The sequence below is a fragment of the Anas platyrhynchos genome, chromosome 1, assembly GCF_047663525.1.
Source record: "Anas platyrhynchos isolate ZD024472 breed Pekin duck chromosome 1, IASCAAS_PekinDuck_T2T, whole genome shotgun sequence".
NCBI classification, from domain to species: domain Eukaryota; kingdom Metazoa; phylum Chordata; class Aves; order Anseriformes; family Anatidae; genus Anas; species Anas platyrhynchos.
In genome coordinates, this window is record NC_092587.1 from 127,405,507 (window position 1) to 127,463,234 (window position 57,728).

General features: G+C 49.6%; 1 protein-coding gene and 1 long non-coding RNA gene across 6 annotated transcripts; one reads left to right on the forward strand and one right to left on the reverse strand.

The window, feature by feature from the left end:
- Positions 1 to 3,257: 3,257 nt before the first annotated feature.
- RAI2 (retinoic acid induced 2) lies at positions 3,258 to 35,882 on the reverse strand. 5 transcript variants are annotated; one of them, XM_027448105.3, is made up of 3 exons: positions 35,698 to 35,882; positions 22,762 to 22,854; positions 3,258 to 5,397 (listed from the first exon to the last, which is right to left on the reverse strand). In XM_027448105.3, exon 3 carries the CDS (start codon positions 5,308 to 5,310, stop codon positions 3,661 to 3,663), a length of 1,650 nt encoding a protein of 549 aa, XP_027303906.2. In that variant the 5' UTR covers positions 5,311 to 5,397; positions 22,762 to 22,854; positions 35,698 to 35,882; the 3' UTR covers positions 3,258 to 3,660. The 5 variants fall into 5 exon arrangements, with proteins under 5 accessions (XP_027303906.2, XP_071885112.1, XP_071885133.1 ...); XM_072029011.1 differs by lacking the exon at positions 22,762 to 22,854; XM_072029032.1 differs by lacking the exons at positions 22,762 to 22,854; positions 35,698 to 35,882 and adding an exon at positions 35,450 to 35,471.
- A 164-nt stretch (positions 35,883 to 36,046) lies between these two features.
- LOC106015313 (uncharacterized) lies at positions 36,047 to 41,096 on the forward strand. The gene is made up of 3 exons (XR_001187258.5): positions 36,047 to 36,181; positions 36,642 to 36,744; positions 36,976 to 41,096. It is a non-coding gene; the product is annotated as an uncharacterized lncRNA (long non-coding RNA).
- Positions 41,097 to 57,728: the final 16,632 nt, after the last annotated feature.

Consider the following 57,728-nt stretch of genomic DNA (forward strand, 5'->3'; position numbering starts at 1 on the left):
GCACGATTCCTGGCAGCTATCACGGGAGCCGCAGTGCCCATCCTGCTTACCTCCAGCATGCGAACTGGTTTCCCACCAGAAGTGCTGTTGGTTTTAGGCAAAATGGAACAATCCTGTACTCGAACCCTTTGGAAAGACCTACCTGGTGTTTGGAAGGGGCACATTTTACCAAAATCCACTCGATACCTTTACAGCCTGGGGTGCAGGTGGGGTTTCAGTCCCTTCCCTTTGATGAGGTCTCAGCAGACAGCAAATGACTTCTGCAGCAGCAGCTCCCACCTTTAGTAGCTTTCCCGTGCCTACTGATGGGACTTTTTGGGCTTTTTTTGCACTTTTAGGCGTCTTCTCCCAGCGGGAGGGAGCTCCTCGTTCCGTGTCCTGCCCTTTGGTAGCTCTGGTCCGTGAGGTGCCAGGCCTGGACAAAACGCTGCCCATCATCTCCGGCTCTTAAGCAGAGAAGGATGGGAGCGCTGTCGGGGAGGATGTGGTGAGAAGGATGATATTAAAACAATGCAGAAAATGCGGCCGTCCTCAGACAGCTGCGGGCTGAGGAGCATTAGTAATCCCGGGAGCCGGGGGGGCCGGGCACGGGCTGGCGGGGATGCGGTTTGCATTACCAGCACTCCCTACAAACACCGACTTCTTTACAGCGAAAGCTGGTGCTTTACCTGGGAAGCAGGCTCCCTTTTATTAGCTCGTATCCTGCCATTTGCTCGTTGAATTTTCCCCGCTTTGTTTGGAAGCACCCCCGTAATTTCCGTGCTGAGACCTTAACGCTGCTGTTCCAGGAGAGCCTGGGGGACGTGGCCGCGAAGCGGCGCTGAATATTTTAGCGGTTAGTAATTTTTCTCCCCAAATGTGTAGAAATGCTTCAGATGGTTCAACAGCGGAATGGATTTTCCTAGCAGGGGTGGGATACCGGGATTTTAACAACTGTGGAAAATGTGTTTTCTGCGCTGGAATTAGGGGATTTGTTTGTGTGCGCAGGGCGGCCGTGGGGCGCTGCACATCCAGCGCTGGCAAGCTTGTGGCATCGTCTAGGAGAAATGAAACTTTTAGTAAGCATGGGGGGAAGCACTGAAAGAAGGGAAAGGTGGGTAAAAAAGCAAATTTCACGAAGTCACATCACTGCTGTGGTGGTGGTGGGCTGGCCGAAGGCAGGGAGGCAGGACCCCGTCCCAGCCAGCTCAGAAGGCCTTTGCCCGAGCGCTTCAGCGTGTTTTTATAAACTTGAGCACAGAGAGAAACCCAAACATCTGGCACCGGGATATTATGTAATGCTGATTTATGCTGCTTTCATTGTCTGAGATCCTTGGTCAGGGCCGCTAGCCCTGGCGTGCTGTCGGATCGCTGTGCTGAGGAGCGGAGGGGCACGGCCTGCCCGAGGCGCTCCCCTGGGCGCTCAGCGGCCACCTCGGCGCCCATCCGAGCTTCAGCATGCAAGAATGGAATGAATTTGGTGATGTCCTGTGGGTCAAACCTCTGCAGGGGTGTGCAGGACGGGGTGGTTTATCTGGCGTGTGGTTTATCTGTGCTGTGTTGAGTGCCTGACGCGACGTTCAGCCTCTCCCCCTGCTCTCGTGTCTCAGCTACCTCGCCTCCCCTCCTGCTGCTGGTGCTGCACGTCCCGGGGGCTGCGCTGCTCCTCTCTCTACCTGGCTCACCCCCGTCACTGTAAAACATCCTCCTCCTGCTGCCATTACCACTTAATGACTTTCCCCCCAACATCAGGCGGGGCATTAACGTCTCCATTATGAGCCACCAGCAGCGGAGGCCCCGTATATCACACGCGCGGCTCCCCAGCCTTCTCCTCACGCACAACTTTCAGAAGCAGTTAAAGGAAACTAATGGCCCGAGACACAAAACCCGTAACCTGCTGGCAGCGAGGAGGAGCTGGAGGTGCTGGATCTCGGTGTCATTAAGTGCCTCTCCCCCATGCTGAGGGGATGTGGGGCTCGTGCTCCACACGCGAGAGATGGTGGGAGCAAATGGTACCTGCGGGCACCTGCAGCCAGCATCGCTGAGGGGCACTGCCCCTGCACAGCCCTGGAAAAACCCCAAACCTCCTTTTTCAGAAGATCTCGGTGCTCTGAGCCCGGCCCCGCAGAGGCAGCGGGGCAGGGAGAGCGGGGACAGCTGTCCCAAGGGATTTAGAAACCCTCTGCCTCTGCGCTGCAGCAGCCGTGAAGTGAGACATGCCGTCGGGGACGTTTCTTGGAAGGAGCAAAGCAAAGTAGCCGAGCATTTTCAATTAGGAACGGGGTTATTTAAAAAGCTGCTGTCAGATGACAAAGCATTAATGAATCCGTCAGCGCTTTAAGCTCTTCTGAACGTCTCCGGTTCTGCCAGCTTTGGGGGAAAAACAAAGGCTTTAAAAATATTTAAAAAAGCAGGAGTTTGACAGAATCTGACGCCGTGTAGCATCCCTGCCATGTGAAAATTCCTGATTTTTCATGTTAAGCAAGAGGGCTGCGATACCTCAGCCCAGAAGAAGAGCAGCGTGGTGCCCTTCCCGACTTCGGAAGGCGGAGGCATTTTCTGGATAGTGAGCTGGCACCTTCCTCACGCGTTTCAACAGATTTTGGGGTGATGCCAGCGCCTGAGGACGGGATTTCTAAGCCAGAGGCTGCTGCTTTGGCCAACTCATTGCAAGAGCTACTGCAGCGGCCTTCCCGAAGCTGCTCAGGAGGGGGCTTTTGGAAATAGTTTGGCTGCAGAGGGGTGAGGGAAGGCACGCTCAGTGTGCCGCATTGCCCAGATGATGGGCTTGCAACTGCTGCTTCTGCACAGACAGCACTGTTCTGGGAACGCAGCATTAGAAATAATAAAAAGGAGTTTTTCTACCCAACAGGTAGAGCTGCACATGGGCAGTGTCCCGCCCAAATTGTTCTCCTGCTCTTGTGGCTGCTCTTCCCTGGGGATGGGTTTTTAGACATGAGCCACCTGAATTTAACAGCCAGCATACAGGAGGGCGTCTCCAGCTGATTTCCACAAACCAAGTGCCAAACCATCACCTCCCAGGCCATTTATTTGCATTCTACATTCACATTTCTCCACTGACGTGGGCGGCTTGTACACTGTCAGCCCATGAGGTTGCACAGTCTGCTCCAGGACGTGCATCGACTTCAGCCATCAAAGCAAACAGCAAAGCTAACAATAAGCGACTTTTCTGTATATAGTCAGGCTGGGACAAATTATGTGATTTCTCCTTCCGCGTGGCGAAAGCCCTTCAGAAACGAAACGACAGAGATAGCGCAGCCGGTCAGCACGTACAAACATTTATTTCGAAATTTCCATTCTAGCCGTTATGAAGAGTTACATCATCAAAGCACTTCATGGCAGTGAAAATAGCTCTTACCCCTCTGACTCATCCGTTACTCCATTAAAGCTGCAAAATGTGCAATCTGCTTGAAAAATAGGTTGCTTTTTATTCAGTTTCCCGTGAAAAGTCAAAATTCAATAACAAAAACAAAAACAAAAAAAAAAAAAGGAAAGAAACCCAGCTTATAGGGACTCTACATCTGCTCCTCTCCCCCTTCCCCCAAAAATAACTTACAAAGATAGTTTAAAGTTTTAAATGAGTTTAAAACCAAGTGCATCTTTTTTATTTTATTTTATTTTTTTTTCCATAATAATCTTAAAATTCTAAAAACCCATAATTTACTTTCTCGGAAAAAAGGCAGCGAGCCGTTGCTTCTTGATTGGAAGAATGTGTATTTCGGGCGAGTTCATTTTCTTTAGCTTTACGCTCCTGTTCTTTACAGGTTTCCTAAGCGCCTCGGCGTTGTCCCGGGGCTCGGGCTGGCTCTTCACGTCGTAGCACTGCAGCACCGAGTCCTGGGGCATGTCCCTTTTGAAGGAAAAGTTTTTGGTGGACACTCCCGACAGGCCCTTGATCTTGCCGCAGAAGATGGTGGGCACGGCGTCCTTGACGGAGACGATGACTTTGGCTGTCTGCGAGGTGCTGACGATCTCAATGTTGTTGCCGCCGGCCTTGGGCTCGCAGCCCGCTCTCGCCGCCGGCTCCACCAGCCACTTCTGGGGTGGCCTCAGGAGCTCACCTGGCCCGGGCCCCGCCGCCCTCGCCTCCGCCTTGCCCGCGGCCTCCGGCGCTTTGGAGGGGGCGAAGGGGGCAGCCGGTGGGGCCGGGGGGCTGCCCTCGGCTGCGGGGCTGGTGCTGGCCGCCTCCCCTTGTGGCCCCCCTGGCTTGCGGCAGGAGGCGAGGGACAGGTCCAGCGCCCCATCCTCGGGGGACGGTGGTGGTGGCGGCGCGGCCTCGCTGGCACGTGGCGCGGGCGGCCCCTTCATGGAGAGGTCCAGCGCCTCGTTGTCACTGCCCATCTTGATGACAGTGTGGCGGCTCAGCTGGGGGAAGTCCCGCTGGGGGACGAGGTCGAAGGGCTTCGTCTCCTCCTTCTCCAGGGGGGTCTGGGTGCCCTTGCAGGGCTGCGGGGTGAAGAGCGGGGGCTTGGGCGGGTCGGGGGCCACCTTGGACTCGGCGCCGTGGGGCACGGGGATGGGGACGGGGATGGGGATGGGCACGGGCACGGGCAGGGGCACGATGACGGGGTAGGGCACCAGCAGCGTGGCGGGGGGCACCAGCGGGGACAGGGGCGAGCTGAAGGCCTGGGGCGGGAGGGCAGCATAGTCAGGGGGTGGCTGGCAGGGGGCTGAGCCCAGGGCGCCCTGCCCCGAGGGGAAGAGGTCCTGCAGGACAGCGGCAAAGCCCGGGGTCTGAAAGACGGGTGGCAGCACGGGCTCCTGGCCTGGGCCCGCGGGCTTGGGGTCCAGGAGCTGGGGCTGGCCCACAGGGGCCGAGGAGCCCGGGAAGAGGCTGCCGTGCAGGGGGCTGGCGGGGCAGGCGGCGCCGGGGGGCAGCACCAGGGGCGAGTTGAGGTGCTGGAAGACGTGCTGCTCCAGGAGGACGGGCAGCGGGACGGGGCCCTGCGTGGTCATGACATAAGGGGTGGCGTTGCCGGCCGGCATCTGCGGGGCAGCGCTGCCGGCCACCTGCAGGTGGATGGGCAGGACGACGGGGCTGTCCCCCAGGCAGATGGGCTGCAGCACGGTGGCCGCCACCTTCAGCGCCACCCCGCTCTGCGACTCGGCCGGCGGAGTCAGGATGGAGGGCGCGGGGACGGTCACCAGCGGGGACAGGGCCTTCTTCATCAGGTCGGCCGAGTTGATGTTCCAGGCCTCGGCCGTGATCAGCTGGGCCACCCCGTTCTCCAGCTTGTTGTTGGCCATGGCCGCTGGCGGGCTGGTGACGTCCATGGGCAGGTTCGGGGTCTCCTTGTACAGCTCCTCCATCTCGCAGGGCTGCGGGGCTCCGTGGGCGCCGCGCTCACATCGCCGTCAGCGGGGCTGCCGGGGGCACCGGCACTGACATGGCTTGGCCTGTGAGGCAGAAACACGGGTTAGGCACTGCATCAATCTCCCCCTTAACATAATATTTGTGACTGCCTTGAAGGACCCCCTCGCTGAAGGAAGGCCACTCAATGTCTCCACGCTTCGGGGTAAGGGCTCCACAGCGCACCACAGTAATATATACACGGGTGCTGTGTATACAGACGTCCCTGAGTGCCGTGCGAAGAGTTTTGAGGAACTTATATTGAGCCGTAAACACAGATAATTTAAAAGGACTCCAGGGCTGGCTGCAGCCAAGACACCACCCCTCCTGCAGGCAGGCTCCCCCAGGGGCTCAGGCACTGCTGCGTTTCACAGATCTAAACAAAGCCTCACGTAATGACAGCACGCGGCTTTAGCTCAGTGAAAGCACAAAACCCAACATTTCTAAACATACACAGCTCGGAAATGTCCTGCCGTGGGCAGAGGGTCCTCGGTTCCCACGCAGGAGCCGCCCCTTGTTGGTCCTGCAGGGATTTACCAGCACAGGTCGGGCCGTCGGTGCGGCAGCTCCGGCGGGTCACGAAGCAGCCCGGCTGCGCTCCCCCCGACGGGAAGAAGCCCAGAGCAAAACCCAGCCAAACCCCGGCACCTGCCCCGCTCAACGTGGGCAGCCCCTCGAACCAGACACCTGGTTCATAAAAGACAGCGGGGATAAAAACCAAAACGACTTCAAATCTACTTTGCCAGCCCATGCCTTCATCTAAACCCAGCAAATGTCAATGGAAATAAAAGGGCAGAGATCATTCCCATTCGTGATGGCAGTGAAATTCGCAGCCTATTTCCTACAAAGATGAACACCCTGCCTCCCCCCCCCCCTCCAAAATAAATAAATAAATAAATTAATGTTGCTGTGCATTCATTTATTTAGAAGGGTAAATAATTTACGCCTGCAGACTTTGCCTGGAGGACTGCCACGCTGCCTGTGCCGCTCCTGAAGTGAGCAGCGCATCCTGCGGTAATAATCACCATGGAAACTTGTCCATTTTTAACTCTGTTACCATGGGGAAGCACCAAAAGCACCCCAAATTTACATTTTTCACCTGCACGCAACTGCATCCTGCTACCCAAGGGCGAACTGCGCGCTGTCACCACCACACTGGCTTGGCCCTGGGTGCTTCCCTGCATCCTTGGGTCATGTTTGCTGCTCGGGCGAGATGAGACAGAGGGCAGCAGGACACTGAAATGGGTGTGAGGAGCCTGGGCCGTGGGATATATCCCTGTCCGAACACACCCGGATAGCTCCACTGGCTCTGCTACTCACATAAATTACTCGCTCGTGTAGCTGGCTGCAGGAACCTGCAAGCAAAACGGGGACAGACAAAAAAACCCAAGCCCACGAACAAAGGCTAAAGCATGGCCAAGGCAGGGGAGCGGGAAATCTCAGTGTCTCTCCCGAGACTTGTAAATCCCCGGGCCTGGCAGCGCGATGCCACGGCGAGCGCGAGGCTCCAGCAACGTTAGGAGTTAATAGCCGGGGCTGGCCAAGCAAAATTCTGATAATTTATCATCAGGCCCATCTGATTTTTTTAAAAAGGATTTTTAAAAGTAAACAGATGAGTCATTCATTTTCCCCTGCTGCTGCTGGCTTAGGGAGAATAATTCATGATTTTTCTCATCTCGTGAAATGTTCTGAAGAAAATATTCACAAGTACAGGGCTGAGGTTTTTTGTTTGTTTCCTTTTTCAGCTTTGGCTGAAACAGACTGCAGGCAGGCAGAGATTCCCAAGCACAGAAAGGCAGGAGAAAAATAAAATCACTTATTCAGAAAGTGACAAGTAGTGGTACCAGAAAAAAAAAATTAAAAAAAAATCAGGCCAGTCTTGTTTGGAAAAATAAAGAGCTAACGTTTCTAAAAATAAAGACAATGAGGAGACTGCTCAGCAGATTCAAGTCGAAGAAATAAACACTGTTGGTTTTGTTAATGAATTAAAAAGCCATTTCATACTTCTGCTACAGCCTCTTTCTTCAAAAGAGCCATTTACAAGCCCTTCAGCCTCTGCAGCTTGCAGCAGCACCTCGGCTCCTCTCGGTTCTGCGGCACGGACGAGTGTTTTGCAAACCAGGCTGGCTATTGCTGATTTCTCTGTGTGTTTGCAAAGCGTGAGATCTCTGTGTTTTCACAGAAAACGAATGATCTGGTGGGGACAGGAAATGACCTTCTATTCCCCTGGCAAAGCCGTTTAACATTGAGAAATAGAAAAATTAAGATGAAAATTATGCTGTGTAAGAGCCTTGAGGGATTAGCATGCCGTACGGACCCACGGCGAGAGAGACAGATAACCGCAGAGGATGAAAGTATAAAACATAATAAAATCCCCCACTGCTGCTTTAAAAAGCGACAGGGCAGAGGAAATATCTAGGCGAGGGAAAGAAGAGCTCATCTATCACCATCAGACACCTTGAAGAGATGCCTGCTTTCCCTTGTTGCCTTTTTTTTTTCTTTTTACTTTAAGGCATGGCCAAATGTGGTTCCCCAACAACACTGGCACTGCCCAGTGAGCTGTCCTGTGGCTCCCGGACTCCCTCTTTACACGATGAGTGTCAAGCACAGGGTACAAAAACACACGGCGGTGTGGAGAGGACTCTGACTGAACGGCGCTTTCCAGCCATGATATTAACAGAGAGAGCTGTGCCACACTTCCCCTTTAATATACACTGACCTGAAGCATGTGCTGCTTTTTTCTTTGGCGACTGCTGCTTCGCCGCGCATGAAACATTAAGAGTTGCCCAGTTTTTAAAACTTAGTTTCATGTACCTAATAAATGCAAAGGGAGGCAATACAACTCAGTGAAATTGCCTTAAGTTTCCTCTGCCTACCTCACCTCAGTGTCGGAAAATCAATTAATTTCACTTTCCCTACTTATCTATTTAATATTTAATTTGCTGTTTGTTTTAATTGAAAATAAGCTCCCAACATTGAAAAGAAAGCTATTGTAAATATCTGGGGTTTTCCCACCGGGGTGCTGATAAGAGTTAAGTTCATGGCAGTAGGCAATGATGTGTGTAACTCTACAGGAAATGATATGTTAGCTGTACAGAAATGCCATTAAAAGGGTGGCGATAACTCTGGCATGTTTTTTTTATCCCCTGCTGATGGCCGTGCCGCAAACTTTTCTCAGGGCTGTTGTGTGGGACCGCAGCTCTCCACACTGTGGGTGCAATGCATGCAGTGGTCCTGGTGCTCCAGCATAGCCCAGTTCGATCTCTTGACCTAAGGGAATGAACTGGGTTGTGTAAGGACCCCGAGCTGGACCCACCTGTCCTCAGCAGCCAAAGCCTATCCCATCCTTACACATCCATCCGCGGTAAATAAGCAAGGGGGCAGCCAGGGCACGTACTGACAGCAAGGCCCTATAAATCATCTTGCATCCCATGACTTTTGTTCTGTGTCGCTGCCGCCCGACAGGAGCAAAGGCTTCGCATCACACCTCCCCACCAACACTGCTGGTGTCGCCATCTTGGCTGGGTGCAGAGGCACCAGGAAGGCTGGTGGTGACCCCCTCGGAGAGGAGGAGACCCCTGCAGGGTGTCTGTTGAGACAACCAGCCCTTCGTCCTCCTGCCAGCTGACAGACACACCCCAAATGTGGCCCTGTCACCCCCAGAAAGGGGCTCGATGTGTGAGACACCCCGAGCGGGCCTGCACGAGCGGGCCGAGGGCAACAGATCCGCCAGCTGCACTGCTGTTGCCAACAGCCCGTAGTCTGCAATCCCTTCTGGGGAGGAGAGGGGTCACTTTCTGCTCATTTTAAAACAAATCAGGCCAATTTAAAAAAAAAATCCTGTCACAGATCTGAAACCGGTGCCTTCCCTCCCAAGGGCGACGTGCAGGGGACAGACAGACAGTGCAGGGGGATGAGCAGAGTGCTGGCCTGACACATTTCAACCTGCAGTGAATTTTTACACCCAACTGAGAGGCCTTGCTAAAAATTCCCAACTGCTCGAGTCTCTCACATCCACCGCATGTCCCAGTCCCTTCTGCCTCCAGACTGTGAGGTGGGAAGGACCTCGCAGCAACTTTCTGAGGAGAAAACCTTTCCAGATGTGGTTTATTTCCCCCCCCCTTGGCGTACTACGAGAGCCTGCAGCAAGCCCAACCCATTCAGACAGCGCACAGCGATCCGATGCATTAAACCTGACACGCGAAGGACAAATATAAATTTGCCAGCTGTAATTACTGCTAGCTCACGTGCCGCCCAGGCCGCTGACACCCCTTCGACCTCGCAGGCCCTTGCGGCTTCCACGCTCCCTGTTTCTGTCCAGAGAAGGGCCGCAGCTCTTCCTCAGAGAAGGGCGAGATGGCAGCAGCCTCAGAAATTGTAAATTAAAGGTGAAAAACTGTGTGGGACAGCGCTGACACCGTAGCTCCTGAGGTGCACCATACCTGGGCCTGCATGGTGCTTACACGCGCTGTGCCCACGTGTTGGCTTTTGGAGCGAGGCTGCAGGGAGAAAGGAGGCTCGTGCTGGCACTAAGAGGCTTGTTAGGCTCGAAAAGCGAACTGCGTGATTTTCCTATGGGAAAAAATATTTTAAACAATTTTTCCTGACATTAAATATCCCATTTAACTGATTATTTGGTATCGCTTTCAATCAAAACATTATATTTGCCAGCGAAGCAAAGAAAAATGAGCTGTTTTGAGAGCACAGAGCTAAACAAAACAAACAAGAGAGCCGTCACTTTACAGTAAATTTTAGAAAACATGCGTTCTGCTTTCCCAGCAATCGATACCCCAATGATAACAGGAGGGGAAGGACACCAATTAAATGTAATTGCCTGTCCCGCTTCCCCCCAAACCCGCAACAAAAAGCACTCAGCCTGATAAAATATTTGCTCCTTTCCCAGTCAAGAGCTTTATTAAGCAGTGCTCCAAGCACTGCAGCTCTTGCAAAGGATTGCAGAGTTTGATGTCAGTTAAACAACTTCAAAGCCTCATTAGCTCCTCGGCAGAGATTTGTTCCCTGCTCAGAAACCCTTGGCTCCCTGTTTTGTCCTGACGCAGTTCCCCAATCCCAGGCTCAGATGTTTTTCTTGCGTTCACTTGATCTTTCCCACTACCCTGACGAGAACTGGTGTGGCGAAGGCTGCCCCCGTTGCCTGTCCCTTCGGGACGAGGTGACTGTGTCACTCCCAGCTACACGTGATGGGGACCTCTATGCACACCAGTCACCCCATTTCACCTGACCAGGTCAAGTCAAAATCCATTTTTAAGCTGCTATGGGTCTTCTGCAGGTGAAACACCTGACCCTGGGCCCATTACGCCACAATGTTTCATCATCTTCAGGTGCCTCCTGACCAGCGATGCCCACCAGAGCAACCCTCCACGGGTCCAGCAGCTCAGAAGCAAGGGAGATGCCACCAGCACCACGGGCACCCCGCCCACCCCAGCACCTCCACGTGCCTGGCCCTCCTCGCTGGACCTTCTCGAGGCCACAGGGATGAATGAGCAGAAGCCAGTTTGTGACTGCAGGGAAGAAATTCCCTGAATCCAGGTCCAAATGAGAAGACCGAGCACAGGGAACCCAACATGGAGCCATCAGCTTCTCTCCTCCTGTGGCAGGGTCTCACCCAGGGGCATGGTCAGCTACCAAGGTGCAGCAGTACGGGGGTGCTGTTTGGGGAGCAAAAGGGTAGACTCTTCCCTTCTGCAGTGCAAAATGTGGTTATTTAATGCTTCATCCTCCCCCACTGACTCGAGTAACCCAAAGCTCGTTCAGTTTGCCAGTCCAAGCTTTGTATTCATAGCTCCAGATTCACTGGATTCTCCCTCTCACTGACCCCTTTACCAACCCCAGCATTTCATCAGCATCATGCTAGCATTGATTTTGAAGCAGAAAGCACAGCCACGTCAGATTTCAAACTCACCCTGTTCCTGCCCCACCCGATCTAAAACTACATGGATGGAAAAACTTTCAAGAGAAAGCAGCCTCTCATTTTCATCCTTGCAAGAATTTGTAAGCAGACGCAGGCATTTTGTTTAAAAGACAGAAAAACACAGGATCCCTGCGATGTGAGGAAAAAGAGCATCATTTTCTCTCACACCCTTTTACACGCTGCCTTTCACCCTGGTGGCTGCACTGAGCCTCTCCTGGTGTGACGGGGAGAGGCAGGGATGACCCGTTCCCTCGGTCCTGCTGTCATGCATGAGGTGCCAGCCCTCTGGATGCCAGACAGCACCAGCGAGAGATGCCACCCTGCACCGTGGATGTGTGCTATGAGAAGCCTTCACCAATTTTCAGCAGGTTTTCACCGGTTGAACTACAGCAGCATGGCTCCAGGGAGGCGCACACCCCGCTTGCTGCTCCTTGCAGCTGTGCTCCCCCAGCTTTCCTCTTCCCCCCTTCCCATCGAGGTCCAAAAGTAAATATTATTTCCCTAACACCAGGAACCAGCCAACGCAAACCTATTTTACAGATGTGCCTTGCGAGAGGAAACCAGATCGGTGCTGCCCATGCTTTTCCATCACACCTTTGGAGAGCGCATCCGTCACTATGACTACGTCACACCAAATTTTGTGATTATTGCGTCCCCACCTCGCTGTCGGCCGGCTGGCAGCAGGATAGAAGGATTCCCCTGATGCCCCTGACATATTTACTGCGGCGCTTGTCACCAGCCCTTCCCATCAGGGCGCGCTATCACATGTGCCAAAAAAACTCAGAGGAACGGTGGGACACGGAGCACAATTACGTCTTTCCCAGATGAGACCGCTGCATTAATGGCTCGGTGCAATCCATCATCATCGACTGAAAGTCCTCGGGGAGCGTCGGCGGGCCACTCCGACAGCCTGGCTGGGAGCTGTGGCGTTCGGGAGGCAGCACAGAAAGACGCCCGGAGGGACACGGATGGCTCGGCACATTGGTGCAGCTCCGGAGCAAATTTTTCTGTCAGTCTTCATCCTGCAGGCCACCTCGGTGCCTGCTGAGGTGATGCTGCGCTGCAGAGGAACACATCCTGATGGGCCTTTCCTCTGGGGATGCCAGGCAAACCACACACCAAACGAGAATCTCCATGGGCAAACCATGCCCTAGCTCATTGTGTCTCCCCACTGAAGCCTGTCTGGGTGGGATGGCTGCCAGGGAGGGGTACCACTGCCACCCCAGGGTCTTCTGTGCTGGGATTAAGCTTGGAAAATCAAAAAAAAAAATAACAAAAAACAAAGAAACTGCTCAAAACACAAGCCATTGAGCACCCACCGAATACAGGGGGCAGCATCCTCATCTGCTGCAAACCATCCCCGGATCATGATGCGGTCCCCGGTCTGGGTTGAGCCCCTCATCACCACCCGGCTATGGGTACTGGGATGGTGGCAGCAGCCTGGGGCTCCCCTGGCCCCCCCAGAGCAGCGTGGTGGGGCGACCGACCCTGCTGTTTAGGTTTGGCTGTCTAAACAGGCACTGAAAGATTAGGTCCCGTTGCATCTTTTGCACTAATTAAAGGTTGTTTATTATCCGATTGTCCCCGATAGCATATATTTCTTCCTTGTGTAAACACAGCTGACTCTGTGGTCTAAAAATTCACCAAAACAAAAAAAAACAAAGTGAACCTCCGCGTTTGGGCAAGTTATAGGGTGCGAGAGACGCCCCCCAGCCCTCCCTGCCAGCACCCGGGGACCAGCTTGCGTGGCCGGCTGGCAGGCTGTGGCATCAGCCTCCATCCCATGATCTGGCAGAAAACACACAAAATGAACATCTGAAACCACTGGTAGCATCCTGTCACTCACTGTTGAGCCACAATTTTGGGGGCTTTGGAAAGGGTTTGCTTAAACCTAGGCAAACAAGGTGCTTTGGCAATGTCCATGTCTTGATCCATTCAGTGAAGTCTTGAGGTCCATGTCTTGACCCATTCACTGGAGGAGTCTTGATGTCCATTGCTCGATACAGTCAATGGAGACGTCTTCATGTCCATGTCTTGATCCACGTCTGTCAACGCAGTCTCCCCCAGGCCATGCCTTTGGGCGCGTGGTGAGCTTGATGGGATTGGATCCCAGCCCTGACACCAAAACACCACCAGCGCTATGAGCTCGGGCACAGAAGAGCAAAGCAATGCAACCTCTTCGTGGTTACCTGTGTTCGTGGCCCTGTGTGGCTGCAGCAGAATGTATTCGTAAATACACAATCAATGAGCCCCTCTTTTCCAAAAGGCCTCTGTTTTTCTGCAAAAGTACAGATGCAGAAGGATAAAGCAATTTTTTCACAGGCCTCTTTGTAACTTTCAAGCATCTGACTCCAAGTATATTTTTTTTTCCTGCAGATTTGTGCATGTAATTTAGAAGAATTAAATTAGTCTATGAATCTACTTTTAATGATTTGAAGCTGCGTGCCACCCTTGTAAATTTATAGAATTATTTTAGATTTCTCTCGCTGCATATTACAAAGGCAACACAGCGTAGTTTCAGTAGTTGAATTTTTAAATGTGTTTATCTGGGTCACTGCTACTTACAGCATAAGAAGATTTAGTGAATCCAGTTTAGCATCAGTCTAGTGCAAAGGAAAAAAAAATCTTTAATTAAAACCAAAAGAATTATGTGTTTGGTGGGTAAAAATCTGAACATTACCAAATAAAAGCCTTTTGACTGAGCCAAGAGGAAAACAGACCCTCTTACAATTTAATTCCAAAGGGGCTAGGTGGTTTTTTTTTTGGCTCACCAGAAATGGTTTTGTTTAATTGGCAATTTCAGGTATAGAGAAAAGAACTGAGATCATTCGGACATCAGGATGGAATTTTCTTCTGTGGCATCACCTAAAATCAAGATCGTGGCTGCTGGTGGTCCGCTTGCCGTTCAGGGAGCAGGGCTGCCCGCGTGACCGACCGCTGGAGAGGCGACACTTCTTGGCCATGCAGGGGTCATGACAGAAGGTGGGGGAGAAGGAAACCTGTTTTGATGTCTACTCTCAAACCCTTCTATCAGGACAGAAATAATCAAGCAGGTAATGTTCAGAAGACGGGAGAGGCACCTAACATAGTTTTTCCAGCAGTCCTAGCTTGCCCTTTCATGTGCATTGCCTTGGAAAACGCCCGAAGAAACCAAGACGTTGTTTGGGAAAGGACAAGCTCCCGTTCTCACAGGAAATGCGGTAGGAGGCTGAAAGGTCACGGTGAGAAGAAAGCCCGAAAATATCCCTGTGACGCGAGAACAACATCCCCCAGCACCATGCTGCCCAGCGGGTGACACGGATGTGACTCAGGAGACGAGCGCACCTCGGAGATTCACAGATGGGGGACAACGGCAAGCCGAAAGCATCCGCCCTGCATCCTCCAGCCTCTGCTGGAGCCCTTCGGTGCCCACCTGGAGGTGGCCCAAAGCTTGTAGGAGAGAAGCTGAGCCGCTGTCCTGCAGGGCATCAGTATCGTGGACACGTGGGGCTGCAGAAGCCGCGCCGCTGGGATCCGCAGCCGGCTGCTCCCCAGCTCCAAGCAGCAGCAGCAGCAGCACGGGGAAGAAAGGAGCGAGCGTGTAGCTGGTAGTTTGACCCTGTTATCGATTTGATGCTAACAGGGAGTGCAGGAAATAACTAACTACAAAGTATTTCCCGTGTCAAAACCAGGGAGGAAGGATGATGGATTTTCTTCAGATTATTAGCGGGAAGAAAAGCCATAAATCCTCAACCCCCCCCAAGAGTTGTTACTTATTTTCTTCCAACCGCGGTGGATTCTCTTCCTCCAGCTCCCCAAATCTATCTGTTGCTGGCAGATGGCACCCCAGACGTGCAGCTTCACCCCCGGCATCCCTGCCCGATGACAAGAGCCACCTTCTGGCAGTCCTGTCCCACCGAGGCAGCGCTCACCTTACTGTCCGTGGGGCAGCCACGCCACGGCACTGCGTGAGGGAAAGGCTCAGTGCCTGGCCCTCGGAGCTGGTTTGTTTTATCACACTGGTTCTAGAGATTTATCACTTCCTCTACCTTCCTCCATACGCCCAGTGAAGAAAAATCTGTTTTAAACATGCGACAGGCACAGCTGCCTTCGGAGAGTAAGTTTGGGGGGTAAAACAAAGGAAAAACAAGAGCTATTTTTAAGCCGGGGATGACAACCGTGCTGACCAGCGAGCACAAGTGTCTGCACACAGCCGTTGTTCAGCACATTCACGAGGTCAGGCTGCCACATCATCCCTCAGGTGCTTCACTTGCAGCCCTTTCCTTGCAAATATGGCTGGAAAAAAGGATGGCGTACAGGCTCGGGATTCTTGCAGGTCAGTATGACCAGTTTCTTCTCCTCACCCACCTCAGAAGTCTGATCCTGAGGGAAAAATGCATTTAGCCCTAATATTGGGTCCCACGGGCTGTGAAGCTCTACCTTCAGTTTGGTGGGACTTCTGTGCGACAGCTTCGGCGAGGCATAGGGGAAGGACTCCAGGAGCGCAGCTACCTCAGCGAGCAGCCAGGACAGCCGGCCCACGGGGTCAGGAGCACGTCCCAAAAAGCTGAAGCAAGGGGCAGAGAGAGAGGGAAGGGGGATAAGATGAAGAGCTCCTGACATCTGCACCGCAGAGCTGCAAGGACCTCTGGGTTGTCTCCAGATCAAAGGACCACTTGATAGCAGGCACCAAACACCACCACTCATCTCATCCTTTGCACATCCTCCCAGGAGAGCCCACTCCGCTGATGCTCCTCGTGATTTATCCCCAGGAGCGGCTGCTGTGGAAGGAAGTGGGAGCACATGGAGACCTGCCACGGGCAGCGAGACCAGCAGGACCCAGCTCTGGGGACACCTGGTGCCTGCTGCAGAGAGTGAGATGGTGCAGGGCCCAATTCAGGGACCTCTGGGCAGGAAAATGTCCAAAAAAAAAAAAATCACTGTGTGACTGCTGTAGGGAAGATGATGATGAGGAAAAAAAAAAAAACTAGAGCTGCTGACACAAGGGATAAGATGCACGAAGCTGTAAAGAACACCTGAAACCGAGGGGATGGAAATTTGAGTTTATTGGGGAAGAGTCAGAGGGAGTGAAAATGAAGGGCCGCTGATTGATGCAGTGCCCTTAGCTTGCAGAACCGAGCCTCACCGTGAGATGTCCGCTGTCCTTCTGCAACAGCTGCTGAAGAAATGAAAAACACCCCTGGCCACAAGCGAGGCAGTGATGCATTCCCGTAACTTTGAAAGCTGGAGAAGAATTGCAGTGTTTTGGCCGCCCTGCAAAAAGGCAGGTGAGGCAAACTGGCATCCTCGGGCAGACCCACGCGCTCTTCCACAGCCCTCCTTGGGCTCCCCGAGGTCTCAAATCAGCAAAACAGCAAAAATGGCTAGAAAAGGTGTGTCACGCCCAACCTGCAAACACCACGGAGAATGTCCCAAGCTTTACAGCAAAGGGTTACCATGACTTAGCAAAAAGCCTCCGATCTTAGCAATAAAGTAACTAAATAAAATGGCAGCTGAAACACATCAACATATCTTCGAAGGCCAAAATGAACAAGAACCTGAAAAGGAGAATCAATACAGTTTTTTGGTTTTATTGCTTTGATTAAATAATGTTCTTTGGATAGCGTTGCTTGCTCAGTGCAACCGTGGAAATTGGATCGGCAAATACTGTGCTGTGATTTATGGATTGAAAGGTTGTCTGATTTCACGGGGCTGGCAAATACAACAGTGCAAACACCTTCCCTGGACAAACTATTCCTAAACTGCTCTATCAATATTCAGATCATCAGAATTGATGTTTGCCTTCAACAGGAACAGTATGTATGTGCACGTGCACATGCACACACACAGACACTCATATTCTCTTTCTCCATCTTTTGGACTGCAGGAATGCACACTGCAGGAAATGCTGCTTTATCCCAAATTGAGACCTCTCCACCTGCAAGGTGTTTAGCCCTTCATGTAGGATGCGTTTCTGCTGACTGAACGTGCCCCTCTCCCTAAAATAAATTCTCAGAGAAACACTCCGCAGCAGTTCAGTTCAACTCCTTGTTATTCCAGATCTACAAAGGTCTCTTCACACCCAGTTTACTGTGACATGAATGATGGATAATTGCTGAAGCCCCAAAAAAATCTGTCCAACACTTATGTAAACTCTGTATTTTTTTTTAGTAGAGCAAGGTAAATACCCAAAGGTATCACTGGTCCCTGTGGGTGCATTTGTGGAGAAAATTTGGGAAGGCATTAGGGAGATTGCAAAGGAAGCTCCAAGGACAAGCACCCATGCTCTCCAGCAGGCAGGAAACCTTGGCACGCTTCTAGCTATGATAAATAAAGCAGGCCACATCCCGCTTTCTGAAAAACGCTGCAGGAGCTCACGGGGTGAGCCTTTACCTTGTCCTCCTCGATCACTGTCACCGCAAACAACAACCGGCTCTTATCAGCGGAGACGTCTCTGCTGGGAACAAGTGACTTCAGGACACGGCGTCCTTCCCCGCTCCCTTGAACCCTGCAGACAATTTACGGCGCTGTCACTGCTACACGCGGCCTCCTCACACGCACGGTTCTTTCCCCTACATTTAGCATTTTGATTTTTAAATAAATGTCCTCTAAGGCTCTTGCGAGACCTTGATGAGTGGCCATCTTACGGATGCTCTGGGTCACTTTTCTAAATATTTGCAGGCTATAGGATGAGCAGCGTTTGCTTTTATCCCTTCTTTGGGAGGTAACATTTCGGTAACTTACATTACCCAGATGAAAATTTATTGGTTAGCACTGGGGAGAGCAGATCCTTTACAAAATTAGCCTTTGACCCAGTGAGTCTTTCCTAAACAGGCAATGATTTAAAAAATCCTCAGTGGCTCAGAGATGTTTGCAGTGCCGGTATCGACTTGCACAAATGTTAAAAGGTGCAAGGATAACACAACTACCTCATCTATATTTCACAGCAGAAAGAGCGGGGATGAAAAACTCCCGAAAACTTCCCTAATGAAACGTCAAAGCCAACTAGCTTCACTGGAGCTAATCCGCAAATCTTGATGACAGTGCAGATTACCCAGCCTGCTACACTGGCAAGCGTCCAAGGCGGCTCATCTCCCGGGGATTACACCTCCATTTAGGGCTGCCGTAGTCTGAATTATTTGGAAGAACCCTGGAGGAAACAAGTTGCAGCTCACGTTATTCACCTGGGGGGCTTGCAGTGCGCTACCGGCTCCTAAAACATCACGCAACGGCAGCACGTATGGGCACACGAGGGCAGAGCCCCAAATATTGGCAGCGTTGTGCCACGGCCAACCACCGACGTGCCAGCGAGCTGCTGACAGATGCTGTGAGATAAACCTCCTAAGGGCCTTAGGGTCTGGGGAAGAAATCCCTTCTGCATCCACCCCGTCCTTGTGCTCGGTTCTGAGACCCGCCCGAGACGAGGGATATTTTCTCTCTCATGAAGGCTATCTATAGACGATCCTTTTTAAAATTCTCCGCCGTGCGGCTCCCGAGTGTCAGGCCCAGCACATCTCAGCATTTTATTGTAATTTCGGGTTGTTTACTTTCGCGAGGCAGGATCTTGGCAGAGGCGCGCGTTTCCTCCAGGGACGGACGAAGAAGACGGGGGCGGGCGGGGGGAGAAGGACGGAGGGATGGAAGGAAGCACTTTAACATCGACTTCCCCATTGTCTGTGTTAACAGGGACACGGGCCGAAACACAAAGGAGAAGGTAGCCAAACAGACCTTTGATCCTGGCTGAGTCCTCAGGCGAGCATCCTGCACCCGCCTCGCTCCCAGCCCGGCCTTTCCTCCTCCTTCCAGCTCTCCCTGCGCAGCGCGGCCATCGCAGCTCCCCGGGGAGGAGGAGGAGGAGGAGAAGAAAAAGGAGGAAGAGGAGGAGGTGGAGGAGGAGGAGAGCTTCTCGTGCCTGTCTGCCGGAGACACAGAGCAGCACCAGTGACTCCAGACGCACGGGTTTCTGCACTGCATGGTTTCCAGGGAGATTTGACTCATCAGTGTTTGGGTTGGCAGCGCTGAAGCTAATGGGAGTACCTGCAAGCTCTAGGTGGGGGGAACAGGGCGTCTGCGTTTCGAGGTGCTACGCTGGCGTCTCGCACATCTCTGTGCTTTCAGGCGCTCCCCGGGGGCTGCTGAAGCTGTGGTCCTCCGAGGAGAAGGCGGCTGCAGCCGCCCGCCGGGCACAGCTCACCTCCCCTCCTTCGGCAGCAGCTTTCTTGCTCCCTCTCCAGCTTTGTTTAGGTAGAGAAAGTGGCTCGCAGAGACCCTTGCACAAGCTCACCCCAGCAGCAATTGACTTTGCCGCGTAAAATGATTCACCGATGTTTGAAAATCACGCAAACAGGAGCCCTCTCTGATTTTATTACCGACTTTCCACAAAGGCACTGACGCTGACTACCGCTAATGCTATGTCTGGCATCAGCTGCCTGTGAATATCTCTCAGCAATAACAACTGATAGCAAAGCCCGGAGCCTACACATCACCCTCCTATTTGTACATAAATTCCCTCTAAAAGGATTTCAGCATCCTCACACTGACTCTACCCGAGCATTTGGGCTCTTAAAGTCAACTCGGCCAGACAGCACGGTGCCACGCAGCTACAAACAGCACAGGACGATTTTTTTATTACAATACGCTGCACTATTATTTCTAAAAGCACAGACAGTAATATGCGGCGTGTAAAAATATACATTCATCAGAAAGAGGCTAGATACTAATTCCTGCAGCTTAGTTTTTTTTCTTAAGGGCCCCAGCCCATTTTTCAATTAAGGCAGGATAATATTATTAATCATAAGAAACTGCTGATGTGTAAAATTGTTTCCTTTCTAGCTAGCATTGCCTGAGAAACGTCAGACGCGACGTCTCCAAATTATCCCAAGGTGGTGGCAGTGCGGGAGCTGTCGCACCTTTTGCATCAAGGACCAACCTTTGGCAGCTCCCCGGGCGATGAGCAGCTCGTGGCAGTTGTCTCCTCTGCGGCTCAGCCTTTGGCCATCGCCTGGAAAACTTTCGGCATCGCTCCCAACTTGCGTGGCCCCGCGGCTCGCCTCCTCCCTCCCCGGTTCCTCTTAATCCCCCGTCCTGTAAACAGCATCCTCCTTAATTTTTCCCACAGTGACCAATCTCCCCCAGCTGCAGATCCCTCCTTCTGTATCCCCCCGACACGATCAATCCTTCAGTGCTATTCCTGGTTATCTGTAGCCTTGTGCCATTAGTTTTCTGACATCACCAAATGCTTCCTTATCTGGAGTTGCTTATATATTACATATATACATATAAAAGGCTATCTTCCACCACCTTATTAACTGCTGAACAAGAGTAAACAGTGTAAAGAGAACAGGCAAGACACTGGGGCCGTCCTGTGGGATGCCCCACCCCAATATCATTCCCTCTTGGCAGACACTGACAACCGGAGCACTTCACTCCGCAGCCTGCGGAGGCACATCAAATAAATAGAAATTGTGAATTTCAGCCAAAAAAATCCTTTCTGACACGAGTCGCTCCTATTCAAATGACCGGTCTCATGAAGATCTGAACTGGAAAAAGCTGCAGGACGGAGCTTGTGTAGGTCTCTTTGCCGAAAGGCTCAGCAGTGTTTCTCCTTGTGAAAAGACAAACCAACCCTGTGCCACCACAGCGATAAACACAGCACGATTAATGGCCAGCAACGCACCGGATACTGCGTGCAGCAGGGCTATAGTTAGTAACTACTTACAGACACTAATTGTTACAAACAACTGAGTTACCAGAGAGATTTTCATCTTATATATACACACATATATATATAAATACCGCTTCGTACAAATCCAAAGTATGTGAGGCTAAAGCTAATGGGCTAGCTTTGTCGAGCATCTCAAAAATCAAATTAGCTGCAATCAAATTCATGGCACAACTCAGGGTTCATTTCATTACTATCAGAAAATTCAATCTCTGAAATCTTACAGTATTAAGCTAAAGCAATGATCTTTCTGTTAAAGTTCTTTCTTTTTTTTCATTTTAAGGTGAGAAAAAGCTAGCAGGCCCTGAGAAGGTGGGGGTGGGGACTCCTGATGGATCCTACTGAAAGCTTGGCAAACATTCAATCGATTACTCTTATATAAGGAATAAAAAAACCAAGCAGCCTTCCAAGCACATACTGAAATACGTTTTGCAGCATAAATCCTACCTCTCACATCTATTTCTACAACATGCCCTTCTTTACAAACAATAACTACACACACACGTGCACATATATATGCATATACATCCTTAAATTGAAAATGCAAATCCATTAGGGAGCTATTTAAATCTACTCATTGCTGCAATAACGAATCATCTTATCTCTGTGTCATCCTGTATGCGGGAGAGTCAGAAGTTCAAGCAAAATGCGCACACTTATGCAACATTTTAATGAATCTGCCTTTTTGGTTCATTTTACAATAAACACTCTTTAACCTTACTGTAAGAGCTAGAAGGAGAATACTCACTGCAAGCTCAGCCTCCTTTTTATTCCTTCTCTTCAAGGTTTCCAGCTATGTCTCTCTGCAGGAGTCAAGTGTGGTTTTAATAAGGCAGATGAGGCAGGGTTTCTCAACTGCTTTTGATAGAGGTGAGGTGGTCAGCTCTTTATTGACTTTCTGCAGTACTGCAGCTACGTACTGTACAGACAATCCTGCTTTATGAGCATGCACCAGACAGGAAATGGGCCTGGAAATTTCCAGTCGGTGTTGTTTGATGCACTGTTTGAAAAGCTGCACGATGTGCATATAAAGGAAATGAAGGAGAGCCTTTGCTGTTGTTGTTGCTAACCCATCGCACTGCAGGCACTAAGTGTAGCCAGCAATGCCTGGGCAGGAGCCATTTTAAGAATTAGCATGTTTCACCGAAAGAAAGAACAATGTTGATTATTTTGTGTATGCAAGTACTGCATATCTAAGACCTTTCCATAAGGGAAAAAACAACATGGGAGGTAACTAGCTGCTGAACAATTTTACAGCCCCTTTCCTACATCATCAGCCACAGTGATATACACTGTACACAGGGCACAACTGCACTCACTGACAGCCACGCATCTTCACGAGGGGATGTGAAAAAAAGGAAGCAATCACAGGCCTGTACCATGTACTATTAAGGTTTTATTGACACCAGCATGGAGCAAACACATCACTAATTAATGGATACTCACAAGCTGCACACATTCTTCCAACGGAGTGGCGACAGAAGCACGCAGCGCTCCTTGCCCTCGTACATACATTACTTTGGCTGTTTACCCTCTTGCCTTTTCTTCTGGTCTTCTGCACATCCCTGGTCCCTCACCTCCTCCCACACAGTTGCCAGGTAGGTTTCTCGAGCAGGGAGATGCACCTTCACGTCCCCTGCCACGAACCCCCCACGTAAGGTCGAGCAAGCTGGGTTTGTAGGCAGACATGGCCTGGAGTACACAGACACAAGGTCTGGAAAAATCCCCCTCGAGGTGTCTCTACATATCTGGATGTGAAAATAACTTTTAAAATCTGACCTGACATCTCTCTGTGCCTCTTCTTGCTCTCTGCCAAGGGTGGGTAATATTCCTCTGCCTCCGGGGAGCGCAGTGACGGTGAGTAGATCAAAGCTGGCAAGAAGGTGCAGGCATTTCAGTGGTGGCAGATGCACAAAAAGCTAGCACAGACTACAGAAATACGGCACACACGTACCCAAGTGCTGGCTGCATGACCAAGCACCAGCTCGCACCTCTGGAAACACTGGCTGCAGGATTGCTAGGGCCAAACAGTAGATGGGCATACATCACCCCACCTCCAGCCGAAGACCTGCACCAGGGTATCAAGAGCTGCAAGGTTTTTTATCATGATTTCATTTCTTTCAGTTAACTGCAGAGCCCTCGGGGATGCTGAGAGTAAAGCTACACACGCACGCAGGGATTCAAAAACCTTCGGCTCCAGCCTTACAGCTGCTATCAGTGCGTATGTCCCTATTTCGTGAAAGATACAGTAATGCTTAAATGCTACTGACTTCAGTAGACATAAGGATCTGCTTAACTTTCATTAGGTGCTTAAGTGTCTTTTCTCAATTGATACGCCTTCCTCCCCAAGCACTTCAATGCATGTTAGCCATTTGTTTTATAGTCACCTGGGTAGTATGTCTTTCCTTTCCAAGTACAGCTACTTACACGGGAGGGTATTATTTGTTACATATGTACAGAAGATACAGTGGAAACTGTGGAAAGCTGTTTTTTTTTCAGTCAGCTTGTTGAAGAATTACAGGACCACAGCGTGGCTGAGGCTGGCAGGGCCCTCTGGGCTCACCTGCTCCAAGCCCTGCCCAAGCAGGGCCACCCAGAGCAGGCTGCCCAGGGCCATGCCCAGGTGGGTTTTGGAGCCCTCCAAGGAGGAGACCCCACAGCCTCTCTGGGCAGCCTGTGCCAGGGCTCCTCACCCGCACACGGGCAACAGACAAGGACAAGAACATGGACAATGACAGGCAGATGATTTTGCTGCACGCTGCTCCCAAATTTTTGCCTACTGAATAAATTATCAGTGGGGAGCTACAGCATAGTCCTTAAGGGAAGGCGATGAAATGCCAATAACCCACAGCAATGAACGCTTTCATCCTGCGTTCTGCATTTATATTTAAAATGCAGCTACAGGGAACAGGCATCGTGTGAAATAACAGATGACAGGCTCTCACAACACACACACACTGCTTTAATTCAGAGGACTGTGCTGAATTAGCAAGCTAGGTCCAAGCTAAATGCCCATCTCCTCTCCTGAACGCCCGCCTTGAGCAGACCTGCTCTGGGCTGCTGCTCAGCTGACCTGTGCTTGCTCACAGCCCCCCACCTGCAGGTCCCCAAAGCGTGTTCTCATAGCAGTTTGGCTCGTTTTTCCAAATGAGACGCTGTTATGCTGTGAATCTCATGAATTTTCCTTGCTGAGAGGAATTAGCACTTCATTTCTGACTGGGGAGAAGTGGGGGGCCAGCCCAGGCCTGCTGCTGGGCCATGCTCGGGGCCTGCTCCCCGTGGGCACAAGATGCTCGGCATCTCTGGGGAGACACACCAAAGTCACTTTTTGTGGTGAAATGCAACATTTCACCACATTGACATGCAGGTTTCACTCTCTAAAGCTTAACTTGAGCAGCCCAAACTACCAATGATTTAATTTTTAAGGCCTTTTTTCCATCACTTTTTTAAATTACTCCACGAGAAGCAGCAGACCGGCACTGTCTCCAGGTCTTTGCTGGTGGTGAAGGAGATTATCCCTATCATATTCTGCAGGGGTGCTGTCAAATGCTGTTCCAGGCTACGGGCCAAAATCTACCCCCAGCCCATGTGCTCCCTTCCCACTGGCACCAGTGATATCTCCACCAAGGACTGACAGTAGTAAATGGACAGAGATGTGCTGGCTGCTCCACCAGCACGATCTATGTGCTGAATAATTCATTTTAAACTGTTGCGCAGATGTCAAAATGTTATTGCTGATTTCTAGCCAGCAGGATGGGTGCTGCTTCTCCCGATGTGAGCGTGTCACTCCCAGTAACACTAGAGACAAGCTGGGGGGTGTCTCGGCAAGACAGCAAATCCTGGGGTGCAAACTCCATATGCCCATGAATGTAAAATTAAATTCCCAAATGCTCATCACAGGCCACCTCTTGCTCTCCTTATTAGAATTTTCCTGTGGACACACTCACCCATTCCCTTTAAAAATTTCAGAAAATTAAGTTAAAACATTCTGTAGTTATACATGTACATGGTGTCCCACAACCACCTCAACCCATGGGATTTTCTATAGGGTCTCACAGAAAGCCTCTAAGAACAAACAACTTAAGGGTCACAGCCAAATTTGGATAGCAAACAAAAAAACAGAACAGAAGAATCTGACCCAATCCAACCCACCCCACCCCATCTAAACATGAGTAAGTAGATCTAGCCTACAAAGGCTGTTGGCATGGTCATGGCAAGAGTGCCTCATGGCAGAAGTCAAACATCTCCCTCCTCTCAAAAAGAAAGAAATAAAGAAAAAGGAGCTTTCCTGTGCTTCCTCTTTTGCTAAACCCAGAGCAGCCAGTCCAGCCTGGACAGCTCAGGGCCCAGGTCACCCACCCACCCAGCCCAAGCGGCTGCAGATGCTGGTGGCCAGTAGCACCTCCAGGAGCGAGACGGGGCTGCTCCGTGCATGGCCTTGGGTGGCCCTGAGCCTAACAGGAGGGCTGGAAGGAAAACGGGAACGATGCTGGAGAGCCATAGGTTGTGAACTGAGGTCAGAGATCGGGATCTCTGACATGAGCCAAAATAGCAAACAGACCCCCTGCCAGCACAGGCACACCTCCACGAGGGAGGCGTCAGTTCAAAAGTGAGATTTTCCGTGCCTGTGGATGTGCTTTTTCATGTCAGCTGGTCTCTGTGGAAGCAGACCTAGGTTTAATGAGTTCTAATTTGTTTTAAATCCATAGGTTTCTTTTTAATAATTAACAGTCCCCATCGTTCAGCAAAGCCATTCCTTACCCCTGACTACTTGCTATTAGGAATGAATTTACAGTGAAATATTGTTAAAAGGTGGAAAGCAAGTGACATAATTCAAGTTTTAATTAAAAAAAATATATATCACACAAAGCAAGAGCACTAGGAGGAATCATAATTGAATAAGCAACAAAAAAAAAGAAAGACCCAACGCGTACTCCTCCCAATTACCCATTTTATTCTTTTTATGCTATTTGAATTCTTGTAATTGGTTTCCCTTACTGGATGCCCTGTGCCCAGGACGTATATAACATTTTCTCTCTGCAATTCCAGGAACTAGAGGACGCGTCCACATCATTACAGCGAGCATTACACATGCTCACACACTGGGGTCCAGGAACTACAATTAACACATTAAGAAATAATAACTGCCAAGGGAGCAAGGGAAGATAAACAGCATGTAGCTGATGTAGCAAGAATTCAGGTTGGAAAAGGGCTGTCTCTTGGGTAACAGGCAAGAGAGAAATCGAAGTATGGTGCAGCACTGCCCCACCATTAAGCTAAGAAATCCCGAAAACCGGTTGAACAACAGCTTACACATTCATTTCTCGAAGTCCAATTTCACTAAAAGTATTGCTGGCTTCAGACTGTATTTTGAGGGAACCTGAAGGCTTGTATTTACAAAGAAATAATAATTGTGTCCAAATCGAAAGTTTAAACGGGATAGGGTTGAAACCGAAAACCATTCCAAGTATTATTAAGGAAAAAAACAAAACAAAACAAAAAGATTCCAGGTTCTTTCCAGGTTCTTTTATTTCCAGCTTCCAGTCTAAAAATGTTGTGGGAGCAACCCTGTAGGAGCCATGTAACAAAGACCACGAGAGCATGCCCCCCACGGGATGGTACGTGGATATACGCTTTCACCACGCTAACAAGCAGAAGCCATGGACCACGCTGGTCCTTTTGGATATCAGTCTTGAGTTTTGCTATTGCTTTCATCTGAACCAACAAAGGCCTTGGTACTTTATTTTTTGCAGAGATTGGAAGCCAATGGAATGGTGGCACAACCAGGGCTCAGAGATGGCTTTGTCTCACCTCTCTCCACCCAAACACAACTGAAACAGTGCCGCGACAACCCCTTTCCTAAATTCACTCACCTCCCCGCGGGAAGGGGAGGCAGGACAGGCACAAATACAGGGCCATGCCAAACCCCACCTTTTGGGGGGAGAACGGTGGCTCCCCCTCAAGCCTGTTACCCACGTGGCGATGTGGGGGAGTGTTTGTGTGAAAGGCGTGATCCCCCGTGCTGCCCTGAAGCATCTCTCATCAGTCAAATAAGACATTTCAGCAAATAACATGGCACTTTGTAAAAACATAATTGTTTTTATTTTCCAATTTTCCATGTTTTGTGTAGACTGCTGCTGTGTTCAAGTGAACTGAATAAAAGCATAAACAGTAAGCACCATCTGGAGAACATTCTTCCAGCATGCTGAGAAATAGCAGCCGCCTGTGCTCTACCTGCTATAAATAAATGTCATTAAAAAATGTCCAAAAATTTGTTTGCTCCTGTTTGATGGAACTGCAGCCAGATAAGATTTTACTTAACCCCGTATTAGGGTACCTGACATCTTCACAATGAAAAATAAAAGTGGGTATGTCTGTTTCTGAGCACTTCGTGTTAACATCAGTATTGCCAGCAGAATATCAATCCTACGCATTATTCTAATAGCAGCATCAAAGGCTGCAGCTTGGGAGTAACACATGAACAAGATATTTGAAACCTGATTTCTTTTAAACTGTATCAGGTTCACGCTGTGGTGATATCCCTGAATCTGCTAGCAAGAGATTGGGTGAAATTATTCTTGCTGTAAAACGACAGTGTAACAGTTTGGATTAAAAAAAAAAAAATAAAATAACGTTGGCAATTTCAGTCTAACACAAAACCATTCCAATCTCTCTCTCTGATAAAAAAAAAATACAGGCTAAGTCGGCCGTGGGGTTGTGATGAGGCTTTGTGAAGGGTCAGCATTTGCTGTGTTTGTTTAATCACTGCAATTAGAGCTATGCAAATAATGAAATTGTTTGCTACGGTGGCCAGGCTGGCTGAGAAAAAAAAAAATAAAAAGAAATGCTTGAGTTGAGCAATCGAAGAACTATTTTTTTTTTCTTGGTAAAATGACAAAATAAAAGTGTTTTGTTTGCTCCACTCAGAGGGTAGCAAGGCCTTGAAGGAATCAATTCAGCTTGAAATGAAAATACATTTTCACACTGGAACAAAGCACTTGAACATTTTACATTTTTTCCCCTTTTTATTTACTTTCTTTGGGCCAGAATCTTGGACAAACATTTTCAGCACCCTGACACAGATGCTTAGGAATACTTACAATTTGGGAGGGTAAAAAAAAAAAAAAAAGGTGAGGGGGAAGGGAGGAGAAGGGGATTTGACTGTTCCTTCACCTAACCTCTGCCACATCTCTCCAGGACAGCATGCAGGGCTGAGGCAGCACCCGCCGGGGCTGCTGCCTGGCTGACAAACTACCAGCACCAGTGGGAAGAACGATAGGAAGACATTTTAGTTTCCTTTTTTCCTCTTCTCCAACCCACTAACCTTGGGCTAGCAAGCGCCACGTAGTGATGGGAGTGAACGTGCCTTGGGGAATAACAAAAACAGGCACTAGGTCCCTTGGAGTGGTTGTAATTCCCAAGACACAGTGCATTGCAGCCTAGATCCTAATCCTAATTTAAAGGCAAGAGTGGAAGTGATGGACATGAATCAGATCCTGTCCTTCCATCAAGTTTTTTCCCCAAAAATCAAGGCTGCTGAGCACCGGTGTGTTTGAAGAGTAGCTCTTCTTGTTGCCCTGCTGTCAGCTGTGCCTTCCCGTGGGTCGCACTGAAAGCCATTCCCACTGGAAGCTGTTTTTTGTTTTTGGAAGGACTCCATGTGCCAGGAACTGCATGGATACACACGAGGGCACAGTCCTTTCCCTGGTGAAACAGTCATCTCAGACACAGCAAGGGCAGGAAACGATAGCATGGTTATGGTTCACATGAGCTGTCTTTTCCCTATAAAAATATTTTAGATAGATTTATTCAGAGCCCACTCACTTCAGTTAAATGAGACTTTGCACACGGGTGCTTCAACTCTCTGGAAATGAAGATGTTCAACTCCTGATTTTGGCAGGGTGGGGATTTGCCTACCCCAATAAGGCTTTCCAGGGGCAGGTGTGCTGGGAAGTCAGGTGGTGGGTGTCTGTCTGTCCGTCTGGATGGATAGATGGATGGATGGGGGGGAGGGCTGTTCTTTGTTTTGTTTTTGCCTTTGGTCAAATTCAAACAATATGCGGTAACAAGAACTAAATGTCATTTTCCTGCCATCCATCTTAATTTGGCATCCATTTTAAAGCTTACCTTTGACCTTTTAAAATGTTAATACACTTAAGCAGATATAAAAACCACACAGCTCCTGGAAAAATTAATCATAGCCATATCATGATGTTAGTCTAAAAATGTAGCATCAGTTGTTTTCCTCTGTAATTTTAAGAAACGTTTGTCAAAGTCAGCAGCGGTAACTACGCCACAATTAGCTATTATTTCCTTTGCAAACAAGTATCCATGCTAAATGCGATAGCGAAATCATGTCAGCATAACTGGCACGACTTACTATGAATTTCTTTTGTTTGATAACTGCTGAGAAGCACAGAAAAGGACCCGAAAAGGGCCTTGAGAAGTTGGCTGAGCCATCGTCCTGCGCCACAGCAGGATCAGCTATATCTAAGCCACTCCTGACAGGAAACCTTACTTAGACTTCCTTAAAACAGCAGCCTTAAATAGAACCGCAAAATTTGGTTGCGCAAATCAAAACAATTAATATAAATATGAAAATAATCTGTATACATGCACTACATACACAAATATGAAAAGACAAAAAGACCACGCTGACCTACACGGTAGCTCTCCCACCTCCGACCACTTCGCATTCTGTAGCCAAAGTTACAAACAGGAAACTCTAATAGAAACACCCCCTTCCTTTCAAAAAGGAGAGGCCGCTCACTTGAGAGCCTCAGCTCCTTGAAGTTCAATGGCACCTCTCCCCAAGAAAAGCAGTTTCAGAAGCACCGGGGTCCTAAAATATTTGGACCTTTGTGCTTCAAAGCCAAGAGCTCTTCAGTTCCACCCGAAAGCAAACAGGAAGCAGGAGTGTTGACCGGCCTCTCCAGCAACCACAGCATGGCTAAGATGTCCGGGAGCCTGTTCCTGATCAAAGACATTCACCTGGGCTTCTGACTGAACTGTTTCGGGGTCGGGTGCCTTTTGGATGGGGGCTGGGAGGCCGTGCTAAGTCTCTCCGTTGTCGGCTCTGTGGTTGCACGCTATGAATGTGAAGCTCGTGGCACACAGCCGTGCTCTGCTTTCGCTTTCTTTTCTGTGGCATTTAACAGCGCTTAGGGCCATCAATTTTAATGATCCTCTTTAGAAGACAGGAAGTTACGGTGACAGCCAGAACGCATCCTAAAACGCAAGCGATGGCTTCATGGCTAAGCACATATGGGAAGGACCCACAGCTGCTAATTGAGCATCTGAAAGAGATAAATTAAGGACCTACATGGCAAACCCAAACCAAAGGCTGATGTGTTCCCTCAGTGAGCTCCTCACCACCGCGTTTTTCCATCTACCAAGACCATTTCAGCTCCAGCACAACTAGAGCTTGGCCAAGCAGTCTTCATTAAGCGGAACAGCTGCTTAGGTAAAATGCCCGGGTGAGATACGAGATATCGAGGCTGGCACCACCAGCCCCATCACAGAACACCACTTCCAGTGCCCCCTGCACACCCGGTGTAGAGGAGCTGTTCTCAAGGAACCCATTTTCTCCCGTGACAGAGGCCTTGTGAATCCACCCTCAACACAGGGGTCCTCCCGTACCAAAACAGAGAAAGGTAACCCCATCCACACCACCTCCACAGACTGGAGATGAGTTAACAGCACCTCAAAGCTACAACAGCAAGGACCTTCTCTGCCTTTGGTCCTTCTAGGACAGGCCAACACGAGTATGTGTGGAACTATGTGCTCATGTACACATATCTACACACCACATGCTCCACCCTAGGTAGACAGTAGCCTTTGCTGTCCCACCAGAAGACCCTCCAGGGCTGCAGACCCATGTTGATCTTTCTCATGGAGCCCTGTGATCCAACTGCTTTCCTGTGGGACTTGTGGAAAGTTCTCCACCCCCAAAATCAGGCGTCTTAAATAGGACTTGGCCCCTGCCATAACTTTCTTTGAGGACCCCAAAGAGAGTTGCACAAGAAATAACAAGATTCTTCCAAGAAAGACATGGTAATTCTCTTATTCTTCCCTGCAAATTGCACAAGATTTAAAACAACAAAACCCAAACCCAATAATGTGTGTTTTGTTTTGTTCTTACTGACTTCTGTCATTCCCTCAGCGTCCCTCAGCCCAGAGAGCAAGGCCCAGCCCAGGTGAGGCCTGACGCAGCTCAGAGCAGCAGTCCCCTTCCCACCCCACTTCAGGACAGAGCTGCCTTCCCATTTCCAGCCCCACCACCGAAGCCAGAGATGAGGACATCTATTATTCTGCTGCTGATGCCTGACTGCTTGGTTAGGAAAAGCCCGATTAAAAAAAACAACGTGTTGCCCTTCCTGTTTGCTTTGCAATGGCCTTGTGCGAATCCAGCTCTGCCGCAAGTGATCCATCACCGGCCACCAGAAAGATGTGCATCATGCATACACAAAAATACATTTTACTTAGCTTTCCACATTTCTGTTCTCACTGACCTTTTGCACTAGGCAGTTCAACACTCTTCGGTATCTTTCCTTCAACCTAAGGACAACCTTATTTTTTTTTAAATAAAACAAAGGCCATTTCATGCAGTATTGTCACCTAAGCTTTCAAACATGATCAAACATTAAACATATATATATATATATATATATATATATATATAATGAATACACATTTCTCACTTTGCCACTCCTGACCCTGTGTTCTCTCTTTTTTTTGCTGGCGTGCAACACAATTCACACGTGCAATTGTTATCCTGTTTGCAACTGTTTTATTCGGCATCTTCTGATATTCATGGACTGTAAGTTAGGTAATGCTCCTCTAGCTAATTAGTTTACTCACTAAGCATAGATGAATAACTGATGAGCTACAAAAGTTGCTATTGTTCCAGTCAGTCACCAAATAACTAACTTGGCCATTCAACCAGGGAGAAGTTTTCTTCTCTGAAAGGTGACAAGTAGCTCTGTAATAACTTCTATTATTTTCTCAATAAACTCGGAGAAAATAGGACGCAGCAGTTAGAAAAATACAGAAAAGAGAAATTAGCTACTACTGTCATTAAGGATTCAGAGGCTGAAAAAGAACAGTTGGTGCAATGCAGCTGGAGCGCCTTTCTGGAGCGAAGCGATTATGCTCTGGCCGTTAATGAATTATTTTTCGCTGGAATGCAAGACCTGCACTCCTCCAAACAACCTGGCTTTGCTGTGGGGAACAGGCTGCCAGAGCACGTGAGAGCCATTGTTCTCCTGGCCCTCCTGGTAGCCACCGTGTTTCTCCGGCCTCTTTGTTTCCATGTCACAATAAAGGCAGAAACATAATGAAAAGGTTGAAGCAAACACAGGTGCTGGAGGGGAGAGTGCTCTCCAAAGCCAGCCTGCACTACCTGAGTGGGGATGTCCAGGGGGTGCCTGCCCTCAGCAGCCCCACCGAGGTTCAGGAGGTGGAGAGGTGAACTTCCTTCTCCTCTTGGGTCCGTCAGGGTTCACCCCCAAGTAACAGCTCAAAGACCATGGACATGGTCAGTCCTGGGAGGACTTGTCTGAGATCTTTGAGCTTGCTGTGGGAGAGCTGGGAGCAAAACCCCAAAATCTCCTCCTCAAAGCCAACAGACACTGTTCTTTGGAGGGTGAAAAGGACAAGAGGCCTGTCCCAGGCTCTTGGGCTGCCTCTTGAGAGCACTCAGCCGCAAATCCAAAGCCTCAGAGAAGCATTTTCAAATATCTCTGTACCCTATTAACTACCCAACGAAAACATAGCAGAAATAGCAGGCTCCAGCTGCTTGCACTCAATGCCAGCCCTTGAACATGGAGCAGCAGAGCATCCCCAAGCCACCCATCCATGCACTGGTCTGCCTTCCACTGCTCCCACCTTGCTCTTCCTAAAAATCCTGTGCAAAATCCCACGGATGCAATACCATAAACTCACCCTGCCCACATTACAGCACCACTACGTGGCTGCCGTACATTACAGGGCAGCCTGGATAGATCTGCCTGAAAAGAAAGAGAAAGCCACAACTAATGGGCAGCACTACATCACTTGACAAAGCAGCTCCTCTGCAAGGCAGCCAAGTTACTGAGTTGTTTAGTGCCCTGGGAAGGATGGGCAACACTGGAAAAAAGTCAGGAATGGGAATTCCTGAGACCTGGGAAAGGTTAGCGGTGCTTCTTTGTAGCCTAGGACTTCTCAGAAAGCTGCCTCCTTCTGGAAATCTGGAGTCTTCTGGGACAATTAAGAAGAAGGGCTTTGAACAAAGCAAAAACAAGAGATAGTATGTGGAATCTGAGCAAAGCTACAAAATATTTACTGTGCTGTCCCTCTGTAGATGCCGTTTCTGGAGGCGTGACCCAGCACAGCCCGACCTCAAAACAAAGCAATTCGCGGCTGGCACCACGCATCCTCACCCGGCTCCTTCCGCTCAAAATAAAAAAAGCAGGCACTCCCATAAATCATTTATCCACCCCAGTTCTGCAAGGAGAACGTTTGTCAGCTCCCATTTTGCTTCCCTTTCCCCGGCTGCCGGCTCTGCAAAGCCACCATTTCAGCTGCCTGCGGGCACACGCATCCTCCTCCTGCCCGTGGAGATCCAGCCCGCCCGCCAGCCTCGGAGGCTCTCAAAGACCACGCAGGGCTGCCACAGCACACGGGTAGGCTCAGGTGTAGCGAAGGTGGTGGTGCTTTACTCAGTAAAGGTTTTTAAGTGGCAATTTTTAGGCAGGCATATACCTTTTTGGAGTCGGTAGCTCTGGGGCACCCCTCACGTGTACTCGGCTACCGCAACCATCACGTGATTTATGTAGAAGTAATTGGGGTTAAACTCTCTGCCACATCGAACTCGTCACATTTGGCCCCATCTCTAGGACCTAGAAACATCTGAAATAAATAAAGCCCTGTGTCACTTCACGGGGTCTGGGCTTAATTAGGATCATCCTGGTTTTTATGGGAGAAATCTTGTACTGCCAGCTTGATGTGGCGAGCCCATCACTCGCAAGGTTATCTGTTTTTTGTTGCGTTTCTTTTTCTTTTTAAAACTACCAACGTGAAAACATTTCTATTTCTACAAAGCCTTATTTTTTTTTTTTTGTTGCAAGTCCTCCGAGCAGCCGGCTGACAACCCCTCCTTATCTTTGGCCGTCGTCCATGCTAAAATAAGCATCCCGTTGTTACGCCAAGGGAGCTGCACCCTCCCACCTCGGCTCGCTGTCGGCTCGCACACAGCTGGCTGCGCAGCGCCGCCCGGGGTGCCATTTTCTGGGATTCACTGCTAGGATTCACCCTCTCGCCACGACCTGCCTCGCCAAGTCATGCCAGGCCCCTGGCACGCTGGGGATGCCCCAAACCTCAGCCGACACGGCCTGACCTTGTCCCGCAGAGCTGGTGGCACTCAGCCCACGGACACGAGGGTGGCGATGCAGTGGCATCAGCAGCTCAGGACAGCTGGGTTAGGGGAAGGATGGGGTCAGGGGCTGCTGAAGCTGGTTGCCACCAGCTCGGGCAGCTTCCAGCTGTGCCCCCCAGGTGAGGCGAGCCCCCGTGGGCCGGGGGCAGAGAGGAGGGGAGCGGAGGCAGGGCAACTTTCAGGCTTTCCCTAAGCCCTGCTGCCGATCCGCGGCAGAGGCAGAACCAGAAGCCGGATTTTTTTTGCACAAAATGAGTTCCTGGAGCAGGAGAGCAGCCAGCCGCCTTTGTTACGGGCGGGTGCATTTTATTTTTTTATTTTTTATTTTTTTATTTTTTTAATTTATTTTTCCCCCCCTCGCAATTCGCGCTGCTGCAGGCTCGCCTCTTGCTCGCTGGGCTGCGACTTTCCACGGCCGCTGGCAGCGGTGCCGGGGGGCTCCCGGTGCTACCTGCTCCTTGCCCTGGGGCGGGGGGGGGGGGGGAAGCCACCGGCACCCTGCCAAAACCAGCCCCGGGCACCTCTCCCTGCCGCAGCCCCCCGGGGGTTTCACGGGGGGCATCGCCCCGCGGTCGCCCCCTCTCCGGAGCCGTATCTCGGGGTGAAGGCGATTGGGGCGGCTCGGATGGGGTCCGGCTGCTGGAGCTGGTGGCGGAGAAGCCACCAAAGAGCTGCCGGTGGCCGCGGGGACAGCGGGGCGAGGGTGCGGGATGGGGGCAGCGCCGGGCGCGGTGCCCGCAGCGGAGCCACCGGGGCTGCCGGCGGGGCGGCGGCGGCTTTCCAAATGTACAGAAAAGGGGAGAAATAAAAAAATGGGAAAAAAGGGCAAAAAAAAAAAAAAAGGGATCGCGCTGATTTCGAGCCACCGGCGCGCCCCGGACACTCCGAGCAGCGGCGCATTAGCCAGGAGCCCGTCCCTGCCAGTGCTCCGGCGGTAAATGACGTGCGAGGTCACCGCGGAAAATCATAACGGCAAGAATAACAATTACAACAATCACGATAATTACGATGATAACGATAAAAGCAACGCCTGCCCGCGGGGCCGCAGCATACCTGCGCGCAGCCGGGGGCCGAGCCCTGCGCTCCCCCGCCCGGCCCCGGGGGCTGTCCCCCCGCTGTCACCGGCATCGGGGCTCCCCGCAGCCCGGCACAAAGCGGCGGCGCCGCCGGGAACAATGCTGGGGGCTGGGGCCCGCGGCCGCCGCCCGCCCGCCCGCCCGCCCGCAGCTCCCGGGGGCCGCCACGAAGCGGGGGCTCCGCGGGGAGAGAGCAGCGGGACCCCCGCCGCGCCCCGCACCTACCTCCCTCCGGCCGCCGCTGCAGCCTGCGGGAGCCCCCGGCCGGGCTCCGCGCCCCGCGGCCCCGCTGCTGCCGCCGCCGCCGCGGCCAGGGCGCAGCCGCCGCCCGCCTCCGCCTCCGCCTCCGCCAGCCCCGCCCGGCCCGGCCCGGCCCGGCCCGGCCGCCGGCACCGCGTCCCCACGCGCGCCCCCGCGGGCCGGGCGGGGCGGGGCTGGAGGGGAGAAAGGGGCGGGGCTAGAGGGGGGTGGGCGGGGCTAAAGGGGCGGTGGGCGGGGTTATGAATGAAGTGGGCGGGGCTTAGAGGGAGTGGGCGGGGCTAGTGGGTGGTGGGCGGGGCTAGGGACTGATCCCTTATAGGGGACTGATCCCTGTAGGGTCTGGTCCCCTGTGGGGTCTGATCCCCTTCGCTGTTCTCCCAGCGCTCAGGCTGCCCAACAAGGGTGCTGGCCATATGTGAAATGGGGATTCAGAGCGGCTGCAAGGAAGGTTTGTAGTGACGGGAGTAATTTTCGGTTTTCCTCTGATAATATATAGGCGGTAGGGAGCCTGTGGCAAGTCTGAATTGAGCGCCGAGCAGCTTCGGGATTGTGTAAGGCATTATCTGTTATAAGGAAGTTTATAAAGCTCCATCTCCATTATTTGAGTTTTCATGAGGTCATAATCCACTTGACCCCCGTGGTTTATTTCATCACTATTGCCCCTCCAAGGAATTATAACCTTTACCATTACCACTTGCTAAATATATCAAGAGGTTTTAGTGACATTATAACAAATCACCGAGCTCAGCTTTGTTGCTTGTAATGTGACCGTAGTACCTACTATGAGAGTGATTGTCAGCCTGACGTTGCTCTATTTTTCTGATTGCTTTATAACAAGAGCACATGATAATGGATCTGAAAGGGTTTTGCTTTTCCTTGTGTACTTACAAATTGACTTTTTTTCTGAGGTCATCTGAAACTGAAGTGCTGGCTTCTTAACCATTGTTTTGGGGATCAAGCAATGAAAAATATAAACTCAAGAATATTGAAATTAAGCACCAGCGAATTAAGGTAATGCTCCTCGCAATTATTTCTCCTTTCAATTAAATGTATGAGTGTTCATTAGGAATCATACTGTAATTTGATTATCCTGAAAGCATTAATTGCTGATCAAGGATGTCACAGGTAAGTCTGTGGCATTTTAAAGGGATACACCACAGAGAATGTAACGACAAGCAAGAATTTGGGGTAAAAGTAATACACATAATTAAGCTACTTTTTACGGTTCAATCTGTTTTCCAGCAGGGGAAAGGTGGGTCCTACGTCAGTCCCCCAAGAGATGCTGCTAAAATCATAAAGAGAGTTTGCCCAATGAAAGATTTGCTACTGGAGCCAATGTGCAGTCTCACTTCAAGACCAGCCAGAGCCAGATGTTGGCCTCAAAACCATTTTGACAAGACATACCTTGTCAAACTCTCACTGGGATCCAGCCAAGCTGCTTCCGCAACCAGTGCTGTAAGTCCAGCTTGTTTGCTGGAACTGCTGGTGCCCCAAACCGTGCGAGGCTCTTCTCTGTGCCGGCAACTGCAAAATAAGCTCACCTATCTGTCCCACACGATACCACGGGGCAGGTCTGGGCATACGGTACCATCTCAGCTGATGTACAGCAAAACACCTCCACCGAAAAAACATCTCACCTGATGAAAAACCTGGAAGTCTGCCTCTGAGGAAGAGGTCTCTGGCTTTATCCTGCAGACCTTTTTGCTGGCCAACAGGACTATAGGGGTGCACTTTAATATCCCCCATCTTCCCACCAGCCCACTGGTTTTCACACCTACAATGTATTAATTTCCATCTGAGCTAGTCACTGTTTTCAACCTTTATGGTCAGTGGAGAGAATTAGGCGCTTTTAGGATGCAATTCGTTTGACCTTTCTTAGACATCTACTTTAGGAAGAGATAAATCACTCCCCCAAGTGTCTGTGTTTCTCTGTCGACCACAAAATGGCCTGAGGGTGGTTAGTTCAGCGTCAGGTATCAATAGTGTAGGCGGTCTACATATAATTAGGTGAATCCCAATCTGGTTTGCTACAGTGCTGCTGTTGCAATGACTGCCGAAGTGCTCTACAAAGAGTTTTATTCACGTATCTTGAGCATGTAAAAATATCGTGGGTTTTGTCCTTTTACAGTCTTTGTTTCAGAAGCATCGTGCTAGCAGGGTCTGTGTTTTGTGCTGAAGTTGGTCTGACAATTCTGTTCAGGATTGTCTTCAGTTACCCACCAAGAAATCATCAATTTCTGCACTTTTTCACCCAATGTCTTTCACCAAATATTTGTCTGATTTAATTTAAAGGTAGAGGAAAGGCACAATGTACAACAAGGAAATGAATACAACATTAGGAACATCTCTCATCACTGTATACAGTTGAAAGCAAAGTTGGATACGCATACATTTTTGTTTTTATTTGATCACAGGGCAATATTTTAAATAATATTAGAAATGAGAAATCTATAGCGGTGGGAGTCACTGTAATGCCATAAGCACACTAAGCCAGTGTACAGTACATCTCAGAAAAGGCCCAAGGCTCAGATGTCTATCTCTGTGTTCTTGTATTCCCAACAAGCAGTGAATAATGCATTAGTTTTGCTTCAAGCATCCTATTTTGAATATGCTTTAGCCAGAATTATTAGCTTTCATGTAGTGTATATTGTTAACAGGGGTCATGCTCAGTGCCCACCTAGTGCTGTCTCCAGACGGGCCCTGGTAAGGAACACAGAAAGATTTCAATAAAAATTTCTCCTCGCTGGTTGTCCCTATGGGATCCCCCAGGATTTCCAGATGATAAGGCTAGGGCCAGCTGAAGGTGGTGGTGGAAATCTCCCTACAAGCCCCATGGTTCATTGGCTGAGGCCCAACATATTTAACAAAGCAGAAGGAGGCAACCATTTCTGTTGCGTTAACATGGGAGGACTTGCACTTTCTCTCCATAGAGACCCATCCCAGGACCAGCCACCCCAAGACACCCCACTGGGCGTGTGTTGAGCTGCGTTGGGAAGAGCTGGAGCCATCCGTGCAGCAACAAGTAACCCCCCAGAGCTGTTCTGCAGCTGGATAAGGGGAGGATAGCCTGAAAAGAGCCTTCCCTAAACTCATCTTGGTGAGGGCCACCAGTGCCCGGGGCGGATGATGGCCGTGGTCATCTGCTGAGCAGACTTCAAGTGTTGAGGGAAGAGCTGCCAAACGCAGCCCCGGGCCGAGAAGCTGCCCCTGGCTGTTGTTAAGCTGTTGTGCTTTCTCCTCCTGCAGCCGGGGTGGTCTATAAAAAGTGAATTAGCTTGCAAGGAGCTATTAAGAGCATGCCATTTGAGATACAGGGTATAATTTGCAAAAGAGTAGGTGTTTACACATACACGTATCCACACGCACATCCCGTATTTAAGTTTCCACAGCTACCGCTGGAGCAAGCAGCCAGCTGCTAAATCCAAAATAGCAACGAGAGCACATCATCCGCCCTCTGTATTACCATTTGAAAGGGACAGTTCCTTGGGAGGATGGGAATTTGACAGGATATGAATATGTCTGAGACTCTATTAGGCACTAATTCAGCAGGACTGGCTGAATGAGATGAAGAAGCAATGAGGAGGAGAGAATCTCTTCAAATCTGAGCTGATTGGTAATTTTGATGAAAGCCCTTTAGTCTCATTCACTGCCTGTTAATTACCTCTGGAAATTAACGTTTATTTTTCTCTTCAGGAAATGTTGTTCAGCTGCCAATATGGAAAGATTAATTAAATTCTTCCATGGATGAAGGTGAAAGTAGGGTCCTTGTGGTCAGCGCGCATTTTGGCTCTGGAGGCAGGTGTGTCGTGACAAATCTCCCTTTGAAAAGAGCAGTCCAGATCTTCCCTCCCCTGTTTTCAGAAGATAAGTGTGTCCCTGTCCTCCTGGGGTGGGGTTGGCATGTCAGGTGCTTTCAGCGGGGAAGTCTGAGCGTGGAAGTGCTTTGAAAGAGGGGAGGGAAATGGCAGCGAGGACTGCAATTAAACAGTTTGGAGTTAAATGAGGAGAAGCCTCTTGCTCCACCCAGTGAGAATTAATTAACAGCTCAGGACAAAGGTATCTCTGCTTAACTCAAAGGGAAACCCTCAGCTTGGGCCCATCTATACAGAGGATCACAAAAGTTAATTGATTCAAAAAAAGTGGTAACTTGAACCTCACATTCATAAACTGTTCATAAACACGACAGCTTCTCCTACCAGTTCTCATTTATTTGATCTTGGCTCAGCCTCAAAAGCTGCTTTTGTCAGTGCTAACGATGGCCCTTCCACTGCTCAAGAGTTTATTTCCAATATCCACTATTATGCTATTCGCTCCTGCTGTGCAGGAAAGAAAAAAGAAGAAGAAAGAAAGGAAGAAAGAGCAATGTTCCAGGGAAACTCCCATGCATGTTTGGTATGGGCATTTGAGTTCCTGATTCATAGCTGTGAAACCAAGTGTCTGGGCATGGTTGGTAAAATCAGACAGCATCGTTAAAGGAAAAGGAGTGCTCTGTCCCATTTTATTTTATTTTATTTTATTTTTTTTTCTGAAAGGAAGTCTGCATTAAGTTTTAATGATAGATAAAATGGGTGGGAAGCCCTCGGAAGCACAATGGATGGGTTTCAGGCTGCCTCTGTGACACTTGCAGGGAGGAAATGAGGCAGCTCAGGAGGGCACCAGGCAGGAGACAAGTGGGTCAAATAGACCCAACAAGCTTTCCAGCAGCAACCTGGTGGAGAGCAAGCTGCCAGAGGAGAAGCCAGCTGCAGTCAGTCGAAACCAGCCAGGCAGGCAGCTCCAAGTCTTGCTCGCTGCAGGGAAAATGCAGCCCTCGCTGACCTGAGTTGCTTTCACCAGAGGGAATCCCGACCAACCACAGAGGCATGGGGCACTGTGCTGGAGGTTTAGTGGGTGGCAACATTGAAGGATTGGTGGGTTACTCTTTGAAGGGTCCGTTATCAATGATATACCATAGTCCATTTTGTTTCTTCAGCATTCCCTATACATGGGGAAGAGGAACCAATACCTTGGCCTATTGACAAATCTCCCACAGGTTACAGATTTTACCTCTACTCTTCCCTATAGTGAGTTTTCAGATCAATCTATGAAAGCACAGCAACCCAACGTGTTTGCTAACAACTGTCATAGGTTATTTTGCATAACCTATAATGTACGGGGTTGCTGCCAGCCAAAGGTGGCATCTTTCACTTGCAATAAATTTGGAGATTAGTAGTTTATAGTCTGTTCGGCTGAGTAAGTGCTGGGGCGGGGCACTGAAAATTATGAAGACAGACGGCAAGAAGCAAGCAAAAGTGATGTGAACAGACAAGATGGGTTGGAAAGCAGTAAGAAACTCATATATAGTGCACTGATTTAGTGGCCAGTCTGAAATAAATAAATTAATAAATAAGAGATTTGACTACAGAGTCTAACCAATCTAGACCCCTTTTTGTAGCTGTTAAAAAGATATCACATGTGAAACAAATATATAATTTCCAAAGAAAAACAGTGTCTCAGTTTTTATGAACGTTTTCTGTTTCGTTCCCAGCTAAATCTGTTTACCACATTTGACTCAATTCTGCAAGTTGCTTCTTCAACACTGCATTTTTTTGACAAATTCGTTATTCACCAAAAGCATTCTCCCAGCTTTAATAATAATGAAAAAAAAAAAAAAAGAAAGAAAGAAAAAGAAAAAATTCAATGGACTGGAAAGAGGCCAGTAGGCTTTGGTTCAGGCCTTGTAAAACAGCAAATAAACATTTTCCGCATGCTTTAGGAGAGCGTATAATTCCTTGGTCCTCCACAGCCTCTGTGTAGAAGAAGCGGGCTAAGCACGTGCAGAAGCACGTGGTCGGATTTGTTTCATCTTCAGCTAGGAAGACAGGCTCGATCTCCTTCAGCTTCTGGCACGACCATCGGTCTGTCACAGTTATAGCTACAAACCCTTTTTTCTCTTGTGTGGTACACAACTCCAAGCGTCCTGAAGTACATTAGAAAGGTAAGTAAAAACTGGGTGAAGAAGAGAAATGAAAGCACAAAGGGAAACAGAGAACTCTGAGGATACCTGAGATAATTCTGCCATTTAAACTTGCTTTTAGCTTGTCTGCCTTCAACTAGTCGTATTACAGCAAATGGCACCATGGAGGTGCTCTGATGACTACTGTCATGGTGAGGGTAGCTCTACGGCTGATGAAGCTAAAATGCAGTGTTTGAAGTCTAATGGCAGGCAAGAGAGAAAATGCCCATTAGACGTCTTAGATGAGCAGCCTACCCAGTTCCTAGAAAATAATGCTATTTTTAATGCATGGAAGATTTTGCCTTGAATGCTGTCTTCTGAGCCAGCAAGGAAGACACACAGATATATACAAATACACTTGTATGTCAATACTAGCACTGAAAAAATGGTTCAGAATTGACTCAGATGCACATACATGTAGTTATATATACCTTCTTTTCACTGTGCAGAAGAGTTCACCCTATTATTTGCCCCCTTTACTTGCAGTATTACCTGCCCTTCCTAAATCAGCCACCACACTGTCCTACAAAGCTCAGGGAGGCAGTTACTGAGTAATACTCGGCGCCTGGTACCCCATGTCATCGTGATTCCACACGACATCATTTTGTGATGCAAACGCACTCTGACCTCAATAACATGCAATATATCAAACGTGTAATGTATGCAAAAATGATCCCAATAAAGGGAGGGGGTAAATAAATTTGTTTTGATTTTAATGATATACAATTTAAATGTCACTTTTGCCGAGCAATTAGGGTCTGAAGAGAGTGACCTTTGCACAGCGCCCAAATTGTCCTGAGGCATGTTACTTCTCCATGCATTTATTGCTGCCGTACATGATAAAGGGTAGCTGGTACGATGCAAGTCCATCTTTCGTGTGTCTGTCTCCTTTCACTCGGGGACACACGAAGGAAGCAAGGCAGCACGAATGCCGTGCCATGAGAATGGCATGAAAAAAGCAGAGGATGTTGCTTGCTGTGGGACAGCAGCATGGCCAGAGACGAACACATTGCCACCCGACAGCCACTACCATCTGCTTTGTTTGTGAGCACCATCAAAGAGTCGGTTCCACATCTCCTTCCATACACTTTATCTGTAGGTTGAAAAGAGCTGGACTTGTCCCAGCACACACACGTGGGCATGGATACATGGTGAGGGAGAAAGGGGACCAACCCTAACCCATACAGGCCATGCTGCCCTTCCCCTAGCTCCTGCAGCTTCCCGGGCGAGCAGTGTGGTCTCCAGCCAAGCCAAGGAGGTGGGCCACGCCATCCATCCAGGTGTGGGACACCATCTTCTCCTCATCCAGCCCCTCTGCTGGGTTCTGCAGTGAGCCAGGCACCTTCCAGAGCACCTCTCTGTCCTCAGACAAGCCCACCCTCTGCATCACGTCTGAGGCATTATACTTACTCGGTCAGACCAAGGGGAGAGGTTTTAAGTGGTGAGACATGGCCCCACTGGTCTCTCAACCCTGGCAGCCGATTTGCAGGTATCTGGTTATCCCCAGAAGGGTTCCAGGCGGTGAGGGGAGGCCTCAAAGGGAAGCAGTGCCATGCGAACGGAGGCAGCAGCCTCCTGCCTCCTGCGCCGCCGCGGCTGGAGCTGACAGATTGAGTGTGTGAACTACCCACACCTCTGAGGCTATAAACCGCGCCAAGTATTATCTTTACAGCTGAGGGATTTTAGTATGCGGTAAAATGCAATTGCCAGTAGGAAGTATTAAAATACAGGCCTCTGTTTTGGCAAGGAGGAACATGACAGCAATACGGTAACAGGCCAGGCCGACCTTCCAACTGCGCCTCCGTAAGCTGGATGTTGCGTGGCATCTGCCAGGTCATAAACAGCGTGATGCATCGCGAGAAAGAGCAGTGGATCATACACAGACATTTCCCCCTCTTTGGTATTTTTCCTTCGATATTTGTAATGAGTTGGTGCAGAGAAAAGCCGTCAAGGGGCAGTGCTGGAGCTCCCTGACAGCGGGTGCTAAGGGTGGCAAGAGGCCGACGGCTCCTTTCGGCGCGGCCGCCCCTCTCCAAGCTGGAAAGCTGGCCCTAGCGAGGCAGATTCAGTCAGCCCCCGCCTCTAATCCATTCTTGGCTTTATCACTGGAAAGGCTATCAAGCGTTGGGCAGATGGCTAATATTTTCTTTCCCTATCAGTCTCCGTTGGATTCGGACCAATGATGTAAACACAAACAGCTCTGGCTCTCGGTCACCGAGGCCTCCTGCCATCAGCCTTCCCAGGGAGGAGTAATTTAAATGAACTGGGGAAGTGGGCACAAGTGAATAAAACAAATCCATTTGCCACACAAGCTGGAGGACCGATCTCTTGAACTGAGAGCACTCGACGTTGCCATTGCTAGCTGGTGTCTGAGGGGATTCAGCCCGGTGTTTACTCCATGCCTGTTGTTCAGTGGCTTCGCGGGGTGGGAGAGGTGCCGGAGCATTCAGGACGCTGTGCATTTGGGGCCATCTGGCGTGTTCGAGCCACATATGGAGCTCCTGCAAGGCAGAATTATTAAACGCTTGAAGCCCAAAGCTGGTGGCCTGCTGAAGTCTAGCTGTGCTCCCATGGTGTGAGCCCATCTTGAGGCTGATCCCGGTGAATCCAGGAGGGATTCAAACACCTGATTAACAGCTCCACAGCGCTCCGTGACGCTTCTGTCCAATGCGCCCGTATGTGTGATTTATTGCCACCCATTTTTATTCTCCATCATCCTTGCATTGCCAGACTCAGATGCATTAAGCATGCTGCCGTGGTGCATTAAAATGCGATGCGGTGCTGGTAAGGGTAAATTTATGAAGGTACCTACCAGCACCTCCCTATGGGGAAGAGACCCTGATGTGCCTCCTTACCTGACCTGCCCAGGTGGTGCTAGGGGGATAGAGACTGGTCTCACCACCAGTGCAAGCTCATCGCAGCTATCATGACCCCACACCAGCAGAGAAACTGGCCCTGGAGGGACACCAGCCCCTGCCACCATCCCACCTGCAGTGCAGCATCCTCCCACAGCACCTCCACACCATCGCATGCTCCTGCACCCCTCCAGCTTACCTTTCCTGAGCAGCAGCAGCTCCCAGGCTGCAGGCACACTTGGCCCTTCTTGCTCTGCTTTTGCTGTGGCAATGCTAATACCCCTGGGGTCTGGAGAAGTTGGAAGTATATGTCATGAACCCCACTAGTGTTTGTTTTTTTCCACTCACAGAGTAGAAAATGGGGATATAACAAAGTGGAGGAGTAATGTTGTAGGTCCAGAAATGATGCTTCCCAGGCTTAATTGTTTAAAACTTCAGCTTTTGGAAAATCTCCCATTCCAGAGGGGAGGGAACCATTAGTGTCATTATTCCCAGCTGGGATTAAGACCTTAAACCAGATAATTCTGCGGGAGTGATGGAAAAAAATAGCTCCCCTATTCTCCAGCAGCATGTTCCATCTCAGGAACATTTGTAAGGAAGCAGCAGTCCTGTGTATTATTGGAGAGGTATTTAGTTCTCGTGTCTTTCAAAAGCATTTTTACTAGTTTGTTCGAAATGTTATGTGTGCCAGGCTTGGATGGTGTGCCGTACCAAATGTCAGCACACAGGGATGGAGCGGCGATGGCATTATTCTGGCTCCTGCTGCATCGGGAGCCTTTGTGCACCTGCTGTAGAGCGCGGGCTTCAGACGGGGGGAGATAATGAAAGCATGTGCAGATTTCTGGATGGTGCTTTAAAAATGATTCTGAAATATTGTTATGGATTAATATAATGCTGCCATAGACCGTGTTTCAGTGATCACTGAAAAGAGAAAGGAATAGTTCGTAGGGTGTAAACGAGCTGGGAGACTACTCAAAAGGAAAGCATGCAAATTACAGGGAGAGGTATTCAATACTCTTATCTGAAGCACTGAGTCTAGAAAGCCTGAACCGGGGAGTATATTCTCCTGCGATTCTGCAGAGATACCCATGTTTTACACTTCCAGCATGCCAGGCAGTAGCTGGAATCCAGCCTGCGCTGCCTTTCAGAGGTAAAATAAATAGGGTGAATGCAATTAAACAAGCCCAACTTGCACGTAGACCTCGGAGAGCCTGGCATTTGCTTCCCATTTTAATCGGAAATTTCTGAAAGTGGAGGCCCTTAAAAAAAGCCACATGCAGAATCCTTCTTCCCCCCGCTGGTGATTTTTCTCAAGCCCTTGCGCTTTCACTGTGCTGCTGCTGGAATAGCTGGGAGACAATTGGAGGTTATTTTTAGCCCGCCTCGCTCTGTAACGCTGCTGACATTTGTAGGTTAGGCGTACCAGTTGCTGGCTGCTTCTGCTTCTCCATCTTCCCTAAATATTCCCTTCCAGCAGCTGGACATTGCCCTCTGCCTTCCCCACTCTCACCCCATAGGCATGGAAGTACCGAATCCACCTTGTGCCTGGCAGTGATCTTGGTGGCGAGGAGTTAAAAGCATCTTTGAAAAGCACAGGCACTCGCGTCCTTTGACGCAGCTGGAAAAACCCAACACAGCACACAACAGCTTGGCTCAAAAGGGAGCTCAGCGTGCTCAGCTTCCCCTTGAGATGTGCAGGAGAACCAGCCTTGATGCCGGGCTGGGCTGGCTCACCCAGGGTTTGGGTGGCCCGTGGCCCTCTGAGGTCCCCACCAGCACCAGGAGCCCCCTGCCTGCCCCAGCCCATGCCCCAGGGAGAAGGGGATGCCTCGGAGAGCCATACAATTTGGCACACATTTCTAGGACTTGCTTTTTTTGTTGTTATGGCATGACTGAAAGTGGAGAAAATGAGCTGTGCTTCGAGGTGCCATTGCTGGCGTGCCCTGGGGAAAAAATTGGGCATGGGGAAGATGCTGCTGGTGGGAGGCAGGGCAGAGCAGCAGGACACACGGCAGCTTGCAGGCAGCAGCCCAGGGGCTGGGGTGCAAAGCCCTGGGAGGGGTTTAGCTGCTGCCCTGAAGAGCTGGAGAGTTTTGGGGGTAATTGCAGCAGAAATTGTTCGCTGCGCTTAAGCCTCAGCGCTTAGCAGCACAGTGAGCCGAAACCACCGAGCTCTCAACTCCGAGCTCCCTGGAGCTGCTGGAGTTTAGGGAAATGCAAAGACCTCCTAAGCCAGGGGAGGGGAGATGGCTGCTAAAATCAGAATTCAACAGCAGATTAGATTATGAAACCGCCATTAACCTACTCTGCACTGTAATCTCCAATCCTTCTAATATATTTGGCATGCGGCAGCACAAACATTATTTTCCACTTTAAATTAAGGCTGAACAGAAATCCTTTTTCCAGGCAACCTCTTTCTTTTCCTGGTGCTTTTGGGGGACTGATTTTAAAATGAATATCTTCATGCAAATCACAGCACAAACAAATCCAGGCAGATAATCTTTTGGGGGCAAAATCCATTTTCTTCAGTGGGGACCACATGTGGGCCCCATGCCAGGCCAAATCCCATGTGCACTCTAGTGAAACCCAGCCTCAGCCATGAGATGAGGACAGAGCTCTGCTGTCCTTCCCAGTGCACTGCTGTGACTGGGGTGACCCCTGCACCTCCACTGAGCTACCAGGAGCGTTTCACCCTTCTCTGTGCTGTTTAGGACAACCCTAAAACCTTCCAAAGAGCTGACTGGGGTGAGACAAGGCACACAGCTGCCATACCCATGCTTGCTTCCATACCTTCCACCTAGCCCAGCTGCACGGGGTGGCTGTGGGGCACTTGGCTGATCCTTTATGCCCTTACCGGTGTTCCACCTGAGGATGCGTTACCAGAAACAAGCGCTATCCTCATCCCACCAAAGAGGACCTTGGAGCAAAACCAAAGGCAGAGCGGCTCTGGCAAGGTCAGCTAGGTTGGTCCATGTGTCACAGTACAAGATCGCAGAAGCCTGAAGTCGTTGCAGCTCTTCCATTTTGGAAACATCCAGGCTCAGGCTTTGTGCCAAAGTCCGGGAGCATCTTCCAGCACTGGAGGGGAAATCTGAGCACAGCAGTGGGAGGCGAGCTGTCCCTGTTCATTTTTCCAGCAGTAAGCAGGATTCTGTCTGCATTTAATAATCGTACACCTGTTATCTTATTTCCCAGAAGTGTTCGTCGTGGTGCTAGAGACCCCGCAAGGACACAGAAGCATCCTCTCTCTCCAGTCGCAAAATAATATCACAAAGGTCATGTCAACAGGGCCCCTCTCACACATCGCTCCCTCCGGTTGCCCAGAAACAAACCTCCTGAAAATTCAGACCCTAAAAGCAGCTAAAGAAAAATCAACATCAGGAATTAAGAAAGAAAGAAACGTGCTAACCAGTTAATTAGCTGATTGATGTTACTTTGGTGGTTCTCACCCCACAGTCAGCATAAGTTCAGCAAAATGTGCTTTCAAGAGAAACAACGCTAATTAAATACATGATAGAGCAGTCCAGGTAATAATTAGCAAGGGATAAAGTGTCCGTTCATTGGGATTTATGTATTTTTTTGGTCAGGCCTGCAGCTGATTTATATTTTTGTTTGTCTTTGTCTGCCTGAACCTTAGGCTACCTAAAAAGATCTTCGCTAAATGTTATGTCCACATCCCCCCCTGGTTAAAAAGCAGCAGAAACCCGAGATGCAACCAGCATTCATTTCCTATTATGCAAATATAACTTCACAGTATGACACATCTGTAAGGCTTCATTTGGCTCCCCCCTGGCACAGTAAGCATCTGCAGCTTTAATGCCTTTGATATACTGTTTTTGATTAGATTAAAGATGATATTTATAGTAATTTCAGTAATGTCATTAGCTGTCACTGGAGTATCCTCCAATATTTTGTTTCCTCCATATGTTTTGCAGAAAGGATAATGAAATTTGACTGTCCTGCAGCCTGGGTATAATAGCATTGTTTGGGAGCAGGGCTGCCTGGGATCAGTTGCTCCTCATCGAGTGAAAATGGGGACAATCCGGTGGTCTCTGTGCGCCCGCCTGCTGCAGCACCCATCCTTTTCCATCCTTCGAGGGACAGGGTTGACTTCCCTGCAAATTGGCCGAACCACGCATCGCTTCTTCAGACACCTTTTGTGGTTTCTCCTTCGCCAGTCCATTCGCTGCAAGCAGACCCAAAAAATCAACGAGGCCATCAAAACAAACCCTCACAAAAGCATTCAAGGAGAGAAATCATTCAATTCTCTTCTTTCTTCACCAGTTCTGCCAGGAGAAGGGCACGCACAGAAGGCCCCTTGTGCCCAGGGTCCTCCTGGTGGGCTTGTAGCCGCCGCATGCCCAAGGAGATAAAGTTTGGCAGCAGCCAGCAGATGGACAGACAGCTGGAAAGACAGCCTTGCACGGGACATTGTAGGCTACACCTGGGGTGGGATGAGTGCTGCCTGTGCCCTGCCTGTGGGGCCAGGTCGGGAGGGATGTGTGGGAGGAAGGACAGAGAGGAGGGTGAGACTTACGAAGAGGGACTGCAGATCACCAGCACGTTTAGCAGCGAGAGGAAAAGTCCGGGGGAATCCGATGACAGGCAATAAATACCTACAGTTTAACAGTTTAAACAAAGGTGGGGATTATTTATGGTAGGACAGTGCATGTTGGCCAAGGGTCAAGGAAAGGAAAATTTAGTTTAGACTTCTGGGAGGAGAAAGTAGGTGGTACGCAGCAAAATTGCCAAGACATCGGAGGCACGGGGCACATCGCTGTGGCTTTGTGTGATCAGAAAGACCGTGGTGGGAGATATGTGGTGACAGCCCCAGGAGTAGGAGATGGAAGCTGGGAAGCTACTGTGGGGGTATCTCTTCTCCTTCTGCTCCCAAGCCTCATCGTGCAGAGCACAGACACTTCTATCTCTCCTGAGTGGCTGTGTCTGTGCTTACTTGGGGGATTAAACACACCGATTCTGGGATTGCTCTAGCTTCAGGTAGCTTAAAGCTGCAAATACACAGTGTTATTTGAAAGAATATCTGCTGCATTTGTATTTCTGGTGAGCAGTAGGCATACTGGAGACATGGTATTCCTGGAGAGCTCAATGTATAAATACTCGCTCCTCCGGAGTAGGTGGGGAGTGAAGGTTTATACGTGAGTGACTTTGTTTAAGTGAAAGAAATCGCTTGGCTTTGCATTAATCTTTCAGATCCATTTCCCAGGGAAAAAAAAAAAAAAAAAAAAAAGAAAAAAAAAAGTAGTTAAAAAAACAGACACACACACACAAATGTCCCCCGAGAGCATTTAGAGAGGGGAAAAAATGGACATTAAAAATGTATGGATAATCTGGAGCGCCGCTCGTAGCGGTGTGTTCTCTAATTGTGCGTGCTGAAGGTCTGACCCTCTCCTAGAGCTGCGAGCAGAGGGCAGCCCCAGCCCCAGGGGGGAGGGCTGGGGGCAAGCGGCGGGGGAAGCCCCTCGCAGCATGAGGAATCAGGCTGGTGTGAGTGGGAATGGCAGGAGCTCCTCGCGAAGCAGCAGCTGAGCCGGCCTCTTTGCTCTGAGCGCTGTGTGAGTTTGGGCTGTTGGTCCTCTTCCCGGAGCCAGCCCACCAACCCCACGTCCCCGGGGCCGTGCATCCCCTCCTACCCAAGGGGAACCCCTCCAGGAGAGGGTCCCCATGTTCCACCAGGTGCTGCTTTGAGCTGAGGACGATGCTCTGGTCGCAGAGATTTGGTTTGGGTCCTTTTTACCCAAGGAGGAGACGCTTGCAGAGGGACCATAGCACAGGTCCTCCAAGCCAGTTGACTTTCTCTGGCTTTATACCAGCATGAGCTGAGAGCAAATGATCATTTGCTCTGTGATCAGCCTAATCACTGCTAGTGAGTCTTTTCAAGCGGCAGTTCCCTTGGGAACAGCATATATTTTTCAATCAAACCGTGTTCCGCCACTAGATCTCTATACAAAGGTAAATAGGGCAACCCTCCCCTAGTCCTTACTATTATTATTTTTTTTTTCCGAAATGCATTTTGCATTTATGAAAATGAAAGTGCCGTTTCGAAATGCAAACCTGAACTCTTGCTTAGAAACTGCCACATGTAATTGCTTACTTTTTGGAAAATTGCTCTTCCGTTCCAAATTCTGGTCCAAAAACTATGCAAACCCTGGTTATGTATTTTCATATACACTCATATGCCTATGAAATATATTCATATGAGTATTTTTATATATGCTTTGCTTATAGCTATTACATTAACTCTGTGAATGCTCTCATTATTACAGAAGTTAATTTGTAGGAACTGCAGCAATCCCTGTTTATCTCATCTACATGAATACATCTGCAGCTCTGCCTCTTCTGCTGCTGGCTTCCCCCATGTGTTTACACTTTCAAACCTCCAAGGGTAAATGCACTGGCACTTCCTAGTCCTCCTTTTATTAATTTCTATCATCGAAATACCTGTCCTGGGATCATTCAGGTCAGGTTTGCCCTAGCTCAGGCATTTATTTCACTGTTCCTACCCCAAGCAAAGCCTTTCAGCTGGTTCAGCCTCAGTGGGGCACATTTCTCAGCTCAGGCACTGTTTACAGCGTTCATTTTCTCAGAAGTTTCCTCCACTTCTGATGAGTCCATGCCTACCCCGGACTATCCCTGCGTTTCCACACACAGGAATACCGCAAAAGCCCCATACTAAACACTGGGGGTTGGAAATGAGAAATGTTGATTGTTTTCAGATTCTTCAGCTCTCCTTCCTGATTAACGTCTCATATGGAAGGAGTTTATGTAAAGCTGATGTTCACAGGCTCAGCAATATGCAATATCATTCTCCACCAAACAATTCTTGTCAACACCGATAGTCTGTTCCTTTGTTGGATTCTTGGTGAAAATTGTTGGAGCTCGTGTTTCAGTGTTCCCTCTTCCATTATTTATAACATACTGAGTTACAAGTGACAACTAACCAAAACAGAGCTACACTTCTTGGTAGATCTTCTCATTTTCCATATACTTTGGGCATGAAGTTTGCTCTTTTTAAAGCACGGGATGCTTAGCTTAACAGCCTCAAACCGTAATAAAAATGTAAAATAGGAAAATTTTATAGCTGTCCACCAGATGTCCTGAAGATTTTCTTAAGGAAAAAAGATGTAATCTGTTTTCAGCATCCTCACGGCTTCCTGCGGCATTCGCCCTTTGGAGCTGGCAGAATTTATTGTCTCACGGAGATAAGTATTTTGGGGGAGAACGTGAAGAAGATCCTAACAACCTTTTATTTTATGGCTGGCAGAGGCCACGAGCCACTTCCTGGGATGTCTGAGACGTGCCTGGCCTCACCAGCTTTGTTTGCTACCAGCAGCTTTCCTCGTCTAACGCCTCATGGTGTTCCTCATGAACTCGCATTGTGAGCTGCTTGATGGCAGTCCACTTTGCGAGATGTCCCACATCTCAGCCCTGCTGGGTAGGATGCTGTGTATCAGAAACAGGCAGCCTGGTCCCTTTGGGAGGGCAGTGCCTCACACCACCAGCTTGCATCTCCAGCTGAAGTGGCCAAACGCCCTCTTTCCAGCACCGCCACTCTGCTGCTGGGCCTTCGCTGCAGGTTAGCTACAGAGGTCCAGTTTCAGGGTCACCTTTTATTCCCTGATAACAGGATAAACGTGAGCCTTGTTGTCTGGGCTGGCCACATACCACGGCGTGGGCTCTGACAGCTCGCAGCCTGCTCGCTGCTTGCTTCTTCCTGCAGCTGATGCTGCAGCTCCGCTGGCGCAGCGCGGAAGGGGACTTTTACAGCGAGTGAGTCATGCCGAGAAAGCTGGCCACAGCCAACGTAAACCCCAGGCTGTGCACGCTCACAGCCTCGCATCTTATCTCCACCAGATCTGGTCAGAAACCAGGGCTGTGCAGTTTGAGACTCTGCAGCACTGGGTGGGAGGAGTGGGGGGAGTGGGGGGAGAAGCGGCACTGTGTGCAAGCACAGAGCCCAGCATGCTGCAGTGCCCCAGAAAATGAAACTCTCCTCCAAAATAAATTTTAGAGCTGCCAAGACATCATGTTTTGGTGTGTTTAACTTCCTTTTTGTTTTCACTTGCACACCAAAGTACATTTGTGTATGAGAACAGCAACACAAAAATGTCCAAATGACCAGAGCTGGAATGGAGCTGAGATGGAAGGTTAAAATACTTTCTCATCTGCCAACACTGATATCAGCATTACCCCACAAAATATTTAGCTGAAACTGCATTCTACCAGAGACCTGCTTGGTCGAAATGGAATTTTTAATGTGTTTCTTTTTTTTTTTTTTTTTCCTCTACTCTTTAGTTTGGCTTTGTTTTTTTCCGAGTTCTAAAGAGCACGCATGCATTCAGGATTACAGTAATTTTGGGACGAGCTTCTCATCCACATGCTAAGCAAGGCAACAGCTGGCAGATGTGTGATTTAATTTGCACCTCATCTATGTGTGCTGCTGCCACGACAAGACGCACCAAGTGCCTCTGGCTCTCAGCATGCCAAGCAAGCCCTGCACCCCGCTTTGGCTCTGCATCCCCAAATCCTCTGCCCAGCCAAGGCTCAGGACACCCCCAGCCTTCTGCCATAATCTCCCAGTTTTTGAAGATCCCACTACTGTGAGAGCCTGCAGAGAGCCACTTGTGCCTGTTCAGGCTTTGGATAATTCTGGCGTTAACCTTTTTGCTTGGGCATCCTCAGCTGCAAGTTGAGGAATAGCAGCACACTTCAGAGGGGTGGTAGGGTAAGGATTAACTCCTACGCTGCTTTGAAGCACTATATACATGCCAAATAATATAATCATCCTAAATGCGAGGCCAGGATAATCCGTGTATTTTTGCAGCCCCAGAATCCTATTTGATTTCATCTGTTTTAATTAACAAATTTAATTTTGCATTATTAGGGAAAACAAGAACAAAAAAAATCAAGCTTGCGTACGCTTTATTACAAATTATTGTTATCAGCTGCCCCGCAGGACTCCAGTAGGCACTAAATATGAACAACGGTTAAATTATGGGGGTCATGGAATAAGCACAATCAAAATGCAAACACTTTCTTTCACGTGAGGCGGGGCGAAAAAAAAAAAGACGAGGAATCCTTGGAGCCTCCTTGGAGCCACCAGGACTGTGGAGAAACGTACCGAGCAAACTGTAAAACTGATTACTAGGCTCAAAAAGGCTAACATGCAATTTGTGTTCTTTTTATGTAGATTAAATGCATTCACTGCAGCTCATAGAGCTTAGATGCTCAGCAGGGATTCAGAGGGCTGGGTATCAGTCAACCACAGCCAGCCGCTAAACCACAGGGCAAAATCTGCTATTGTACATTAGAATAGTCACTTAATCTATCTTAATGGGTGAAAAACCCAAGGGACAAATGTATATTAAAATCAGAAAGTTAGTTGTAACGTTTAAGGGAAGCTGTAAATATTTTTTGAGATAACACTATAAAACATTATTAATGAGTCTGAAATCCCCTTGAATATCTTTACATATAGCTCTTGCAGATGCAGCTGCCTGGCAGCACCTCCTGCCTATCGATGGGGAGGAAGCCCAAAAACACTAAATGTCGGCCGAGTAAACAAGGCAGGGGTCGAGCAGGATCTCCTTTGGCAATGCAAAGGAAAGGCTGCCAGCTCGGTGGCTGGCAAGCACTGAAATGTGCTGCTGGGCACCGGCATTTGTAGGTGCAGCCACCAGGGCAAGGGTGATGCTGCCAACAGCGTCAGAGCCACCTCTGGAGAAATGGCCCATCAAGAGGAGTCAGGGCTGTGGTTACACCCTTTCCACCATGGCACGGCACAAAAAAAAACCATCCTCTGCCTGTCTTCTTCACAGGAATCGGGGTTACTGGAAACTGAGGAACAATAACATGACCTAATTCCCCACCCTGAAAGCCTCCTATTTATTTTGCTGGTGTCTGGGGTCTCCTCAGCATCTTCTAGCTTAGATTCTCCTGACAGAAGGTTTTCTCCCCCCACACTCCTTGTATCCTATTTAGAGATAATTGGAACTGCCTGCCATCATGGCTCAGAAATAATTACTTTGCCATAATTAGGCTTAAATCAGGATTTTTACACCTGTGCTGAGGGTGGCTGACTAAACCACAGGCATTGCCACATGTGGACCCCAAAATGGCTCTGTGAGCAAGGACCTCCACAAATGTGGGTACAGATGGAGAGGAAGAGATGCTTTGTCAGCCATCAAGTGACATTATTTTGGAAGACATGTGGAGGAAAATGAACCCTGCTGAGGCCTACAACATGTGTTTGACCTTAACTGGGTACAGGATTTGTTTTTTTTCAGCTGTCTGTTATGTGCTCACCAAATCCATGTTGATGCTGCTGGCCAGAAGTGATGTTGTGGGGTCAGAAAACACACAAACCATTGGGAGAAGCTGTCAATTCCTGACCCATACTGTTATTCAAATGTTTGCAGTAATCTTCAAAAAAGCATATTTCCACTGGCAGGACTGAGCTCTCATTCCAGCTACAAGCTGGTCAGGGAGCAGCACTCCACCACGAGGTCTTCAAGGCACCTCCATGTGTGGGATGCAGGGAAGAGGAACTGGAGCATTTTGGGGCCACCCGCACCATATGGACAAGTGGCGTCTCCAAAAGATAGAAGAATAGAAGACCTCCATGGAGAAGACCTTCTATGGAGCAGGTATGGCCCAGCAGGCCAAAACCAGGTTGAGAGAGAGGGCAGGTGAGAGCTGAGGACTAGCCAGAATGGGCATGGCCCTACCAAAACCATGAAGACTGGGAGCCAAGGCAGTCACTGCCTGTGGCGCTGGCACCTAAGCAGGAGGATGGTGGAAGGAAAGGGGTTTGGCCTGAAGTGCTGTGAGGCCTAAAGGCCTGAGTCCCTTTCATGCTCCACAGCCAAGTAAACACCCCACTCCTGCCACTTTGCCATGATTTATGTGTCAGATCCGAGGGACAAATTGCTCCTGGGATGATGATTTATGCACTCGAATGTCATGAAGTATATTTTGTAAGGTGAAGGATGCTTCAGAGCCTAAGCAGCATCCCTTTCTGGTCATCCCAGTGCAGGTACCACCTGCGTCCTGCTGGTTGGCCGTACCTCACCCCTCCGAGCCTCCAGAGGACGCACAGGTGGGGCTGAGTTCTCCAGCCCTGTGACAATTTTTCCTGTCTCTAAGTGAGAGCTAATTAGCCACACACTTTTCTTTGCTAAGGCTGGCTTAATTCTGTGTTTTAATTAGGTGAAAGAAAAGTGCAGAGCTTCTGTACTCCTTGATTTCCTACGTGTCATGTGAAAAGCAGGTTTCCATTTTGAGAATTGCACTTTACCCACAGATTGCATGGCAGAGATGACATTTCTTTCATTCATCCTATCCTGCTTGCCATCTAATCTCCTGTTACATCATACAAGCCTCTATGAAGAAAATTAACTATATTCCAGCCCAAACCAAGGCAATACCCATCCCTTATTCCATACCATTTATGTCATGCTCAGGTTCCACGCTTTCCAATACCTCCTCATTAGTCACCACGCTTAATACACAGATATCGTTCCCTCGGTCTCTGGACCACAGCTTCTGTGTGTTATGGTGGTTGCTCAGGACAGGAGAGGTGGACCAAAGCCAGCTCAGCTCAGGTCACTCCTGAACTTGCGCTGCTTCTTGTAAGGCTCATCCTCTGTTAGTTTGAGTGGTTCCTGCTATAGGACTTCCTATGAAATGCAATTCATATCATGGGTTACAACAGTTTAAAGGCATATTCATTACAATCTCCACTCCTTGTCCTTTTGGACCAGGCCATGGTTTAACATTGCAATGAATTCCTCCCCTTGCCCCTACTCCAGCCTGAGCTTCTCCATTGACCACAGTCCCTGCTCCAGCATGGACTTATCCATGAGCTACACCCTCTTCAGAGGTCTACCTACTGTTTCATGGACTTACCCATGGCCACAGACACTTCGAGGTCTACCTGTTCTGGTGTGGACTTACCACGCCATAGCCTCTTCAGAGGTATACCTTTTGTGGCATGGACTTATCCACAGCCACAGTCACGTTGAGGTGTACCTGCTCTGGCATGGCCTTTTCCATTGGCCACAGCCCCTTCAGAGGTCCCTTCAGACACATGCTGTGTTGTGGTCGTATCTGTGGCTAGACACTTTGAGGTATTCTGGCATGGCCTTTTCCATGGAGATGAACACTGCAAGCTGTACCTCCTGTGGCATGGACTTCTCTGTGGCCATGGATGCTTCGAGGTGCACTTGCTCTGGAGTGGCCTTATCCATGGCCAGAGATGCTTCAGGGTGTACATCGTCCCACGTGGGCTCATCCACAGGTCACGGTCCCTCTGACTTTAGCTCAGTCTGGAGTTCCAGGCTGTCCAATACAGCAGCACAGGAACAGCAGCGATGCCCTGGCCGTCAGCCAGCCCAGGCTCCAGGCTCATGGCCATAGCTGTTATCAAAATGTTCCCAGGCACAGCAAAGCGAGATGATAAGGAGCAGAGCAAATGGCAAAAGCAAAACCAGCCGTTACCCAGCACGGGACTCCAACATACAGTAAGGTAAGCAAGCCTTGTGACAAGCACAGGAGCCTGCCAATTAGCAGCTAAACAGCTATAGCATCTATAAATCTGGTCTAGCACACTCCACACTTCAGTCAAATCTGTCATCATCTCAAACCCTTTGTGCCCCATATTGGGCACCAAAAAGGACTGTGGTGGTTTAACCTGGCAAGCAGCTCAGCCCCACATGGCTGCTCGCTCACTGTCCCCAGGTGGGATGGGGGTGAGAATCAGAAACATAAGAGTGTGAGAAATCGTGGAGTGAGACAAGGACAGTTTGCTAGGTAAAGCGAAAGCCATGTGTGCACCAGCAAAGCAAAAGAGGGAATTCATTCACTGCTTCCCATCAGCATGCAGGTGTTCAGTCACTTCCAGGAGAGCAGGGCTCGTCCTGAATAACATTTTCTTGGGAAAACAAACGCCATCACTCCAAATATTCCCTCCTTCCCCCTTCTTTCCCCCCAGTTTTATTGCTGAGCATGGTGCCATTAGGTATGGGATATCTCTTTGGCCAGCCTGGGCCAGCTGTCCTGGCCGTGTCCCCTCCCAGCTCCTGGTGCACCCCCGACCTCCTTGCTGGCAGGGCAGCACAAGAAAAGTC

Bases quoted from the DNA above. Each gene is read 5' to 3' on its own strand.
- RAI2 (XM_072029011.1), bottom strand. From the start codon at position 5,310: ATGGAGGAGCTGTACAAGGAGACCCCGAACCTGCCCATGGACGTCACC.